This window comes from Haliotis rufescens, unplaced genomic scaffold, assembly GCF_023055435.1.
Source record: "Haliotis rufescens isolate VD_foot unplaced genomic scaffold, xgHalRufe1.0.p SCAF_20, whole genome shotgun sequence".
Classification (NCBI taxonomy): Eukaryota; Metazoa; Mollusca; class Gastropoda; order Lepetellida; family Haliotidae; genus Haliotis; species Haliotis rufescens.
The window spans coordinates 17,508,067-17,564,512 of record NW_025963891.1 but is presented as its reverse complement, the minus strand read 5'-3'; the positions used below and the strand labels follow the sequence as shown (position 1 = coordinate 17,564,512).

Genomic DNA, 56,446 nt, shown 5'->3' with positions numbered 1-56,446 from the left:
GACATTAACCTCTCCAGTAAACGACAGTACATTAACCTCTCCGGTAAACGACAGGACATTAACCTCTCCAGTAAACGGCAGGACATTAACCTCTCCAGTAAACGACAGGACATTAACCTCTCCAGTAAACGACAGGACATTAACCTCTCCAGTAAACGGCAGGACATTAACCTTTTCCAGTAAACGGCGGGACATTAACCTCTCCAGTAAACGGCAGGACATTTACCTCTCCAGTAAACGGCAGGACATTAACCACTCCAGTAAACGACAGGACATTAACCTCTCCAGTTAACGACAGGACATTAACCTCTTCAGTAAACGACAGTACATTAACCTCTCTAGTAAACAAGACACCAACCTCTCCAGTAAACGGCAGGACATTAACCTCTCCAGTAAACGGCAGGACATTAACCTCTCCAGTAAACGACAGGACATTAACCTCTCCAGTAAACGACAGGACATTAACCTCTCCAGTAAACGACAGGACATTAACCTCTCCAGTAAACGACGGGACATTAACCTCTCCAGTAAACGACGGGACATTAACCTCTCCAGTAAACGACAGGACATTAACCTTTCCAGTGAACGACAGGACCTTAACCCCTCCAGTAAACGACAGGACATTAACCTCTCCAGTAAACGGCAGGACATTAACCTCTCCAGTAAACGGCAGGACATTAACCTCTCCAGTAAACGACAGGACATTAACCTCTCCAGTAAAACGACAGGACATTAACCTCTCCAGTAAGCGGGAGGACATTAACCTCTCCAGTAAACGGCAGAACATTTACCTCTCCAGTAAACGACAGGACATTAACCTCTCCAGTTAACGACAGGACATTAACCTCTCCAGTAAACGACAGGACATTAACCTCTCCAGTAAACGGCAGGACATTAACCTCTCCAGTAAACGGCAGGACATTAACCACTCCAGTAAATGGCAGGACATTAACCTTTCCCGTAAACGGCAGGCCATTAACCTCTCCAGTAAACAAGACATCAAACTCTCCAGTAAACGGCAGGACATTAACCTCTCTAGTAAACAAGACATCAACTTTTACAGTAAACAAGAATTCTACTTTTACAGTAAACGGCAGGACACCAACCTCTCCAGCAAACGGCAATATATCACAATCAACCAATCTGGTAAACATCAACATCTACTGTCTCAGTGAATGATAGATAATGCGATAGACACAATATACAACGTGTACATCCCACACAAATCACAGTACCTTACACTAGAGTCCTGTATTCCCTCAGACGCTGCTTCGTGTTATCTTGGCGACGTGTGACATGTCACAGAATATCTTTGTAATCTAAATACACATTCGTTACTGCACAGCTTCAAGCTCGGTCGAAATGTTTAATCTATCGATCTGTTTAGCCGATAAACAGCGATATCGGAAAGCCTGTGACTTGAAAACGACAAGCACATGTAATAAATATCCTGACTCCTTACATGAGGCTATGACATTGCTCAAGATATGCTCAAGTTTTTGATAAATGTTCATAAATAATTTTTTTTATAAATCCCGATGTTTGGTTAGGCACAGCTTGGTGCGGGTCTGGGCTCTTACAGGCACTCACGAGTCAAAGCATGCATACATATTCGGCAGATTTCACTTAATAGTAAGGTCTAGCTCTTACTGTTTGTGTTAGTGTACAGAAGCACATCTTTGGAGAAATTCACAAAATAATCACACGGATTGTTCTCCAATGCGCAAGTGAGTCGGTCTGCGTGAGGTCCAGGTATAACCGCGTTACATTCCATTTCACAAACACCACGGCGGTATACCTCAGGGTTCTGAAGATGTCTGAATGTCCAGTAGTCAGTGGTTCTAATCCAACTTGTGTAGGCTGTAGTTATGTCCCGGTGATCACGGGGGCACGGGTGGCCCAGTCGTCTAAGGCGCCGCGATTCACTGTGCAGAGTTGCGCCCTTGGGCAAGACAGAAACCTATGATTGTGGGTTCGAATCCCGGTTCTCCCCAATTATGTTTCTAGGTTTGTCATCACCATACCCGTGTTCGTGGGTTTCACCGAAGTGGTAAACGTCTGAGACCTGCATCACTTGGGCTTTCCTCCTACATTAAGCTGACACGCCGTGATATAACTGGAATACAGTTAAAAGCGGCGTTAAACTCAACTCACTCACTCACTCCCGGTGATCACGCATCCCGTTTCATCTCTATTCAGTTGGTGTTAAGAGCTGTACAATTCAGGACTTGGTATGCTTGCAAAATCAGAAAGTTGAGTGTACAGACGCCTTACAATTGGATTGTTGAAGCAGGTTTAAAAGACATATGCTTTCAACAATGGTGATCGATCGATACAGATCGATACAGCTAGCACTCGTTATGACACATATCAAGTTTAGAATACTCATAGAAGCACAACTCTATCAAGTTTATTTGTGTATATTCAATTTTTCCAGCTCAAGACTGGGTACCTCATATCGGTATTAATTCAGACGGACTAAATGGCATCTCAGTGCACGAATGTCTCTGCACCTATACATTGTAATGCATCTGAAATAGCAGATCTTCAACACTCCAAACCTGGGTTGTCCACCTCCTGACTATTGAAGAACAGATTCTGTATCCATCCAAAGAGTGAGTGAGTGAGTGAGTATTGTTTTACGCCGCTTTTAGCAATATTCCAGCAATATCACGGCGGGGAACACCAGAAATGGGCTTCACACATTGTACCCATGTCGGGAATCGAACCCGGGTCTTCGGCGTGACGAGCTAACGCTTTAACCACTAGGCTAGCCGAGCGCCCCTCCATCCAAAGAACGATTCCACTGTTTCGATGAGCTGAAATCTTTAATGCTATTTTTAAACGATGCTGTTAAATATAGAGAATATTTACCTTGTTATTCACGATATACTGACACCGATGTTTCTGGTTTCCCTGCCGTGAATTGACTGGAATATTGCTAAAAGCGGCGTCAAACCACACTCACTCACCCGTAACGGAATTAAGTTGTTAGGAGAATATTGCGAGGTGTTCGATTTAATTTAATTTGAAAAGACGCAAAAACTCTCCGGAGAAGATGATGACGTCACGTGGGATACGTCGCCAATCTTCCTGGAGGGCCGAGATCACTTCTTGTCGGTTCCCTAGCGGATGCCGTCTCTGTCGAACAGGACGATTCAAGACATCCCAGAGGTGTTGTATGGGGGACAAGTCTGGGGAGCGTGCAGGCCACGGTAACACGTTGACGTTGTTGGCTGCAAGGAAGTTCTGTTCGAATCGGAATCGTAGGACAATCGGACGAAGAATATCAATGACATCCATGTCATGCTGAGCTGTCAAATGTCCGTTAACAATGATCAGTGGTGTTCTCACCTGCCCACAAATTCCTCCCCACACCATAACGCCCCCGCCAACATACGGCAAGACCTCCTGAACGCAACATGCCGCCCTTTCGTTCTCCCCTTTGGCTGTAGTGAGTGAGTGAGTGAGTGAGTATGGTTTTACGCCGCTTTTAGCAATACTCCAGCAATATCATGGCGGGGGACACCAGAAATGGGCTTCACACATTGTACCCATGTCGGGAATCGAACCCGGGTCGGGAATCGAATGTGGTTCGGGTGTCGTCATTTCTGTGGTGTTTTATCATTGTGAGTGTCTGACATGCCGTCCGTATAATTGATGTACCCTTAATTCTCGTGTAGTTTCGGCTGCATTTTCTACAAAAATAAACAAACACACACGTGCCGCTGCCGAGTATCACTTTCTGCATGGAACATTGTTGTGTTTGGACGATGTGTTTTGCATTGATTTAGTTTGAACTTGTGTTTTTAAGGGTTTTTTTATCAGTGTATCATAAATTGTCTTCTTTACAGATTAATATATGTTAATTTTTTAATAATGTTATGATAAAATACATTTGTACTGTATCTATTTCATTGTATTTAAGAAAATATATATTGCGAATTATCTGCCGGCTACAACGAAAACATTGTCATTTTGCTGCAGGAACCTGGCCAGCTGTGAATAGTCAATATTTTTTGCCAATATGTAAAACAACAATGAACTTGAAAAACAGCAGAAGGCTTGAAGAGCATGCACAATATGTAAAGATTTTGTTACAAATTGGGCTAGACGCGCGGAAATCGTGCGTGTGTTCCTGCGTTTATGTGTGCCTGCGTGTCTGTGCGTGCCCTGCGTGTGTGAGGGAGACAGGTGTGTACCCTCTCACAGCCAGACTACAGTCTCTGTTAATTCAAGTAATCGTTCGACCTAGCAGTTGTCTCCCTTGGACTGTGTCTGATACATGAGGCGAAGTATTCGAAGCATTATTTCAGGTTTAACTTTACTACAACACAATATAATGGACACAACTCTGCGGAAATGTACGTGTTAAAAACATGTCACCATTCATCAGAAAATGTTAGAATACAAGGAGTCAAACGTTATTGTACGAGTGCTTCAATAATACACAACACCAACACTCTCCGAAACAGCCGGGGCTTTTCTGAGCTGAGGAGAAGTGGGGGTTATAGAGCTGGTCCACTGAGACAGCATGCCGCAGTGTATCATGAATGAGTGAGTGAGAGAGTATGGTTTTACGCCGCTTTTAGCAATATTCCAGCAATATAATGGCGGGGGACACCAGAAATGGGCTTCACACATTGTACCCATGTCGGGAATCGAACCCGGGTCTTCGGCGTAACGAGCGAACGTTTTAACCACTAGGCTACCCGACCGCCCCTTTATCATGAATGACCCATTGCGGTATAAGGTATTGACTCCTAGCCGCCGGCAGGGTAAGAACAAGTAATACCTTTAACTTTTTTTGTATGACGCGGCCAGGGATCGAATCCGCGACCTCCCACTCTTCGGGCATAGGCTCTATCTACTAGACCACGGAGGCGGTCTTGGGGCTTTTCGAAAATAACAGATAATTACAGAAATACAAAGAGGCATCGAGTAGTGGTAATCGATGGATCAGAAAACGGAAGGATCAGGTGTAACATACCAAACAACAGAACGAGTTGGCCGTGATTTGCAAGGGTGCAAACAACCCAGAACCCCAGGACGTGTAGTAAAACAGTTAGCAACTGATATGACTTGATCAATAATGGGTCATGCCCCCACGATTGGTCAAACGTTTTGAGAGAGTCTTGATCAGTCCTCTAGCAGTGCATGGCCCGGTTCGGCTAACGTAGCGGGCGTTTTTTGACGTCAGCAAACACGTCTTCCGATCATGGCTGGCCATGCCATTCCTGATTTCTGATTTATCGATCCTGAATTGTTTTGTTATGTTCAGGTGCCCCGTGCGGGGCCGATCACTAACATTTTGTGTCTGCAGAAACCTGACCCAGGGTCTGCAAATCACAGAGTGAGATGCATTGAACATATTGGCTACCTGTCGCTGAGTTCTACCGGTTTGAAGCATGCCGACAGTCCTCAGACGGTTATGCGATGTAGACGACGCATTCCCAATCTGATCACAAATACTACATTGAAGCAAGACTGGAGAGGTGATGTGTGACTGTGGATAATGAATATGGCTGATGGCTCAGAGCGATTTGACGACGGATTCACTAAAGTGTCAAATTCAAGAATGACCCCCCCTACCTATGTGCACGGAGGGAATGCATGGTCCAGGGTTTCGGTTGTGCTGGGGCACGATGTGGCTTTGACATAGGGCATTTATCCTGATTCGATGTGGCATTGTATTACACTTAGTGCCTTTGACATAGGGCATATATCCTGACTCGATGTGGCATTATATAGTACTTAGTGCCTTTGACATAGGCCATATATCCTGACTCGATGTGGCATTGTATTACACTTAGTGCCTTTGACATAGGGCATATATCCTGACTCGATGTGGCATTGTATTACACTTAGTGCCTTTGACATAGGGCATATATCCTGACTCGATGTGGCATTGTATTACACTTAGTGCCTTTGACATAGGGCATATATCCTGACTCGATGTGGCATTGTATTATACTTAGTGCCTTTGACATAGGCCATATATCCTGACTCGATGTGGCATTGTATTACACTTAGTGCCTTTGACATAGGGCATATATCCTGACTCGATGTGGCATTATATAGTACTTAGTGCCTTTGACATAGGGCATATATCCTGACTCGATGTGGCACTGTATTACACTTAGTGCCTTTGACATAGGGCATATATCCTGACTCGATGTGGCATTGTATTACACTTAGTGCCTTTGACATAGGCCATATATCCTGACTCGATGTGGCATTGTATTACACTTAGTGCCTTTGACATAGGGCATATATCCTGACTCGATGTGGCATTATATAGTACTTAGTGCCTTTGACATAGGGCATATATCCTGACTCGATGTGGCATTATATAGTACTTAGTGCCCTGGACATAGGGCATATATCCTGACTCGACGTGGCATTTTATAGTACTTAGTGCCTTTGCCATAGTGCGTATATCCTGACTCGATGTGGCTTTATATAGTACTTAGCGTCCCGGACATAGGGCATATATCCTGACTCGACGTGGCATTATATAGTACTTAGTGCCTTTGACATAGGGCATATATCCTGACTCGACGTGGCATTATATAGTACTTAGTGCCTTTGACATAGGACATATATCCTGACTCGACGTGGCATTATAAAGTACTTAGTGCCTTTGACATAGTGCGTATATCCAGACTCGATGTGGCATTATATAGTACTTAGTGCCCTGGACATAGGACATATATCCTGACTCGATGTGGCTTTATATAGTACTTAGTGCCCTGGACATAGGGCATATATCCTGACTCGATGTGGCATTATATAGTACTTAGTGCCTTTGACATAGAGCATATATCCTGACTCGATGTGGCATTATATAGTACTTAGTGCCTTTGACATAGGGCATATATCCTGACTCGATGTGGCATTGTATTACACTTAGTGCCTTTGACATAGGGCATATATCCTGACTCGGCGTGGCATTATATAATACTTAGTGCCCTGGACATAGGACATATATCCTGACTCGACGTTGCATTATATAGTACTTAGTGCCTTTGACATAGGGCATATATCCTGACTCGATGTGGCATTATATAATACTTAGTCCCCTGGACATAGGACATATATCCTGACTCGACGTGGCTTTACATAAACATATTACCATAAAATACAGGCGTACTTCGAAGGCGTAAGCAATTAAACTCACAAATCTCTACAGCACAGGACAGCACAGCACAGCAACCGCAGATATATATATTTTTTGTATTTTTTTGTACCACCACCGTTGCTCTGAAGAAAAATACACTGAATTCTAGTAGGTGAATGCTTGCTTTATCAACTGTACTTAATAATGTTTTCGGGACAACTTCTGACAGGAGAGCCTTATTACCTAGACAATAACACATGGCGCTTGTCACTCCCGTCTTGATAAACAGCTAGAAGGTACATGGTTTCATATACGATTCCAAAAAAAATATATTCCTTTGACATTGTTTCAACATTAACCATTTTATTTATCTTCTAAACGGAATATATTAATTCTACATGCATGTGTCGCCATCATATAGTTACACATAGGAAGAGTTGTACCTGACAGGCTTTGTCGCTGCACAGAAATTCCCTGGCATCCAAAGATTCTTGGTAAATTGATTAATGTTTCGAGTGAATTGCATAGCTTTCGTTCACAACATGAACTGCTTTGTGTGTGCAGCAGTGACATTATCATGGTATTTTAAAGTCTTCATTTACTTACTTACTTAAGTTTGAGATTTAACGTGCGCTTTCCGACTGTGAGCGTATGTCGCACACGGAGTCTTCATTTGGTTTCTTTGTATATATCTATTTTACAATTATTGGATGTAACATGGTGTTTTATATTTTATGGTTTAAAGGTAAAATAAGCATAAAAAATGGTGTATAAGTCATAAAAAAGGTTGTTAAAAATATTGAAGGTTGGTGGCCGGAATCTAACGTTTGTGGTCTTAAGCGAAGGTAAATTATATTGACATATGGTTATGTTTATCTATTATTTCATATGAATTTCATTAATCTGAATGGTTATGACGTCAGAGCTTCTTGATTCAGTGTCCAGGATTAAACTGGTTTATCACCTGACCCTAATTCTTAGCTTCTCATTGGCTAATTTCAAAACTAGGGTAGTCCCCTTTACACCTACCTAACCGCCTCACAATCAAAGCACAGCACATGAGACACCAGCAAGGTGGCAACAGGATTATACAGGTCTGTTAAATACTTAAACACTAAATTATGTTTAAGGTTATTAGTTCTTTTATATGTTCATTAAATATGTTGTTTCTTAAAACTTATGTTATTTAGTAACTTGTTAAATATGATTATGTTGAAAAATGTATTTAAGTATCTGAAGTGTATAATGTTGGTCAACTAAGTCCAAGCTAAAGTTCATTTGGTAGTGAAGGAAGTTGCAATAAATGTTCTGATTAGAGTGAAAGTAATTATTAAACGTAAGGTTTTTTCAGTTGGCTGTGTGCATATATATGAAATAGTTTTGTTTGAATTGTGTGAGTGGAGACCACGAGTGGGGGTAGAATAGGTCTTCAGCAACCCATACCTGCCGTAAAAGGCGACTATACTTGTCGCAAAAGGCGACTAACGGGATCGGGTTGTCAGGCTCGCTGACTTGGTTGATACATGTCATCGTATCCCAATTGCGTGGATCGATGCTCATGATGTCAATCACTGGATTGACTGGTCCAGACTCGATTATTTTACAGACCGCCGTCATATAGCTGGAACATTGCAGAGTGCGGCGTTAAACAACAAACAAACAAACGAACAAATGGTGAATGCATTGTCACTATGTTGTATGATGGTGTTTGTGAATTACGGGCAATCCATGGTCATCGACTTACTTACTTACTTTGGAGGGGGCACGGGTGGCCCAGTCGTCTAAGGCACTGCGATTTGCTGTGCAGAGTTGCGTCCCTTGGGCACGCCAGAAACCTATGATTATGGGTTCGAATCCCGGTTCGCCCCGATTATGTTTCTAGGTTTGTCAGCACCATACCCGTGCTGGTGGGTTTCACCGAAATGGTAAACGTCTGAGGCCTGCATCACTTGGGGCTTTCCTCCCACATTAAGGTGACACGCCGCGATATAACTGGAACATTGTTAAAAGCGACGTTAAACCCAACTCACTCACTGACGTACTTTGGAGATTGTACCTGCGCTTTCCGACTGCAGCGTATCTAGCACATGGGATGGTCATCGAACGTGAGTCACCACGTTTAATTACATGGCTCAATTCCACGAATAGGTAAGGTCTTATCATGTTTAAATATATTTTGTGTACACTTTTTGTGTAACCTTTGAGGGTTACGACATATTTATCTAAATGTACGCCATGTTTCTTGTGGAATGGGGGCGGTCGGGTAGCCTAGTGGTTAAAGCGTTCGCTCGTCACGCCGAAGACCCGGGTTCGATTCGGGACATGGGTACAATGTGTGAAGCCCATTTCGCCGTGATACTGCTGGAATATTGCTAAAAGCGGCGTAAAACCAAACTCACTCACTCACTCTTGTGGAATGATGTCTGTTAGGTATATGGGTAAATATTGTTTTAATTGTATGTAGGCAAAACGTGGTATTTGGCGGGAAATTATCTCCCTTGGCGCGATAGCATGTGTAATGACTAATTGCATCATCCTCATCATCATGACTTTAAAAGTCCAGTTTCCATCCTTGCCGAACTAGGCTGGAATTCCTGTGCTCGATCGCAGCGCCACCTGCGGTTATTACGAGTTATGTCCTTTCTGTGCCTCTCCTACTGACCAATCAGATTCAACCTCTCGTATCACTTGCATTCGCTTCAAACATTTGCTTCAAATCAAGATCTATATGGTGATAAAACGAGTCTTACATCGCGAAGTGCATCAAATCACGTGAGCACCTTGATTAAAAGCATGAAAAGATTTAGAAAATATCTGTTGACAACGAGTTAGCGGTGCGCATGTTTTGCAAATTCTGCAATCGACCGAAATCTGCATGATACTTTACGAACCGGATTTCGATTTCAGTGCGCGATTTTGATTGGACTATGCATGGACTCGTTAGCCCAGCCAAAATGTAACTCCATAATACCAGCCTAGTTCGGCAAGGGTGGAAACTGGACTTTTATAGTCAGTTAACTCACTTGCCTCGGGAAGATGGACTAATTGATAAATTTATGTAACACTTTACATGTGTTGTAAGATGCCATAGTACCAATATATAATTTATATAAGCTACTTGTGATATTTATGTATAATTGATATAATTTATGGCCGTAACTATACTGTTGTAATTGTTTCAGGGCCATTTCTACATTTTTTTTCTACAGGTCCCTCATGGCTTCCACCTATGTGTTCTCTGTCCATCGTGTTGTGACAGTATTATCCCCTTGTTGTCAACACCTACCAATGTTATCCCCCTTATGTATGCAATTGTTGTTACTGTTAATCCTCTACTGTTAATCCTCCACCTACTATATATATCCTGTGCTATGTCCCTCATTCAGTCTTGCTTGACAACGGTATGGGGATGGGGGGGTTGTACTCAACTTTAACACTTTTAGATCCCGATTGGTGTAGGGGACACAATGAATGGAGAGCGGAAGGTCCGGGGTTCGATCCCCGGCCTCGTCATACCGAAAAGACGTTAAAAGATGGTACTTGTTGTTACCCTGTCCGGTGCTCGGCATTAAGGGGCTAAAACAAGGACTGGTCGGCTCGGAGTCAGTATACTGTGTCTGAGTGGGGTATTCATGTTCAACTGCGGCATGGTATCTCAGTGAGCTAGCACTATAAATCGGCATCAGTCCGGACTAGTACATGCAGCCACACAAACACACACACGTACATGCACGTCGCTATATAAGTGCAATAATCTTGGACGCGACGTTAAACCCCATTTCACCTCACCTCCTCTGACGAAATGTGGGTTTCAGTATTAAAAATGGAGACATCAGCCGTGTCATTCTCTTGTTTGAATGACTTCACATGAAAACCGACCTTGACGTCATAAACTATGAAAGACACTACCTTTCATTATTTGCGAAAACACCTAATGTCAACGTCATTAACTTAATGATGCATCAATACAGTCATATTTGTGCCGCGATGTGTAAAATGTTGGTTTACATATTGTATACAAATGTGTCATACTTTCCCGATAGGATAACATCGGAGTTTATGAAATATTTTCCATCGTTTAACGATTTAAAAAAAATAAAATATGATTTAGGTTATATTTTGCTTTGGTCTACCATTTTGGTTTTTATAGAGATATTTTATAAATCTATACACATTTGTTTCAGTACCTTGCTATAACATGGAACTGTTACTGTGAATTGTACGTTAACTGTACATTATCTGTACATACATCTTGCTGTGCTCTGTTCCAGAAGCTACATCTTCCTGTAGCGTTCAGCCTCCTCAGAATGTGCAGGTGAAAGAGACAGACGGACCAGGTAGATTCTTGTTAAGCGTCCCCAATTCAATTTATACTTACTGTACAGAAAACAAAATACACTACCCGAAGTTGATCTAAGTGAGTCTAACCAATGTATTTGAAGAATCCAAGGATTACTACGGAAGCCTTTTAGGGCCATTTGTTTTTTTCTTGAAATTGCAAGATGCTAAGTTGAAATTCCAAGATGCTAAGTTGAAATTCCAATATATTATCTTGAAATTTCAAGTAAAATAGAAAAAAAACAAAATGGCCCTAAAAGGCTTCCCTAGATAACTGTTGACGTATCCTTATGTTATTATGTACGAATAATCAATATGGAATAAATTGAAAAGCATGCATTGCTTCTATAGCAATATGTATTGTCATAAATAGTTAACACGTCCCATTTTAATTCTGGAAACCCAAAAGTCCAGAAACTCTACGCTCTTTCCCCAGTCTCGGTTAAAGGTATTTACAAAATTAAACATTCCGTTTTCATGGGAACATACCAAGGAAGAAAAAATGAAAAAAAAATTGTTTAAAAACTCAATATTTAGATTATGTCGCCCATGGGCCTGCCCATGGGCGAAGTCTGGCCCATGGGTAGGCCCATGGGCAGGCCCATGGGCGAGAATATGTTCCTTTACTTAAAACTCATGTTTTTGTTTCGCAAATACATTTAATGTATTTATTGAAGTGTCATGACACAAAATTTAACTCATTTTAACTTAATTCAACGATTTTATAGCGATATTGAAATATTTCGCCCATGGGCGAGAAAAAGGTTTGGCCCATGGGCGAGAATATGTTCCTTTACTTAAAACTCAGGATTTTGTTTCGCAAATACATTAAATGTATTTATTGAAGTATCATGACACAAAATTTAACTCATTTTAACTTAATTCAACGATTTTATAGCGATATTGAAATATTTCGCCCATGGGCGAGAAAAAGGTTTGGCCCATGGGCGAGAACATGTTCCTTTACTTAAAACTCATGATTTTGTTTCGCAAATACATTAAATGTATTTATTGAAGTATCATGACACAAAATTTAACTCATTTTAACTTAATTCAACTATTTTATAGCGATATTAAAATATTTCGCCCATGGGCGAGAAAAAGGTTTGGCCCATGGGTAGGCCCATGGGTAGGCCCATGGGCAGGCCCATGGGCGAGAATATGTTCCTTTACTTAAAACTCATGATTTTGTTTCGCAAATACATTTAATGTATTTATTGAAGTATCATGACACAAAATTTAACTCATTTTAACTTAATTCAACGATTTTATAGCGATATTGAAATATTTCGCCCATGGGCGAGAAAAAGGTTTGGCCCATGGGCGAGAATATGTTCCTTTACTTAAAACTCATGATTTTGTTTCGCAAATACATTTAATGTATTTATTGAAGTATCATGACACAAAATTTAACTCATTTTAACTTAATTCAACGATTTTATAGCGATATTGAAATATTTCGCCCATGGGCGAGAAAAAGGTTTGCCCCATGGGCGAGAATATGTTCCTTTACTTAAAACTCAGGATTTTGTTTCGCAAATACATTAAATGTATTTATTGAAGTATCATGACACAAAATTTAACTCATTTTAACTTAATTGAACTATTTTATAGCGATATTGAAATATTTCGCCCATGGGCGAGAAAAAGGTTTGGCCCATGGGCAGGCCCATGGGCGAGAACATGTTCCTTTACTCAAAACTCATGTTTTTGTAGCGATCTTTAATGAACCCGGCCTTACCTCTCAAAACGTTTTGACAGTTTATCATACGAATTCATGTGCGTGTACTCCAATTCATTGGAGTTATTTTCCACAACATTAAATTTTAGTTAGTTTATATTTCATTTCCCGTTTTTTATGTCCCGTTGATACATCACACTGGGCAATTACGTGACACTAGGTATGCAATATACAGGTGCGCGTGCGCGTATTTTAATGAAAAAAACTATTCGTCTTTTATTGCATAACGTTTGGCTGAATATCTTACATTCTAACGAAATCTCGAAATAATTATTTAATTACAAGCAGTGTCGAACTGACCAGTAGGAATTATGTTTCAATGCGATTGAGGAAAACGTGAGTGAATATTGTGACACTAAAGCAACTTTTAACTGCATTGTCACTTTTGGTATGAAAATGGAAATAGTTAAGAAAAACGTAACAGCCTTCTTATGATAATTCTCATATTCTCATTAGTACGTTGTGTCTAATTACAGTGTCGGCCTTATTTACAGGTGATTCTACAATACTTGTTGTCAGTCAATTACAATCTGCCACACCACGCGTGAATAAACAGTTATGCAGGTGTTGCTGTGGGCAAATACCTAGCCTGTACATGTATATTTTTGTGGATACATGTATTACATATTTTCGTTGATATGTGGATATATTAAGCACCAAGACACAAAAAGTTTATGAAAGATGAATTTGTGCCTTGATATATATATTCAACGCGAACGATGCTTGTATTTTCTCCGCGATCCTGATGTGTATCATCGTTTAATTGGTCTTTCATTAAAAGTATGTTGTGAGGCGATATCAAAGGAGCCGCTCAATATACACAGTGTCGTCCGTTTCGCGTGAACTACCACCCTACCCTGTCAGTAAGAGTTATGTAATCGGTACACAAATATATTTGGTGCGATGTCAGTGTGGAAGGAGTTTGAATTACGTCCGCCAGTGGCCACAGAAAGTATAGTACCAATCAACAAGGCCAATGCCGTACTAATAACCTAGTGACTCTCGTAACAACGGCTGTCAATATGTCTGCTACATCTACCATACCATCATCCCTGTCACAACTGGCGTATTAACGGTTTATTCAACAAATTATTGTAGAAATGTCGTTACCAGACTAACGTACGTCGTATTCAGTCCTCAACTGGATGTCACATTCCTTAAATCAGTTAACAGCCCTGTTTGTGAAAATATTTACTAGACATAAGATTTAAAGACTAATAAAATCAATTGTAAGACCGCATAGACCATAAAACGGAACAAAATATGTCTTGGTATCATCTCTTGTGTATTAGATGATGGCAATGACCGGAAATGTTATAACGTTAGATTAAGAAGGAGAAACATTAAAGTGTTTTACAATACTTGGAAACATGAGCAATAAGATGTAGCAACATAAACATGCATGGAATAGGGACAAAGGATGAAAACAAATTGAAAAGGATTTTAATACAAAATTAATCGAACTAAATAACTTGCCTGAACAGAAGGGGTACCCAAACTTGTTTGACAGTTATTCGTGTGTTGTAGACTGTCGAATGGGACTCATGTGTGTACGTAGCGTACGCATATCTATTGCAAGTTTTAGTACTCATACACTTTCTCTTTTTGTGTTTTGTTTGTTTGTTAGTTGTATAACGCCACACTTAGCAATATTTCAGCTGTATGACGGCGGTCTGTAAATAATCGGGTCTGGACCAGACAATCCAGTGATTGACATCATGTGCATCGATCCACGCAATTGGGATACGATGACATGCATCAACCAAGTCAGCGAGCCTGACCACCCGATCCCGGTAGTCGCTTCTTACGACAAGCGCTGTCGCCCTTTTACGCCAAGAATGGTTTGTTGAAGATCTTCACGGGTCTATTGAATGCAGGGATTTGTATAAAGTCATCAGACAGCATACAATGCCACCTAAAAATTATACTCAGTGTCTCCGCAAAGTAATATAGTACGGTACTTAGAGTACATGTGAGATTATACTCAGATTAGGGAGATGTTTAATCCATATAACGTGTTATTATTCTACCTAACAATGTATTTAATGAAATGAATGCAAAATAAACTCAACGGCTAAAAGGTTTCATTGAAAAAACTACCCCTAGTCTTGACTAATAAAACAACTGCAACCCGACACAGATTAAACGCAACTTACAAACACAATCATAATCTGGTTAGTCTGTATCACTCAACGAGGCCGCTTACTCTGCCCACAGTATGACAGTATTGGGCAGTTCAGTAATTAGGAGCCAAAACCAGACAGGTACGCTGGTCACACTTGACTGGTCTGACTGATGATTAGGTCGTCTGACAATTGGGAGTGAACCATAGCAAGAAGTATCTGCGAAACTATTTGCTCCTTTTATGGGACCGATTAGTTTTATGACCATGGGCCTCGGCACAAGCGTGGTGTTGGAAGACAAGTTATACATGTACATCCGATATGGTGACTGTTTTTCGCTATTCATATTCTAAATACATTCATAATACCACAACATTTTAGTACTCCTTGAAACTTTACAATCACTTCAATATGTACAATAGATTGAACGAGAACACTTGATATATTGCAGATTATTAAATCATTGTCTCTATTATCAGCCGCTACGTCCGATCGTTTGCATTGTACAAAGAAATATTTTATCTGTCCTTTTGCAGATTTAGCCTCAGAATGTGCTCATTCGAATTAGGAACGAAAATAATTGCTTCTCGTGAGTATATATGATACAGTTAAAAGTTACTTGTACACTGTAGACGTATTCACTTTAAAGTCGCATACGACCTTCGCGAGCGAGTTGAATGATCCAGGTTAATTGGAACGAAGTCTAGAAAGGGTTATAAAGTTTTGTATTTGGTAATGTGTAGGTTTGTTAAATATGATTTTTTAAATTCCTTTTATTTCAATATGTAAAAACATAACTATGCGCTTAAAAACAGAGCTGACTTGATGGGAGATAGCCACCTCAGTTTGTCTGTTGGACACGGTTTAACCTTGCTGTGTCCTCACCCTGGTTGTTGTTACCGTTGTTATAAGGGATTAAGAGCTACGGCTCATTGCATTTTTGGTTACAGTCTGTATCACTAAAGTGGACATGTGCAGGTGAACTCTGTTCAATTAGTATATGAAATGCCCCAAAATGTGAACTCCAGACAATAATAACCTGAGGGTAAATCCACGTGCGTCTGCCTTTCCCCTCGTTCACCTTCGAAATCCTTGATTATTATATCATGCCAGAGTTCTGAAATTCAGTGACAATGTTGCTGAACAGTAGAATGTGATGGACGTTTTGTGCAGAACCTGTTTGACACTATGGGTTCCAGGACCACTAACACTCTGAGCTGAAAAAGTTTGGTCCTAACCGCACCCAACATCTACAAGTTTGTAAGCTTATAGACATCATTAAGAAGTAATTAACAGTCCCATGCTGAGACCTTTCTCAAAATTCAGACCGGTGGCAGGCTGCCAACAAAGAGAAGAAAATAGCGCAACCCCGACACGAGTGTGCTCAGTCAAACAATGAACTTACGACCGGCAGAACACAACTCCAGTTGAGTATGCCGATGCTGTATCTCAGCCGTGTTGGCCTGAAAATTTAAACATGCTAATTAAATCCAAAATCGTATAATCATTTTTAATAGAAACCGTATCTTAATTTGTTCTTGCACTGCATCATATCGTGTATTTCATCTGTATATGTGTAATGTGTATATGTATCAATGACTACACTTATACCGCATATTCTGCAACAGACTATAATTAATCACCTTATTATTGTCTCTCTATTTACCATGGCTGACTGCACTAATACCCTTTTAACAGTGGACACCGATATCAGTATACATGTAGGCTTTTTGTTCAAAAAGGAATATGCAGGAAATTATATGTAACAATTAACTGTGTACTAATTACATGTTTGAATGTTATCAGTTTTACGTTCTGAGATACAGTGATGTAAGCATCTTCTAAAATCTTCTAAAAATATAATAAAATACAAAACTCTCTGCCGTAATTTTTTTGTGGAAATCATTCGATCAAGTAAAAATGACTGCGTGACAAGACGAATCAACTATTTATACCCGATAAAAGAAACTGCCGTATTTTAGGAACAGTGCTACAACAAGACATTTGAAATTTCTAACAAGCAGATACATCAACGAGAATATGTCTGGGGTTATGCCTCGTCTCTTTGCCCAAATTTTTGTCTCATGACCCCTATAGATCAAACCACATTCCTTATGAAGTGCGATAATTTATCCTATTCTGTAGCTGCACTAATTAAATCCATGTATAAACGTAGGTTATATAACAACGTGTCATAAACCCATTCCAGTATTGTATGCCTCTGTATATTTTATATTTGATAAAACATGTCATTGTATGGCAATGCTTGTCATAAATGTACGAGCATTATACTTTTATCTCGTATTTTGTGCACCATTAACAAATAAACCACTGTCCAACATAACTATTTTAGCACTTGCGGTGCTTTTAAGAACATTAGTGTCTAATAGGCCCACGCTGGCCGGGCGATGTATATCTTTTAATATATTTTACCTCTTGTATAAATTGAAGTAATTTTATGTATACACCGCTGGACACTTAAATAAACTATTTTTCTTCTTCTTCTTCTTCTTCTACATTAGAGACAGTGACTAGACTACAGGTACGTAATCCGTATCAATCAAAGGTGTAAAAAAAATGAAAATCATATCTGTAGGAGACCTACCAAATTACCAAGTTTTATCATTACTATATTTATTACAATGCAGATACTTTAGTGATAGATTTTGTAGAGGAGAGGGCATACACACAAGTATATTGCTTCCGTGTGTGAATGCAGGTTGTACTTGGTATCTCAGTTCTCAGTTTCATACCGGTTGTATAACTGAATTTGCATATGGAACCATGCGTACAGCATGACAATTACTTGCTATTCGTCAGTTTACAACACACATAACACGGTCAAACAATTTTAGGCACCGCTTTTGCGAGTTATTTAGTACAATAATATTTATTAAAATCTATTTCAATTTGTTTTCTCCATTTTCCCTATTGACAGTCGTTGTTACGTGCGTCACTAGGTAATTAGTACGGATTGACCTTGTTTATTGTTTCTATACTTTGAGGATTTCTGTGGCAAGTGGCGGACGTAATTCAAACTCCTTCCGCACTGACACCGCATCAAATATATTTGTGTACCGATTACATAACTCTAATGGACAGGGTGGGTTGGTAGTTCACCGGACGACACTGTGTATATTGGGCGGCTCCTTTGATATCTCCTCCAAACATACGTTTATTGAATGACCCCATTAAACGATGATACACATCTCGATGAATATATCAAGGCACTAATTCATCTTTCATAAACATTTTTTTGTCTTTGTGCTTAATATATCCACATATCAACGAACATTTGTAAAACATGTATCCTAAAAAAAATAAACATTTTCAGGCTAGGTATTTGCCCACCGCAACACCTGCAGAACTGTTTATTCACGCGTGGTGTGGTAGATCGTAATTGACCGAGAGCAGGTATTGTAGAATCACCTGTAAATAAGGCCGACACTGTAATTAGATACAACGTACTAATGAGAATTATCATAAGAAGGCTGTTGTTTTTTCTGAACTGTTACCATTTTCATACCAAAAGTGACAATGCAGTTAAAAGTTGCTTTAGTGTCACAATATTCACTCACGTTTTCCTCAATCGCATTAAAACATAATTCCCACTGGTCAGTTCGAAACCGCATGTAATTAAATAATTATTTCGAGATTTCGTTAGAATGTAAGATATTCAGCCAAACGTTATGCAATAAAAGACGAATAGTTTTTTTCATTAAAATACGCGCACGCGTACCTGTATATTGCATACCTAGTGTCACGTAATTGCCCAGTGTGATGTATCAACGGGACATAAAACGGGAAATGAAATATAAACTAACTAAAATTTAATGTTGTGGAAAACAACTCCAATGAATTGGAGTACACGCACATGAATTCGTATGATAAACTGTCAAAACGTTTTGAGAGGTAAGGCCGGGTTCATTAAAGATTGCTACAATATGTAAAACAGGTGAAATTTGTAGAACTAAAGGAAACATCCAACCAAATGCCCTTTTTAAATAGTAATGTAATGATATAATATAAAGTATATTTCACATGATACAATATACTTTGCAAACAGTTAGTTGATGCTTGAAAGGGACTGACGAAAACATGGGCGAAATATTTTAATAACGCCGTAAAATAGTTGAATTAAGTAAAAATTAGTTAAATATTGTGTCATGATACTTGAATAAATACATTTAATGTATTTGCGAAACAAAAACATGAGTTTTAAGTTAAGGAACATGTTCTCGCCCATGGGCCTGCCCATGGGCCAAACCTTTTCTCGCCCATGGGCGAAATATTTCAATATCGCTATAAAATCGTTGAATTAAGTTAAAATGAGTTAAATTTGGTGTCATGGTACTTGAATGAATACATTAAATGTATTTGCGAAACAAAAACATGAGTTTTAAGTAAAGGAACATATTCTCGCCCATGGGCCTACCCATGGGCCTACCCATGGGCCAAACCTTTTTCTCGCCCATGGGCGAAATATTTTAATATCGCTATAAAATAGTTGAATTAAGTTAAAATGAGTTAAATTTTGTGTCATGATACTTCAATGAATACATTAAATGTATTTGCGAAACAAAAACATGAGTTTTAAGTAAAGGAACATGTTCTCGCCCATTGGCCTGCCCATGGGCCAAACCTTTTCTCGCCCATGGGCGAAATATTTCAATATCGCTATAAAATCGTTGAATTAAGTTAAAATGAGTTAAATTTGGTGTCATGGTACTTGAATGAATACATTAAATGTATTTGCGAAACAAAATCATGAGTTTTAAGTAAAGGAACATATTCTCGCCCATGGGCCTGCCCATGGGCCTACCCATGGGCCAAACCTTTTTCTCGCCCATGGGCGAAATATTTCAATATCGCTATAAAATAGTTGAATTAAGTTAAAATGAGTTAAATTTTGTGTCATGATACTTCAATAAATACATTTAATGTATTTGCGAAACAAAATCATGAGTTTTAAGTAAAGGAACATATTCTCGCCCATGGGCCAAACCTTTTTCTCGCCCATGGGGGAAATATTTCAATATCGCTATAAAATAGTTGAATTAAGTTAAAATGAGTTAAATTTTGTGTCATGATACTTCAATGAATACATTAAATGTATTTGCGAAACAAAAACATGAGTTTTAAGTAAAGGAACATATTCTCGCCCATGGGCCTGCCCATGGGCCTGCCCATGGGCCAGACTTCGCCCATGGGCAGGCCCATGGGCGACATAGTCTAAATATTGAGTTTTTAAACAATTTTTTTTTCATTTTTTCTTCCTTGGTATGTTCCCATGAAAACGGAATGTTTAATTTTGTAAATACCTTTAACCGAGACTGGGCAAAGAGCGTAGAGTTTCTGGACTTTTGGGTTTCCAGAATTAAAATGGGACGTGTTAGTTTCAATTGTATCACTATCGGGTAGTTGTGTCTGTTTAGGCATTATGGACAGGGTTTTGATGAACGAAAGGGTTTTGTCGCTTTTATTTAAATATATATAAAATAATACTTGTCAGAATGAAGATTACATATGAGCGATGTATGATTTTCTGCACCCCAGGTCATGTAATATTTAGCATCAACACCCCATCTACAACCAAGTGGGCGTTCACAGTCCGTGAACCTGTCAGCATCAGTACCGAGTTGACGTCATACTTCAGCCTCACCAGTAACACCACCTCCACCACCTTCACCATCAACAAGACGCTGGACCTGGAGGCGGTATACGAGAAATGGGTATATAGTCATGACGTGTCGATTCGTTCCCTCAAACTGTATGGTCTTGGATTGCAATGCGTGTGTTTGGTTCCATATACAGTAAACTACGGTTATAACGAACTCAAGGGGACTACTAATTTTAGTTCGTTATAACCGTAGTTCGTTATAAGCATATACAGCATAACTACAGCAAATTGTCGGGACCAAAAAAGTGAGTTCGTTATATCCGTCAGTTCGTTATAAGCGTGTTCGCTATAACCGTAGTTTACTGTATCACTGTTTGAAATACAACCAACCATGACGCCTCTCTATTGTTCCAACTGTAGACTATCTGCACCGAATTGTTAGTTTAATGACCTATTTTCTGCAATGCAAATTTTAGCTCATGCATTTAATTCTAAGCATTACGATCAAAGCGAATAAAATGCTCCTGCAGTACGGCTTTCGGGCCAGTTCAAATGCATCAAGGATATCGTAGCACGAAGTTAAAGATTCTCATGTATTACGAATCTACTGCACAAATTTCCGTGCGTGAGATTTGCATTTTATTTGTTTTATTTTAACTTTCCGTCTTTGCTTCATATTTGATTTCGCAGTATTTTGTTACTTTGATGCTGTGATTGAAGTCGGATAACGTGGTAGCAAGAAACTGGACATGCATTACAAATAATGTTCGAGCCGGCGAAGATGGCATCATTACAGTAAACTACGTTTATAACGAACACGCTTATAACGAACTGACGGATATAACGAACTTACTGTTTTGTCCGGACTATTTGCTATGGTTATGCTATATGCTAGATATATGGCTACAACGAACTAAAATTAGTGGTCCCTTTGAGTTCGTTATAACTGTAGTTTACTGTATTTGTAACGAATGTCCAGTTACTTGTACGTTATCCTTAACGTTAGTGGGGTCGGTCGGGTAGCCTAGTGGTTGAAGCGTTCGCTAGTCACGCCGAAGACCCGGGTTCGATTCCCGACATGGGTACAATGTGTGAACCCATTTCTGGTGACCCCCGCCGTGATATTGCTGGAATATTGCTAAAAGCGGCGTAAAACCATACTCACTCACTTAACGTTAGTGAATTTAAGCTGTGTTCTTGTACTCATGCTTATATTGCTAACAATTACAATATATTAATGAGAAAACTTTGATAATCTTTAGAAGAACAAACTAATACATCATGTCAGTACATGTTATTACATGTAGAAAGTGACCCGTGAAGATCCGAGGTAGAAAAGGTCTTCAGCAACCCATGCTTGCCGTAAAAGGTGACTATGCTTGTCGTAAAAGGCGACCAACGGGATCGGGTGGTCAGGCTCGCTGACTTGGTTCATGCATGTCATCGATCCAAATTGCGTGGATCGATGCTCATGAAATTAATCACTGGATTGTCTGGTCCAGACTCGATTATTTACAGACTGATGTCATACAGCTGGAATACTGCTGAGTGCGGCGTTAAACAACAACAACAAAAAACATATAGAAACTTTGTCCATTTTTTCAGGGCGAAGAACTCGTGTTTGTCACGTTTTCCTTCCTATGTACGGAAAACGGTACGCCAGTGGGGGTAAGTCTTGTCATAACCTAAATAAGGCTACACTGTAAATAGTCTTTCAACTTCAGTGTCCTCCAATGATATTTGAGAAACTCAAAGAGTGATGTTATGATGTTTCAAGGGTTTGTTGGAGAGGTTTGTCACGGTCACACCAGTCAACGAGTTCTACCCGGAGTTCATCAACGCCCCATTCACCATCAACGTGACAGAGGTATTCTACATTACGTATATAGGTAAACGATATACGGTTAATGAGCCTGCGCTCTTGTCTTCATATTGTGAACTAGTTGTCCCGACAGTAGCACCTTGTTGATAACCTCAGTCGTGTTATATCCACTACATATGTCAACCAGTTCCATATGCCGGACCTGTCTTGTATTTGTCTCCACAGAACACCGCTCTGAACACCATGGTCTTTAAGCTGAAGGACCTGGCCTATGACAGGGACGTCAACCCCAACCAGGAGGAGATATATGGCTTTAATATCAACCCGTACTACAACTCAGATGTAAGTCCTATATCACCCCGTACTACAACCCAGATGTAAGTCCTATATCACCCCTTACTACAACCCAGATGTAAGTCCTATATCACCCCGTACTACAACCCAGATGTAAGTCCTATATCACCCCTTACTACAACCCAGATGTAAGTCCTATATCACCCCGTACTACAACCCAGATGTAAGTCCTATATCACCCCTTACTACAACCCAGATGTTAGTCCTATATCACCCCTTACTACAACCCAGATGTAAGTCCTATATCAACCCTTACTACAACCCAGATGTAAGTCCTATATCACCCCTTACTTCAACCCAGATGTAAGTCCTATATCACCCCTTACTTCAACCCAGATGTAAGTCCTATATCACCCCGTACTACAACCCAGATGTAAGTCCTATATCAACCCTTACTACAACCCAGATGTAAGTCCTATATCACCCCGTACTACAACCCAGATGTAAGTCCTATATCAACCCTTACTACAACCCAGATGTAAGTCCAATATCACCCCTTACTACAACCCAGATGTAAGTCCTATATCAACCCTTACTACAACCCAGATGTAAGTCCTATATCACCCCGTACTACAACCCAGATGTACGTCCTGTTTAAACCTTACTACAACCCAGATGTAAGTCCTATATCACCCCTTACTTCAACCCAGATGTAAGTCCTATATCAACCCTTACTGTAACTCAGATGTAAGTCCTATATCACCCCGTACTACAACCCAGATGTAAGTCCTATATCAACCCTTACTACAACCCAGATGTAAGTCCTATATCACCCCTTACTTCAACCCAGATGTAAGTCCTATATCACCCCTTACTTCAACCCAGATGTAAGTCCTATATCACCCCGTACTACAACCCAGATGTAAGTCCTATATCAACCCTTACTTCAACCCAGATGTAAGTCCTATATCACCCCGTACTACAACCCAGATGTAAGTCCTATATCACCCCTTACTACAACCCAGATGTAAGTCCTATATAACCCCTTACTACAACCCAGATGTAAGTCCTATATCAACCCTTACTACAACCCAGATGTAAGTCCTATATCACCCCTTACTACAACCCAGATGTAAGTCCTATATCACCCCTTACTACAACCCAGATGTAAGTCCTATATCACCCCGTACTACAACCCAGATGTACGTCCTATATCACCCCTTACTACAACCCAGATGTAAGTCCTATATCACCCCGTACTACAACCCAGATGTAAGTCCTATATCACCCCGTACTACAACCCAGATGTAAGTCCTATATCACCCCTTACTATAACCCAGATGTTAGTCCTATATCACCCCTTACTACAACCCAGATGTAAGTCCTATATCACCCCTTACTACAACCCAGATGTAAGTCCTATATCGCCCCTTACTACAACCCAGATGTAAGTCCTGTATCACCTCTTACTACAACCCAGATGTAAGTCCTATATCACCCCTTACTACAACCCAGATGTAAGTCCTATATCACCCCTTACTACAACCCAGATGTTAGTCCTATATCACCCCTTACTACAACCCAGATGTAAGTCCTATATCACCCCGTACTACAACCCAGATGTAAGTCCTATATCACCCCGTACTACAACCCAGATGTAAGTCCTATATCACCCCTTACTACAACCCAGATGTTAGTCCTATATCACCCCTTACTACAACCCAGATGTAAGTCCTATATCACCCCGTACTACAACCCAGATGTAAGTCCTATATCACCCCGTACTACAACCCAGATGTAAGTCCTATATCACCCCTTACTACAACCCAGATGTTAGTCCTATATCACCCCTTACTACAACCCAGATGTAAGTCCTATATCACCCCTTACTACAACCCAGATGTAAGTCCTATATCGCCCCTTACTACAACCCAGATGTAAGTCCTGTATCACCTCTTACTACAACCCAGATGTAAGTCCTATATCACCCCTTACTACAACCCAGATGTAAGTCCTATATCACCCCTTACTACAACCCAGATGTTAGTCCTATATCACCCCTTACTACAACCCAGATGTAAGTCCTATATCACCCCGTACTACAACCCAGATGTAAGTCCTATATCACCCCGTACTACAACCCAGATGTAAGTCCTATATCACCCCTTACTACAACCCAGATGTTAGTCCTATATCACCCCTTACTACAACCCAGATGTAAGTCCTATATCACCCCTTACTACAACCCAGATGTAAGTCCTATATTGCCCCTTACTACAACCCAGATGTAAGTCCTGTATCACCCCTTACTACAACCCAGATGCAAGTCCTATATAACCCCTTACTACAACCCAGATGTAAGTCCTATATCACCCCTTACTACAACCCAGATGTAAGTCCTGTATCACCTCTTACTACAACCCAGATGTAAGTCCTGTGTGAACCTTACTTCAACCCAGATGTAAGTCCTGTATCACCCCTTACAACAAGCTAGATGTAAGTCATGTATCACCTCTTACTACAACCCAGATGTAAGTCCTATATCACCTCTTACTACAACCCAGATGTAAGTCCTATATCACCCCTTACTACAACCCAGACGTAAGTCCTGTATCACCCCTTACTACAACCCAGATGTAAGTCCTATATCATACCTTACTACAACCCAGATGTAAGTCCTGTATCACCCCTTACTACAACCCAGATGTAAGTCCTATATCACCCCTTACTCCAAACCAGATGTAAGTCCTATATCACCCCTTACTACAACCCAGACGTAAGTCCTGTATCACCCCTTACTTCAACTCTGATGTAAGTCCTTCACACCCCTTACTTCAACCCAGATGTAAGTCCTGTATCATCCCTTACTTCAACCCAGATGTAAGTCCTATATCACCCCGTACTTCAACCCAGATGGAAGTCCTATATCACCCCTTATTTCAACTCAGATGTAAATACTATATCACCCCTTACTTCAACTCAGATGTAAGTCCTATATCACCCCTTACTTCAACTCAGATGTAAATACTATATCACCCCTTACTTCAACTCAGATGTAAGTCCTATATCACCCCTTACTTCAACCCAGATGGAAGTCCTATATCACCCCTTACTTCAACTCAGATGTAAATACTATATCACCCCTTACTTCAACTCAGATGGAAGTCCTATATCACCCTTTACTACAACCCAGATGTACGTCCTGTTTAAACCTTACTTAAACCCAGATGTAAGTTTTATATCAACCTTACTACGGGTGGCCCAGTCGTCTAAGGCACCGCGATTCGCTGTGCAGAGAGCCGTCCCTTGGGCTCGCCAGAAACCTATGATTGTGGGTTCGAATCCCGGTTCGCCCCGATTATATTTTAAGGTTTGTTAGTACCATACCCGTGCTCGTGGGCTTCACCGACCTGGTAAACGTTTGAGACCTTAATCACTTCGGGCTTTCCTCCCACATTAAGCAGACACGCCGCGATATAAATCGAATGCTGTTAAAAGCGGCGTTAAACCCAACTCACTCAATCTTTTACATGGCTGTGACGAGAAAATGGCAATAATTTAGACACGTTTATAAACATGTACTCAATCACCTTAAAGAATTCAGTTCCGCCTAAACATCGTTTTACGTTCTAGTCGATGACTATATGAAAATCCAATAAAATACATTTCTTCAACTTATGTGCAAATGTTGAACCCTGTTCTGAAGAGCAATTACGCTACGTGCATTAAAACGATCTAGTAGACAGACGCTTATACGACATAAAAGCGTAAGTGACCCTATATTAGTAAAAATGTAAAATCACTTTATATAGCGGATTGAACCACTTCATATATAAGTCTGAATCAGTTCGAAAACAAGACTGAATCACTTTCCATAGCAGACCGAATCACTTCACAGAGTCTAAATCACTTCACTGAGAGGCTTTAGCCACAATACATAGTGGAGTGAATCACTTCATATACAGGACTGAATCTTTTCACATACAGGACCGAATAACTTCACATAGAAAACTGAATCATTTCACTAGAGCAGGAGATTGAATTGGATTGTGTGATACGCTAATTCCACATGACATAATCACGTAATTTACATGACAGAATCGCTTCATTTACATGACAGAATCACTTCATCTACAGGATTGAATCACTTCATTTACATGCAAGAATCACTTCGTTTACAGGATTGAATCGCTTCATTTGAATCACTTCATTTACATGACAGAATCACTTCCTGTACAGGATTGAATCACCTCATTTTTCAGGATTGAATCACTTCATTTACTTGCCAGAATCACTTCATTTACAGAATTGAATCACATCATTTACAGGATTGAATCGCCTCATTTACAGGATTGAATCGCTTCACTTGAATAACCTCATTTACAGGATTGAATAACTTCATTTACTTGCCAGAATCACTTCATTTACAGAATTGAATCACCTCATTTACAGGATTGAATTACCTCATTTACAGGACTGAATCACCTCATTTACAGGATTGAATCGCTTCACTTGAATCAATTCATTAACAGGACAGAATCACTTAATTTACATGACAGTCACTTTATTTACAGGACTGAATCACTTCATTTACAGGACTGAGTCACGCCATTTGCAGGGCCGAGTCCCACCATTGCTTTACACGCAACAGTATATTGTATGGTGCTTCCATTTCAGTTGGATGGGAGATTCCACTTCTCTTTGACTCAGACTCAGACTGGAGATCTGTCAGTCTCGAGAGAGCTGGACTTTGAGTCGATGAGCACCAAGTACTATCTTCTCAACGTATCTGTGGAGGTGGGCACTTAGATTGTTGTTGAACTCTCAGCACCAGTACTGTTTGTACCTTAACTGTAGTTGGACTCTCTGTACTGTAACGGTGTGTACCTTTAACTGTAGTTGGACTCTCTGTACTGTAACGGTGTGTACCTTTAACTGTAGTTGGACTCTGTACTGTAACGGTGTGTACCTTTAACTGTAGTTGGACTCTGTACTGTAACGGTGTGTACCTTTAACTGTAGTTGGACTCTCTGTACTGTAACGGTGTGTACCTTAAACTGTAGTTAGACTCTGTACTGTAACGGTGTGTACCTTAAACTGTAGTTGGACTCTCTGTACTGTAACGGTGTGTACCTTAAACTGTAGTTGGACTCTCTGTACTGTAACGGTGTGTACCTTAAACTGTAGTTGGACTCTGTAATGTAACTGTTGTACCTTAACTGTAGTTGGACTCTCTGTACTGTAACGGTGTGTACCTTAAACTGTAGTTAGACTCTGTAATTTAACTGTTGTACCTTAACTGTAGTTGGACTCTCTGTACTGTAACGGTGTGTACCTTAAACTGTAGTTAGACTCTGTAATGTAACTGTTGTACCTTAAACTGTAGTTGGACTCTCTGTACTGTAACGGTGTGTACCTTAAACTGTAGTTAGACTCTGTAATTTAACTGTTGTACCTTAAACTGTAGTTGGACTCTGTACTGTAACGGTGTGTACCTTAAACTGTAGTTAGACTCTGTAATGTAACTGTTGTACCTTAAACTGTAGTTGGACTCTCTGTACTGTAACGGTGTGTACCTTAAACTGTAGTTAGACTCTGTAATTTAACTGTTGTACCTTAACTGTAGTTGGACTCTCTGTACTGTAACGGTGTGTACCTTAAACTGTAGTTAGACTCTGTAATGTAACTGTTGTACCTTAACTGTAGTTGGACTCTCTGTACTGTAACGGTGTGTACCTTAAACTGTAGTTAGACTCTGTAATGTAACTGTTGTACCTTAAACTGTAGTTGGACTCTCTGTACTGTAACGGTGTGTACCTTAAACTATAGTTGGACTCTGTAATGTAACGGTGTGTACCTTAAACTGTAGTTGGACTCTCTGTACTGTAACGGTGTGCACCTGAAACTGTAGTTGGACTCTGTAATGTAACGGTGTGTACCTTTAACTGTAGTTGGACTCTCTGTACTGTAACGGTGTGCACCTGAAACTGTAGTTGGACTCTGTAATGTAACGGTGTGTACCTTTAACTGTAGTTGGACTCTCTGTACTGTAACGGTGTGCACCTTAAACTGTAGTTGGACTCTCTGTACTGTAACGGTGTGTACCTTTAACTGTAGTTGGACTCTCTGTACTGTAACGGTGTGTACCTTAAACTGTAGTTAGACTCTGTACTGTAACGGTGTGTACCTTAAACTGTAGTTGGACTCTCTGTACTGTAACGGTGTGTACCTTAAACTGTAGTTGGACTCTGTACTGTAACGGTGTGTACCTTAAACTGTAGTTGGACTCTCTGTACTGTAACGGTGTGTACCTTAAACTGTAGTTAGACTCTGTAATGTAACTGTTGTACCTTAACTGTAGTTGGACTCTGTACTGTAACTGTTGTACCTTAAACTGTAGTTGGACTCTCTGTACTGTAACGGTGTGTACCTTAAACTGTAGTTGGACTCTCTGTACTGTAACGGTGTGTACCTTAAACTGTAGTTGGACTCTCTGTACTGTAACGGTGTGTACCTTAAACTGTAGTTAGACTCTGTAATGTAACTGTTGTACCTTAAACTGTAGTTGGACTCTCTGTACTGTAACGGTGTGTACCTTAAACTGTAGTTAGACTCTGTAATTTAACTGTTGTACCTTAAACTGTAGTTGGACTCTGTACTGTAACGGTGTGTACCTTAAACTGTAGTTAGACTCTGTAATGTAACTGTTGTACCTTAAACTGTAGTTGGACTCTCTGTACTGTAACGGTGTGTACCTTAAACTGTAGTTAGACTCTGTAATTTAACTGTTGTACCTTAACTGTAGTTGGACTCTCTGTACTGTAACGGTGTGTACCTTAAACTGTAGTTAGACTCTGTAATGTAACTGTTGTACCTTAACTGTAGTTGGACTCTCTGTACTGTAACGGTGTGTACCTTAAACTGTAGTTAGACTCTGTAATGTAACTGTTGTACCTTAAACTGTAGTTGGACTCTCTGTACTGTAACGGTGTGTACCTTAAACTATAGTTGGACTCTGTAATGTAACGGTGTGTACCTTAAACTGTAGTTGGACTCTCTGTACTGTAACGGTGTGCACCTGAAACTGTAGTTGGACTCTGTAATGTAACGGTGTGTACCTTTAACTGTAGTTGGACTCTCTGTACTGTAACGGTGTGCACCTGAAACTGTAGTTGGACTCTGTAATGTAACGGTGTGTACCTTTAACTGTAGTTGGACTCTCTGTACTGTAACGGTGTGCACCTTAAACTGTAGTTGGACTCTCTGTACTGTAACGGTGTGTACCTTTAACTGTAGTTGGACTCTCTGTACTGTAACGGTGTGTACCTTAAACTGTAGTTAGACTCTGTACTGTAACGGTGTGTACCTTAAACTGTAGTTGGACTCTCTGTACTGTAACGGTGTGTACCTTAAACTGTAGTTGGACTCTGTACTGTAACGGTGTGTACCTTAAACTGTAGTTGGACTCTCTGTACTGTAACGGTGTGTACCTTAAACTGTAGTTAGACTCTGTAATGTAACTGTTGTACCTTAACTGTAGTTGGACTCTGTACTGTAACTGTTGTACCTTAAACTGTAGTTGGACTCTCTGTACTGTAACGGTGTGTACCTTAAACTGTAGTTGGACTCTCTGTACTGTAACGGTGTGTACCTTAAACTGTAGTTGGACTCTCTGTACTGTAACGGTGTGTACCTTAAACTGTAGTTAGACTCTGTAATGTAACTGTTGTACCTTAACTGTAGTTGGACTCTCTGTACTGTAACGGTGTGTACCTTAAACTGTAGTTAGACTCTGTAATGTAACTGTTGTACCTTAAACTGTAGTTGGACTCTCTGTACTGTAACGGTGTGTACCTTAAACTATAGTTGGACTCTGTAATGTAACGGTGTGTACCTTAAACTGTAGTTGGACTCTCTGTACTGTAACGGTGTGCACCTGAAACTGTAGTTGGACTCTGTAATGTAACGGTGTGTACCTTTAACTGTAGTTGGACTCTCTGTACTGTAACGGTGTGCACCTGAAACTGTAGTTGGACTCTGTAATGTAACGGTGTGTACCTTTAACTGTAGTTGGACTCTCTGTACTGTAACGGTGTGCACCTTAAACTGTAGTTGGACTCTCTGTACTGTAACGGTGTGTACCTTTAACTGTAGTTGGACTCTCTGTACTGTAACGGTGTGTACCTTAAAGTGTAGTTAGACTCTGTAATGTAACTGTTGTACCTTAACTGTAGTTGGACTCTCTGTACTGTAACGGTGTGTACCTCAAACTGTAGCTGGACTCTGTAATGTAACGGTGTGTACCTTAAACTGTAGTTGGACTCTCTGTACTGTAACGGTGTGTACCTTAAACTGTAGCTGGACTCTGTAATGTAACGGTGTGTACCTTAACTGTAGTTGGACTCTCTGTACTGTAACGGTGTGTACCTTAAACTGTAGTTAGACTCTGTAATGTAACTGTTGTACCTTAAACTGTAGTTGGACTCTCTGTACTGTAACGATGTGTACCTTAATCTATAGTTGGACTCTCTGTACTGTAACGGTGTGTACCTTAAATTGTAGTTAGACTCTGTAATGTAACTGTTGTACCTTAACTGTAGTTGGACTCTGTACTGTAACTGTTGTACCTTAAACTGTAGTTGGACTCTCTGTACTGTAACGGTGTGTACCTTAAACTGTAGTTGGACTCTCTGTACTGTAACGGTGTGTACCTTAAACTGTAGTTGGACTCTCTGTACTGTAACGGTGTGCACCTGAAACTGTAGTTGGACTCTGTAATGTAACGGTGTGTACCTTAAACTGTAGTTGGACTCTCTGTAATGTAACGGTGTGTACCTTAAACTGTAGTTGGACTCTCTGTACTGTAACGGTGTGCACCTTAAACTGTAGTTGGACTCTCTGTACTGTAACGGTGTGCACCTTAAACTGTAGATGGACTCTCTGTACTGTAACGGTGGCACCTTAAACTGTAGTTGGACCTTACGTGAGTGTGAATGTACAGCTAATGGTCCTGTATGCCAACTCTTTAAGCCACTTTTAGCAATATTCCAGCAATATCATGGCGGGGGACACCAGAAATGGGCTTCACACATTGTACCCATGTCGGAATCGAACCCGTGTTTTCGGCGTGACGAACGAACGCTTTAACCACTAGGCTACTCGACCGCCCCTGTGTACTGTAACGTTGTGTAACCCTGTTGTCCAGCAGATACGTGTAAGTCGATTTATTAATATATATTATGTGAGGAAATACTGTATTTATCGGTGAACATATTATTGATATCACTTGAATTTAATAACACGTAGCCTTTAAAGTGGGCCAGTCTCAAAATAACGAATACAGAATGTATTTAACACGCGACAGAAACGGTAAAGAAATAAAACATTCCGTTTCGAAAGTAGTTGGTAGACACTCACATACTGATAACAAAAAGAACTACATCGAAGTACAAACGCCTGTAAAGCCGACTCCAGTCCAGTCATTGAGGGCACAATGATATGTGTATGCTTGTTTGTTGTTTAACGCCGCAGTCAGCAAAATGCCAGCTATGTGACGGCAGTCTGTAAATAATCGAGTCTGGACCAGATAATCCAGTGATTGATATGAGCATCGATCCACGCAATTGGGATACGATGACATTCATCAACCAAGTCAGCGAGCCTGACCACCCGATCCCGTTAGTCGCCTCTGACGACAAGCATAGTCACCTTTTACGGCAGGCATGTGTTCCAGCTGAAGACCTATTCTACCCCGGATCTTCACGGGTCCAATGATATGTGCCTTACAACCGTATTTTCAGGCCGGCTGGACCAAGTCATTAGAGGAACACAGTTTATATCTATTTGAGGCAACCAACTTTTAATGATAGGCCAATATGTACATGTTTTTGCATGGTACTTCAGAGCATTATTTCTGGAAATTGCATCAGAGCTGTGTTTTTACACTAAAAGTGACTAAAAGTTTATTTTCAAAACTTCTTTTAATCGGCTGTAATGTCACAAGTATACTTGACGTGTATTTTTGTCATTTTTGCGGGGACTTCTATTTTGAGTTATACTGTTAATCGTTAGGATATCGGAAAACGCACCTCCTATACCGTGATGAGGGTGAACATCGCAGACCAAGATGACCAGGGGCCCGAGTTCTACACGTCGGACTGTGTCCCCGGGCTCTGTCACATTCGCTACACTGCCAGCGTGGGGACCACCTTCACTGTGAGTTATGAATGAATGGTGCCAGCCCAACAGCAACCAAACACATGGTAAAGAAGTATTATCTATGTACAGTAAACTACGGTTATAACGAACTCAAAGGGACTACTAATTTTAGTTCGTTATAACCGTAATTCGTTATAAGCATATATACAGCATAACTACAGCATATAGTCGGGACGAAAAAGTTAGATCGTTATATCCGTTAGTTCGTTATAAGCGTGTTCGTTATAACCGTAGTTTACTGTAATTGAAGTTTCAGAAAGAGCAGAGTTCACCTCGAAAATTGGTTTTGTGGACATCATTAAAGGAAAAAAAGTGTAACCTTGAGAGTGCAACTGTTTTGTGCTGTACATTGGAAATTTGGATTTGACAAAAATACTTTAAACGTTACTAGCCTAGCGCTGAGCCAAAACAATGCAAAAAAAACAACTATGGTGCCCCTATCAAATATATACATCACCATCGAATAACTATTTCCTGTTTGCTTCATTTGTATCCACCATCAAACATGGGTGTATACTTTCTTGTGCCCGGCAGTTTACAATGAACAAATGATGCTATCCGACTGTGACATGTTCCAGGGAGCTATAACTACAGTCTGCCCAGAACGAGTTGCCGCGCGGGACAAGGACACTCTAAATGCATCGATAAGTTACAGCATCGCGTCAAGTGAGTACAAAATCTATTTATTTATCTATTTATCTATTTTATTTATATAATCCACACCCAACGTGCCTAAAGCGCTACATTATTACCTCAGTCAATGTTTGTTTTGTTTGTATGTTGTTTAACGCTGCACTCAGCAATAATCCAGCTATATGACGGCGGTCTGTAAATAATCGAGTCTGGACCAGACAATCCACAATGGGATACGATGACATGCATCAACCAAGTCAGCGAGTCTTACCACCCGATCCCGTTAGTCGCTTCTTACGACAAGCATAGTCGCCTTTTACGGCAAGCATGGGTTGCTGAAGACCTATTGTACCCCGTATCTTCACGGGCCCCACTCAATGGATCAGTGGACACTCCAATTTCATTTTCAGCTCCCTGTGAAATATACAACCCAAGTTGCCTTATGAGGCGCTCGAAGGTTTGTTTGTCACATCTCAACCTATCGGGTACCCTTTTACTGCTGGGTGACCAGGGGCATATTTCGAACAAAGTCACTTGCGACACATGTTACATGTGTATCAATGTGTGCTAGACCGAAGCCCCAGAAACTCTCTTCATTTCGGGCTTTCCTCTCACATTACGCCGACACACTGGAATACTGATGAATATTCATGCTAATGAGATTGCAGACAAAAAGTTGTTTATGTGAATATCAATTTAAGTTCAATTGAGAATATGATAAACAAAATTATACAATAAACGATTACATAATAGGTAACGCACCGGCCTACTTCTCTTACTTCACTATCAACAACATCATGGGGACGGTGTCAGTGATCCAACCCATAGGCAAAGCTCTACTTGTGACACTAACCATTGAAGTAAGTTTGCTGCCAATTCCTTTACTTTTTGTCCTTTGGAGTATACTGCTTAGTTTCCACAAAGTGTATTACCTCAATATAAAACAGACTCTCAAGACCCTCTAATATCCTAAATGCAATAGGCGACCTCATGGGCTCTACAGTTCTATCATCTTCCCGAGGCAAGGGAGTTAACTGACTGTAAAAGTCCAGTTTCCACCCTTGCCGAAGTAGGCTGGAATTCCTGGGCTCGATCGCAGCGTCACCAGTGGCTGTTACGAGTTAAGTCCCTTCTATGCCTCTCCTATGGACCAATCAGATTCCACCTCGCGCATCACTTGCATTTGCTTCAAACAAAATGGCGGCGCCCAGTCAAGACGATCTGATCGACAATCAAGATCTATATTGTGAGAAATCGCGGCCTAGTGCCTAGTGGTTAAAGCGTTCGCTCGTCACGCCGAAGACCCGGGTTCGATTCCCGACATGTGTACAATGTGTGAAGCCCATTTCTGGTGTCCCCCGCCGCGTTATTGCTGGAATAATGCTTAAAGCGGCGTAAAATCAAACTCGCTCGCTCATCAAAATACCGTGCGTTATCTGTGCAGGCTACTGAGGTTACACTGCTGAGGCATACCGAAATGACGAGTCTCACAGTGACGTTTCGGGATCCCACGACTCCTTGCTCGTGTAGGTATACTCTTCATGTTGCGATACGTCTCTGAGCCGTTGTCATGGACGACATCCGTAGGATGATGGCATTGGCACTACATTAACATGAAGACAATACATTTCACTGAATATGTTTCGTGCTGTCGGTGTCAACAGTTTCCAAACATTGTGTAAATAGACGTGAGAGACACTGTTAGATAAAGCACGGCCCCTGGAATCAAATATCAGTTATCGAACAACATTAAATATTCCTTTTTTCAGATGCATTTATTTCCGATTCTGAAATGATTTATGTGACGTTAGTTCATTTAATTATTGCAATAATCTGTCTGTATATGCCATGTTGTATTGTGGGGCTCGTCACGCCGAAGACCCGGGTTCGATTCCCGACACGGGTACAATGTGTGAAGCCCATTTCTGGTGTCCCCCGCCGTGATATTGCTGGAATATTGCTAAAAGCGGCGTAAAAGCATACTCACTCACTCACTCACTCATGTTGTAATGCTGATATATTGGTGTATGTCATGCTGTATTATTGATGCATTGGTTGTGTTATACTTATGTACAACTAATCGTTACCTCGTTTCTTCTCATCCCGTTACGCCATTGCCATTCTTCGTACAGACATCCATTACGTCATCGCCATGCTTCATACAGACATCCATTACGTCATTGCCATTTTTTGTACAGACATCCATTACGTCATTGCCATTCTTCGTACGCTGTTACATAATTCCTTCATATGTTTTCATCCAAATATAAAAACGTTTGTTTGCATATGAATCTTAACACTCGACAAAATCTCCTTCCGTGTAATATTATATTGTTTAAGTTATATAATCCATTCTCTCACACACCCTTACAATGTGTAATAGCTGGGAGTAAACGAAGGTAGTCAGAATCTTAAGCCTTCTTTTGTTTTCTTAAATCAGTATTTTATTTTTTTGTCAATACTGTGTGACTTATGCCTCTCTTTCTTTTCAGGCATGGCGAGATCTGCATGAAAGTGTTCATCGTGTCATATGTAATACACGCCTAACAATAGAATAAGACCTGGGCATCAGCTTTATCAACAAAAGTAGCACAAGTGTTTCAGATGTTTACAAGAGAATTAGCGACTTATAATTGAACTTGAATTTTGTTATTTGCGTGTTCGAACTTGTGACTCACAGGATGCATTTGACTGATATGTTTCATAACTGTTCGACAGACATGTTTGACATGGACACCTCCTGCTATTGACAATACAGAGTACTATTCATCAAACAACTTGACATTTAGTTCACATCGATTTCATACAGAAAACTAATATTGTTTCATATGTGTCTGTATTGACAGAGAAGACCACATGGTGGCGCGTGAATGTTTTCTCCACAAGACTGTTTGTGTGTTGGCTGGCAACTGACGGGATGGTCGATGGTGCAGATCGCTGGTGAATACGACCCACTGTCACATAACAGCAGCAGGAAATCCCCAGGGTATGTCTCCCGGGGATATGTAACCTACGTTCAGGAAAGTCAGCCGCAAAAAAAAAACTTTTTCATTTCAGTATTTCTGAACATCGGATTCTTTCCGGGTCCGTAGGGTAGTCAAGTAGCTTGCGTTCTATCACGCTGAATGGACTGTTGGATTCCCAACTGTGTGAAGGCGACATTGTTGTCATTCCTCCTGTTGGACCATTATTAAAGCGGCGTAAAACTTAATTTACCCCCTCTCTCATTTACCCATCCACCCCCTCTCTGCCTCTCACTCACTCACTCACTTAATACGACGCACGCACACACGCACGCACGCGCATCAACACACACACGTGCAAATCGGTGTTAAAATTAAATGAAAACAGCATTTGTTTGACTTCCCATCATTGGAACAACGTGTCTAGCCTTGTGTCCCTAGACGTGTTTTAGTAACGTTAAACGTCACTCGCCTATCATCTCCGATACGGGTAGGATATTTCCCGGGTCATAATGTGACATATTTACGACTTTTTAAACAAAACAGTACACGTTGTTGCTCTGTTGTATGTGGATTATGTTTCAAATGCCTATTTTCTTATATGCTATTTGGGGGCACGGGTGGCCCAGTCGTCTAGGGCGCGGCGATTCGCTGGGCAGAGTTGCGTACCTTGGTCACGCCAGAAACCTATGATTGTGGGTTCGAATCCCGGTTCGCCCCGATTATGTTTCTAGGTTTGTCAGCACCATACCCATGCTCGTGGGTTTCACCGAAGTGGTAAACGTCTGAGACCTGCATCTCTTCGGGCTTTCCTCCCACATTAAGTGAGTGAGTGAGTTTGGTTTTACGCCGCTTTTAGCAATATTCCAGCAATATCACGGCGGGGGACACCAGAAATAGGCTTCACACATTGTACCCATGTCGGGATTCGAACCCGGGTCTTCGGCGTGACGAGCGAACGCTTTAACCACTAGGCTACCCGACCGCCCCCCTCCCACATTAAGCTGACACGCCGTGCTATAACTGGAATAATGTTAAAAGCGGCGTTAAACCCATCTCACTCACTCACTCACTCATATGTTATTTTGTTTTGCATTTTACGTTTAATGATTCCGCCCCTGAAAGTAATCTATCGATTTACATCGGTCATATAGGATGCAGTGTCCTCACTGGTCAACAATAGGGCTCCGTAATAGGATATTCATGTCTGTGAAATCAATCAATATTGGGTATCGACCAATTTGTTAACTGCCAAGTCCTTTGTAGAGAAAATATATTGCCAAAAGCTGTAAAAGCGATTCTCTGTTCCTGAAAGCTTGTCCAAGTTGAGATGCCTTTCGTTATGGAGGCTGGATACCAGTAGCTCAATCTTTAGTCTGTAAACTATGTAAATATCTAGGCCCAAAGATACGCTGTCACACAGATTATGTCACGATGCAAGTGTTGTTTCTTCGCCAAGCCCTGTAGCTAGGGATACCGGACAGCACTTTGTGGATAGCTGGAGAAGGCGTCCTCAACCATCCATCCCAGCTCGTTCCTACTGTACCCCTACCTGCATCCTGTACACGGAGCGAGGTGAGAAGGCGGGTTTCTCTGTAGACAGACTGTTCTTCCCATTGCAGCCGGACTGTTCGAGATGTGGCGCAGCAGTTTTACCCCAGGAGCCTCATCCCACCCGGCACCTGTAGTCATGGAGTGATACCGGGGTGGAATGGCTGGATTTTCAGAACAATCAGGGTGGTGTAAATTCTCCCTCGCATGTCTGGTTCTGGGATTGTTGAGCCTGGCGTTCGGGGTAGGATACCCCGAGTGGATATTATTCTCTACTGATATAACATTTCAAGCCGGACTGTGGCAACTGTGCACGGAGGGACTGAAGAGATGCAGTGTCTATGCCATTGGAGAACAAAAATGTGAGTTCTTCCTAATAAGTACGATTAGTTTAGGAAATTGCAAAATGAACGGGTTTAACGCCGCTTTTAACAGTATTAGTTATATCGTGGCGTGTCAGCTTAATTAGGTAGGAAAGCCTGGCGTGATGCAGGTCTCAGACGTTTACCACTTCGGTGAAACCCACGAGCACGGGTATGGTGCTGACAAACCTATAAACATAATCGGGGCGAACCGGGATTCGAACCCACAATCATAGGTTTCTGGCGTGCCCAAGGTACCCAACTCTGCACAGCGAATCGCCGCGCCGAAGACGACTTGGCCACCCGTGACCCCCTATAGTAGGTAGATGATAAACAGTAATAACAATGGAATACATGTATAGTTGGGCTGTCCCCATGGAGTTATAAATAATAATAATGGAGTTATGATTCTGAAGCGATCTTTAATATCGGAGTTGAATATCGGAGTGAAACACATTGATTTATAAATTGTTATATACATATACCTATTCCTATATAACAGTATATATGCATTGTTGCACACTGTTGGACCCGTGAAGATCCGGGGTAGAATAGGTCTTTAGCAACCCATACTTGCCGTAAAAGGTGACTATGATTCTCGTAAGAGGCGACTTGCGGGGTCGGGTGGTCAGACTCGCTGACTTGGTTGATGCATGTCATCGTATCCCATTTGCGAGGATCGATGCTAATGATGACATTCAGAAGATTATCTGGTCCAGACTCGATAATTTACAGACCGCCGTCATATAGCTCTAATATTGCTGAGTGCGGCGTTAAGCAACAAACAAACAAACAAACAAACACACTGTTGAAGGATTATTACATATACATTGTATTACACAGAGGAATAGTTATAATCTAATAATATTTATTTTGTTATATACAGCTCCACCGTGTTATTACTCACACACTCAGTCATGTCACATAATATGTACATTGCCATATACAGAGGAACGGTCTTCACGTAACAAAATACATGCATTGCCATAAACAGAGGAACGGTCTTCACGTAACATAATACATACATTGCCATATACAGAGGAACGGTCTTCACATAACAAATACATACATTGCCATATACAGAGGAACGGTCTTCACGTAACATAATACGTACATTGCCATATACAGAGGAACGTTCTTCACGTAACATAATACATACATTGCCACATACAGAGGAACGGTCTTCACGTAACATAATACATACATTGCCATATACAGAGGAACGGTCTTCACGTAACATAATACATTTATTGCCATATACAGAGGAACGGTCTTCACGTAACATAAAACATACATTGCCATATACAGAGGAACGGTCTTCACGTAACATAATACATACATTGCCATATACAGAGGAACGGTCTTCACGTAACATAATACATACATTGTCACATACAGAGGAACGGTCTTCACGTAACATAATACATACATTGCCATATACAGAGGAACGGTCTTCCCGTAACATAATACATTTATTGCCATATACAGAGGAACGGTCTTCCCGTAACAAAATACATACATTGCCATATACAGAGGGGCGGTCTTCACGTAACATAATACATACATTGCCATATACAGAGGAACGGTCTTCACGTAACAAAATACATACATTGCCATATACAGAGGAACGGTCTTCACGTAACATAATACATACATTGCCACAAACAGAGAAACGGTCTTCACGTAACATAATACATACATTGCCATTAACAGAGGAACGGTCTTCACGTAACATAATACATACATTGTCATATACAGAGGAACGGTCTTCACGTAACATAATACATACATTGCCATTAACAGAGGAACGGTCTTCACGTAACATAATACATACATTGCCATATACAGAGGAACGGTCTTCACGTAACATAATACATACATTGCCACATACAGAGGAACGGTCTTCACGTAACATAATACATACATTGCCATATACAGAGGAACGGTCTTCACGTAACATAATACATTTATTGCCATATACAGAGGAACGGTCTTCCCGTAACAAAATACATACATTGCCATATACAGAGGGGCGGTCTTCACGTAACATAATACATACATTGCCATATACAGAGGAACGGTCTTCACGTAACAAAATACATACATTGCCATATACAGAGGAACGGTCTTCACGTAACATAATACATTTATTGCCATATACAGAGGAACGGTCTTCACGTAACATAATACATACATTGCCATATACAGAGGAACGGTCTTCACGTAACATAATACATACATTGTCACATACAGAGGAACGGTCTTCACGTAACATAATACATACATTGCCATATACAGAGGAACGGTCTTCACGTAACATAATACATTTATTGCCATATACAGAGGAACGGTCTTCCCGTAACAAAATACATACATTGCCATATACAGAGGGGCGGTCTTCACGTAACATAATACATACATTGCCATATACAGAGGAACGGTCTTCACGTAACATAATACATACATTGTGACATACAGAGGAACGGTCTTCACGTAACATAATACATACATTGCCATATACAGAGGAACGGTCTTCACGTAACATAATACATACATTGCCACAAACAGAGGAACGGTCTTCACGTAACATAATACATACATTGCCATTAACAGAGGAACGGTCTTCACGTAACATAATACGTACATTGCCATATACAGAGGAACGGTCTTCACGTAACATAATACATACATTGCCATATACAGAGGAACGGTCTTCACGTAACATAATACATACATTGCCATATACAGAGGAACGGTCTTCCCGTAACAAAATACAAACATTGCCATATACAGAGGAACGGTCTTCACGTAACATAATACATACATTGCCATATACAGAGGAACGGTCTTCACGTAACATAATATTAGGAATTATCACCAATGTGTAGACGCAAATCTTCGTCTCGGGCAGAAAACCGTAAGGCTCGGAGAGCTGCTGTCATTTTTAGCGCCGAGTTCAGATTCAGTCATGATATATATACTTTTCAAAATATACTCGGAAATAAATTAAAGTTTTCTTAAATAATAAGAGTTAATAGTTTTGTATGATTATACTGAGCGAATTGGGTACAAGTAATAGCCGGTCATGAAGTATCGTGTAGATGTTAATCCCGCCATCGACTTTGAAGGACGATTGGGGTAAGATGTGAAATTTCAAGGTTGACATGTTTGGATCAGTAGTGAGTTTTACCGACACGATTTGTCAAACGTTCATTCACTCGATGAGACATACTGCGTATGAGTCTCCCATTGAATCCCAGTTCGCCCCGATTATGTTTTTAGGTTTGTCAGCACCATACCCATGCTCGTGTTACACCGAAGTGGCAAACGTCTGAGACCTGCATCACCTCAGGCTTTCCTCCCACATTAAGCCGTCATGCCGTGATATAACTGTAATACTGTTAAAAGCGGCGTTAAACCCAACTCACTCACTCACTCATCCAGACAGGCCCGGACACAACGCCCCATCGAAGACTTAAGCCTCATGATGGAGTCATTGCGTATGTGGTCCCACTCCTCTAAATGCACGTTTCAGCTGCCGTACGCTGTTCGGCAGGTTCCGACGTTGTCTTATTTGGCGTCCATGATGATCCCAGAGATGTCCTATCGGTGAGCGTGACGGTCCTGGCAACACGGGTACGTTATTGGTGTTAAGGAAGTCCTGGGTTATTCGAGCAGCTAGGGGCCTGGTGTTGTCCTGCTAGAACAGTATACCTTGTAGCTGTATTCTGCAGAATGAAATCAATGTAACGCTGTGCGTTGAAAACAAGGCGTGTCTTCCTTTCACCCCATGGAACCTCTTGGATGCATCACCTCGTCGATAGACCTTCATCCGACTACAATGGTGGAACGCATTGAACCTGCTCTCTTCGCTAAACAGTACACTTGACCAATGACGTCTCTGACAGCGTCGCACAGTACGAGACCACTGACGTTTGTTTCGCCGTGCTGACGGGTCAATTCCACTCCACGGTGGGGTCTGTAATTTCTGTAGCAGGAAATCATCCTGACACCGGGTGTGTCGAGAAGCGGACACGCAGATGCAACGCGCGCATACAGCTGTCCTCTCGTGGGGTTGCCACACGTGGTCTACCGCTTCGTGGTCTGTCCCTTGTGTGCCCAGTCTAGTGGTATACATCTAAAATGTATACTTTCTTTTGCTCGGCAGTGAATTTGATGAAACAATCACCCCTATTCCATTCTCATCTGACTATCAGCGCTAGCAGCCGTAGTCATCCCATTCCCTGCCTTTGGCTAAATTAAGAGACTTAATACTCGAGTTTCCTGAAAGAAATATCATTGCATAACTATTTCAGGTATTATATACTCTTCAAAAAAAGAAACTTGACATAGATGTAAAACCACTTTTCTCAAAATATCCATTTAATGAAATGTGATAAGAATAAGTCAAAAAGAAGCATGATCTTTCCATAATTCGCGGAAACAGATCCAAACCACATAAACGTAGCGTTTGGGGATCAATTTTACAGATTCATCCAAACGCAACCTGCTGTAAAAAAACGTGCAGCATAGGATCCTGCATTTATGCATGCATGCACCCCTGCTAAAGGGGTATAAAAAAAACACATCAACAGGCGGTCATTCAGACCCTATAACGACAGTAGACGCAGTGACAGAATGCCAAGACTGAATACAGCTCAACGCCACAACGCCATTGGCAGATTACAAGCTGGAGCAACTCAGCAAGATGTGTCCAGGCACCTTGGCGTATCCCGACAGACAATCTCCGCATTATGGACCCGGTACAACAACACCAACAGAGTTGACGACAGACCAAGGTCAGGGAGATCGATACATCCGGCTGCGACACCTACGAGAACCCACCACCACAGCAATGTCTACCACCACATAGATCCCTGGGCTACGCAGAATTTCAGATCAAACAGTACGCAACAGATTGAGGGAGGCCGGACTTTTTGTACTAAGACCTGTTCGACGTCGTGTATTGACGTCATCTGGCAGACCGTCTGCATTGGTGTCAACAGAGGGTGAGATGGGCACGTTCAAGGTGGAGAAATATACTGTTCCTTGATGAGTCCCGTTTTCTACACACACGTGCTGATGGGCGCACACGTATCTGCAGACGTCGGGGTGAACGTTACGCCCCCAACTGTGTGCAGTAGGTTGTCCCATTTGGCGGCGGGAGTGTCATGGTGTTGGCCGGAATTCATCACGGTGGTAGGACGCCTCTCGTGCATGTGGCAGGTACATTGACAGGCGTGCGTTACAGAGACTTGATCCTACAGCCTTACGTTCTGCCTCACTTCAACGTTCACGGTGGGCAATTCCAGCAAGACAACGCTCGACCGCATATTGCACGTGTTTGTCAGGACTTTCTACAGCGCAACAGCATCCAGCCATTACCTTGGCCAGCGCGGTCACCATATTTGTCCCCAATTGAGCATCTGTGGGACGAGTTGGATCGACGCGTGCGCAGAAGGACTCCACCACTCAAAAACACTTCCGACGCTTCTTGTGGCGCTTCAGCATAAATGGCAGCACATTCCACAGCGTGTTATTCACAACTTGATTGCATCTATGGGTCGTCGGTGTCAAGCGGTAATTGATGCATGTGGTGGTCACAACCGATATTTCCTGTACCCCTGTGACATTAACTATTGTGTACGTGTGTCTGTCTGTGCGACACGATTAATGTTTTGAACATTGTGTACATTGATCCTCAAACGGTGTGTCAATTATGGTTTCTGTTTCCTATTTTCAAACATTGTTTTTATCTTAAATTTTGAAAGACGGTGTCAAGTTTCTTTTTTTGAAGAGTAGTCTAGTTCGACACCTATTGGCTACTTTACGCAAATATAGGTTATGCCCAACGTTGTATTCAAACCAATAATTCAGATGTTTTTTTGCATGGTTGCAGTGTGGTTCGAGGCTGTGCGGGGGATCCAGGTCCTGTCGGGGATCCTTTACCTCATCACCGTGTGCGTGTTTTCCAAACAGGTGTGCTCGTCAACGTATATTGATGGGAAGAGTGTCATCATATTGTCATTTTTGACAGGTAAACATTGTTTTATAACATATTATATTGATAATGTATTCACACGAAAAAAAGAAAAGGGGACAATCTCTCACAGTCAAAACTGAGGGCTTTCCGCCGTAGCACATTGTAATTCAGCTACAGATAACAGGTGTATTCTCTCCATATAACCCCGTAAACATCCGGGTTACAATAGGTCTTCAGCAACCCATGCTTGCCGTAAAAGGCGACTATGCTTGTCGTAAGAGGCGACTAACGGGATCGGGTGGTCAGGCTCGCTGACTTGGTTGATGCATGTCATTATATCTCACTTTGTGTGGATCGATGCTCATATCAATCACTGGATTGTCTGGACTAGACTCGATTATTTATAGACCGCCGTCATATAGCTGTTATATTGCTGAGTACGTCGTTAAACAACAAACAAATCAAATGCCAGTTTCGCCTATAAGCTGGACGGACTTGTATGTTATTGTAATCGTCAACGACCTTCATCTCTTTTGGTTTCCCTCCAACCGCAAGCTGCCACACCAGGGGCCTCTATTCAAAGCAGCCATTAACTAATCTTTCTCACTCACTCTTCTTAGGTTTAGCCATTTTGCCACTTGAACTCGTGAGGATTCCTGGTAAGAATATAGGTCCCATTCAACCAATGCGACTAAACAGATTGAGTGCTTGGTTGATATCGTATCCCAATTGTGGAGATCGATGCTCATTATGTCAATCACTGGATTGTCTGGTCCAAACTCGATTAATTACATGCGTGCGTGCTGTGCTGGGTCTAGTGCTAGTCCGCACTAATGCCGCTTATATAGTGCTAGTCCGCACTAATGCCGCTTATATAGTGCTTGCCCAATGAGATACCATTTCAAGCCAACCAGTCCTTTTTAAATGCTGAACGCCAGACACTACATCCACTACCCCACTGATGTTCTTGTTAATTACAGTTGTTCGTGTGTAAAAACGGCTTTATTAAAACCGACAATTCGCCATATCTGATTTCGGTACATCGTGACCTTTTTGGATGGGAGGCTGATTATGGGCTTCGACCTATCGATACATAAGCCGCGTCTTGTGTGTGTTTGTTGTTTAACGCCGCACTCAGCAATATTCCAGCTATATGACGGCGGTCTGTAAGTAATCGAGTCTGGACCAGACAATCCAGTGATTGACATCATGAGCATCGATCCACGCAATTGGGAAACGATGACATGCATAAACCAAGTCAGCGAGCCTGACCAGTCGCCTTTTACGACAAGCATGGGTTGCTGAAGACCTATTCTACCCCGGATCTTCACGGGCCTTGTGTGTGTACACCAACCATTAACTAAATTGTAAGGCAAAATAAAGAACACACTTGAAATTCGATTTGACTGAATAAAATGTTATAAATCTATTACCAGGCAGAAAGCAGTCACTGAAACTTAGGTCCAAAACACAACCGGGATACCCGCTTCAAATGTACATCTCCATCGAATAACCGTTTCTTGTTGGTTCACTTTTCGCCACCATAAAACAAGGGTGTATACTTTCTTTTGCCCGGCAGTTTACATGAGGTATTACGGTACTCGTGCTCTTCCTGATTAACTAGTAACAGTGTGGCAGTGCCACCAGTGATTATGGTCCAATTCTTGTTTGTTTCATTTTTCGCCACCATAAAACAAGGATGTGTACTTTCTTTTGCCCGGTAGTTTACATGAGGTATTTAGGTACTCGTGCTCTTCCTGATTAACTAGTAAGGGTGTGGCAGTGCAACCAGTGATGGTTCTGAGTCCTTATTGAAGAACTCCATTATCTTCGCAACACAGTATTGGTAAAACACACGTTAAGTGGTCCAGTACGGCAGTGCGTGAAATCCACCTGCAGCATGTGTTGAATAAATAACAGAACTAATTAGGTCATTGCTTACTTCAGAAGGCTTGTACTTCTATGAAGACAAAGACCCGGTACAGGCGCACATCATGCCATTAATGTCTAGACATCCCTGTCTCTGATCAACAGACGGACGGGTGGCATACATAGACATGCAGTTGTATCGATAACAGTATTAAAGAAAGGACACTACAATGAATTGATTCAAAGCTGACAAGGCGTTTCGCAACACAGGCGTACATCGTCAATCATTTGTTGTATAAATGAAACGTTTCATAAATAAAATAGTAATCAACCCGGAATAACATGACTTTATCGATTATCATTGTCACATAAAATGGGAGCTGTCACTCTTTGTTTGTTTTTTTAATTCTTTACAAGAAAATGTCGTCCTGGTTCCATGAAGACCAATAATCGAATGAAGTAACGCAATGCCATACATGGATACGTTTCAAATGTAATACATTCACGTATCCGTTTATAGCTGCAATGTGTTCATATGAATGGTTAATATTCAATGTCAATTTTCATAAATGAATGCACACAGTTCATAGATTTAATTTATCACCTGAAGATCGATGCGCAATGGACACGCACCTCAAGAAGTGTATCTAACTATGAAAGGAAACAGGAACATCAAGATAATTTTCTTACCGTTTGTATTAAATCAGGCGATAATAAATATTTCACATTCAACTGTATAACTGACTTCCGAAAAGCCGACGATCGCTCGTCACTCTGGAGATACCCGATTGCCTACATAGGTGCAGACCCGTGATTCCGGGGTAGAATAGGTCTTCAGCAACCCATGCTTGCCGTAAAAGTGGACTATGCTTGTCGTAAAAGGCGACTAACGGGATCGGGTGGTCAGGCTCGCTGACTTTATGCATGTCATCGATCCCAATTGCGTGGATCGATGCTCATGATATTAATCCCTGGATTGTCTGGTCCAGACTCGATTATTTATAGACCGCCGTCATATAGCTGTAATATTGCTGAGTGTTGCGTTAAACAACAAACCAAACTAACCAACATAGGTGCAATGTGTGAGTCATCCCTTGGGTAGTGTGGTAACTGTGTTTTGGGGAGCCAAGAGACCCAGCAACAGTTACCTAATCGTATTGCCGTTACGTGTCGCCATGGGCAGTTGAAGCTATGAGTCTGCAGCTCGCATTGCTGTCAAGGAGTAAGGGGTCCATCGACCGTTGCTCCTTACTACCTACATAAACATTTATGTACAGTCGCGCATTCATACAAGCATTAACAAGATACTCGCATAAACTTTACTATAAGCTTAAGTGAGTGAGTGAGTATGGTTTTACGCCGCTTTTAGCAATATTCCAGCAATATCACGGCGGGGGACACCAGAAATGGGCTTCACACATTGTACCCATGTCGGGAATCAAACCCAGGTCTTCGGCGTGACGAGCGAACGCTTTAACCACTAGGCTACCCGACCTCCCTATAAGCTTAAGTCCATCTCACAATACACAACTACGTGGACAGTACTAGACAGAACAGGCTCGTCACAGAGGGCAACTGGAAAGACCGAGGTGTGACTCGATCAACTAACTGTAAATCCCGTACCACTCTCCTAATGATGAAGCTACCTTTTTAAAATGTTCGAGTCTGACCAGCTTTTGACACATGTCCGGATAGATCCATATCAGCCCTGATGTCATGTTTGTCTCGTGATCGGATAAATAGCGAGAACTATACCGGGTTCTTTCTTGATTTCCTTCCTGATCTATGTAGTTTGTCTCTCACGATTCAAGTGTCTCCGTTGTTTTATAAAAACACAACGACACCATCAAAGCAATCACGAAAGTAACCCCCATTCTAAATGCTGAATTTGTTATTGTTTTCAAAGGTGTTGGGAATGCATTTTCACCCGATAACAATAGTGATGGACTCATGCTAAAGTCAGCGTTAAAGCTCATACAGAAGTTCTATGCCAAGCTGTACATGTTAACCCTTCCTTCAATAACCAGGAGCTACGGGTGGCCCAGTCGTCTAAGGCGCCGCGATTCGCTGTGCAGAGTTGCGTCCCTTGGGCACGCCAGAAACCTATGATTGTGGGTTCGAATCCCGGTTCGCCCCGATTATGTTTCTAGGTTTGTCAGCACCATACCCGTGATCGATGGTTTCACCGAACTGGTAAACGTCAGAGACCTGCATCACGTTGGGCTTTCCTCCCACATCAATCTGACACGCCGTGATATAACTGGAATAATGTTAAAAGCGGCGTTAAACCCAACTCACTCACTCACTCCTTCAATAACCAACCCTCACGAGTCACTGTAGGTGTACAGTTATGACACCACGTTTTCCAGATTTAAAGATTCACATATTTGTTCAATCCTTTCGAACATTTAGCATTCACTTCGCCAATAAACAATGGACTGACATATATTCTAGGTACGTGTAATCTAGCGTTTCACATGTGTGTTCCTCTTCAGTAGGGCGGTCGGGTAGCCTAGTGGTGAAAGTGTTCGCTCGTCACGCCGATGACCCAGGTTCGATTCCCGACATGGGTACATTGTGTGAAGCCCATTCCTGGTGTCCCCCGCCGTGATATTGCTGGAATATTGCTAAAGCGGCGTAAAACCAAACTCACTCACTCACTCCTCTTCAGTATTATATGGTTGGCATGAATTTAGATAAAGATGTTTCAGTTGATGGTCCACGCGCTTCTGTTTCTCTCCAGGGTCGCTGTCGATAGTCGGGGCAATAGTGTACACCACACAGATCAAGTTAAGCCTCTACACAAAGTTATCCCTAAGTTTCTGGTTCACGCTTCTTGGAGCCGGGGCTGCTCTGTTGGCTGGCTTCTTCCTCCTCATCAACCGCCGGGCCTACCGGGGAAGCATCGTCACCCCCATGCCCGCACAGAACAGGGGGATCGTCAAGCCAGTGAACGGGGGAGTGACGGTAGTCCAACAGTCAACCGCTATAGGAGGACCAATGGCACCGGCATATTCTACCGGATATGACGTCACACACGGAATGCAACCGGGTTATCCCCCTTCGGAAGGCTATGGACAGCGGTTTCAAGGTCAGCCTGGGGCCCCTCCACCGTACAGCGTCTCTAATAACAACGCCTATATCCCGGGTCAGATTGAGGGGGTTGGGGCGTGGCCGACAGGGAACCAGGGTCTCGTTCAGACGCTAGTCCATGTCGCTACTACAAACCCTCCTGTTAAGTAGCACATGTGGAGTGTTAACGTAATGACAAAGGCGTGACCTGCTCAAATTGACATGTTACATTTGAATGCACTATCCCCGGAATGGGTTAAGCTTTCGTGAATATGAAATATGTATAGGTAACCATCGTTTTTGAAAACTAATTAAGGAATCATATTTTTAACAAAATACGTTCAGAAACTTTCCGAAACCATCGGCGGTTGCAATACCTTCACACAACTGCTAAGTAAATAAATTGGATTCCTGTTTTTGGAGTGTTGGATTAGCACATGTGTTCGTTATGACGAAAACGCCGATTGTGTGTAGCCCATTGTTGCTATCCCCTGCTGTGATATGGCTGAAATATTGCTAAAAACAAACAAACCATATCAGGTTTCATCTCAAAATTGATGTCAATTATTTTTTCAAAAAAATGTTAGAAGGAAATATGTTCCGTTAATGGTGTTACGTGTACACTGTGTAATGCAGTTTGATTCATTTACTTGCTTCATGATCCCAACGGCTATAGAACCCTTAAACCTTCACCCACAAATTCTGGATTAATATTTTATATGAGCTAACTCTTTTATGTTCAATGAAACAACCCAAGGAGCATGTTTCCATGGCAATTTATTTAAAATGTCCCACTCCTGATCAAGTAAAGAAATTGTGTTCATCCTTCCTTGTGCTCGGCAGCCCTGGGGACGGGTTTTTTCCTCTCCATGGACCTACAAAATTCGTATCGTCACCCCCCTTACCCCACAGAACCCGGGGTTAAGTAATAAGTCATTGCACGAGGGAATAACGGTGCTCCATCGGTATGCCCCAGGCAGGGTTGAGGTCAATGAGACACGTTAGTTTGTTGTTAATTGTCCGTAAGTCAAGCAATAGAAACAAGGCTCTGGTACATTGTTACTGCTGGTTATTTAATGTTGTTGTGTCGTGATGTTGTTCAAATCAGACTTATGCAGAGTTCAAGTTGCTGTTGTGTTGAGTGTATAAACTAGCTTTAGTTAAGTGTTGTTTTTTGTATCCGCTACATTAAAATACTAACTTAATTTCGAATACGCACATGCTATTTATATGTTTTTCGATCGGGGCGCTGGGGTAGCTTAGTGGTTAAAGCGTTCGCTCGTCACGCCGAAGATCCGGGTTCGATTCCCGACATGGGTACAATGTGTGAAGCCCTTTTCTGGTGTCCCCCGCCGTGATATTGCTGCAATATTAAAGCGGCGTAAAACCATACTCACTCTATACTCACTCACTCATACTTATTCTATAAAGTTCAGGTTATGGAGTTGTCATACAGTACCATTAGCTGCTGTTCTAAACAATGCTGCAACCATATCATACTGTCGTGTGAGTTAGTAGACACAAACTCTTTTCTTTCGTTATCTCATCATCATACAATATAGGTTGTAGCAGGATCACTCGGGGTACATAGGTTTTATGCGTCAGACATGTTTTACTGTGACATTGCAAAAGAATTGACACAAATTCATAATTGATAGAAAATAGTTGTTCGATTGAGATGAGGTTAACTTGTGCTATGTCACGTGACTTCGATTGACTCGGAAAATGCGTGTGGCGTTTTGCTTTGAAGCGGGGTATAAGGGATTTATTCTGTCTCTCAGAAATCCACGTGCAGCCTGTATTGCTCCTGGCGGGGTATAAGAGATTTATTCCCCCGCTGAGAGATTTATTACCCTCCAAGGCGGATTACACATCTCATCATTCTGACATGGAAGTATGATAATTAGTACTTATATTTGTCTGTGATATTTGGTTTTCAACTCTTTTACGTGTTAGGGTTATATCGGAAAGGAAACGTAATAAAACCTGATAAAATGTGTACATATGGAATGATATATATATATAAAGAAACAAACTATACTTTAATAAACATGTCTTGTCCGATCAGAGTGGTCGTGTCTTCATTTGATTATTATCAGATGAGGTGATGAGGTGAAATTGGGTTTAACGTCGCGTCCAAGATTATTGCACTTATATAGCGACGTGCATGCACGTGTATGTGTGTGTGTGGCTGCTTGTACTAGTCCGGACTGATGCCGATTTATAGTGCTAGCTCACTGAGATACCATGCCGCAGTTTAACATGAATACCCCACTCAGACACAGTATACTGACTCCGAGCCGACCAGTCCTTGTTTTAGCCCCTTAATGCCGAGCGCCAGACAGGGTAACAACAAGTACAATCTTTTAACGTCTTTTTGTATGACGCGGCCCGGGATCGAACCCTGGACCTTCCGCTCTCCGGGCGGACGCTCTACCACAAGACCACGGAGGCGGTCTGATTATCATCAGAACTCGCAACTTGTGTTGTTCCATGTTTAACTGTGTTTCCGGAACCGAAAAGGTACTCAATCTTCAGAAAGCAGTTTGTATAGTGTTTGCACTTAGTACTTGTATTCAACATCGTGTCCTTACAACTGACTACGTATATTTACAAACAGGCAAGACGCCATTATACCAATGCTGTTTCACTTTGGGACTATATGTCGTCGTGGGGATTTCGGTAGTGAACAGGTGAGACCTGTACGAATCATTCCGCCAGCACTGTCAGGACTAGTTTCGTGCACGTGGCTATCACACAAAAACAACCTGTCGGCAGTCGTGAACCTCAAAAAAATGATAAGTATAATACATATCTATGGCTCCAAATTACATACCCTCAGTGAATGTTCATAGCTTTACATTGGTTACATGTGGAATATGAATGTCGTGTGGTGTAATTACTTTGCGAACTCTTTACATATGTGCTACTGTACATTATTGAATCTACATATAAACTGACGTCCAAAAGAAACTTTACCAACTGAAAATATAAATTTCAGACAAAGTATCATTTTTTTCCCGATGAAGTCTATCTAAAACATATAACCTAAATACAACAATAGTGTATGCAGAAATAACACGCGAAAAAGTGAAAAACACGTGCACCACGGACAACTGCAAATGCACGTGCGGGTAAGGGTATAAAACGATTGCAACGGCAAGTCAGACATCCACAGTGATAAAAAAAACACAAAAGAAATGTCACGACTCACAGTCGAACAACGTGAACGAGCCTTGGGTATGGTACAGATGGGAGCCACCCACGCCCATATTGCACGAATATTCGGTTGCTCCCGTGTTGCCGTTACCAACTTGATGCAACGTTACAGACAGACAGGGCGGACCGCTGACAGGCCAAGAACAGGCAGACCCAGGGTGACCACGCCCCATGATGACCGGTACTCGCGTACCTTGCACCTCCGAAATCCCTTCCTGACAGTGACGTCATCGGCGACAAATGCCTTAGGTCACAGGGTTAGTCGACAGACAGTGGCCAGGAGACTCAGGGCTCATGGAATCAGGGCTTTTAGACCATACAGAGGACAGCTATTGACAGCGCAACATCGTCGTCTGGACTGTACGACATTGGCAACGACGTGACTGGCAGAGGGTTGTCTTCACTGACGAAAGTCGATTCTGTATGTTTAGGGCTGATGGAACGGCGGCGTGTTGCGTGCAGGAGGTCGTACCATATGGTTGAGGGAGTGTCATGGTGTGGGTAGGGATCTGTGGGCAGGAGAGGACACCGCTGGTCATAGTTGACGGAAACTTGACACCTCAGCGGTACATGGATAACATTCTTCGTCCAGTTGTCCTACCATTTCTCCAACAGCAGCCACGTGGTGTCATTTATCAGCATGACAACGCTAGAGCCCATACAGCCAGAATTGTCACTAACTTCCTCGCAGCCAACAACGTCAATGTCCTGCCGTGGCCTGCACGCTCACCCGACATGTCCCCCATAGAACACCTCTGGGACTTGATGGATCGTCGTGTTCGACAACGACCACACTCTCCAGCCAACCGGCAAGAACTGATCTTGGCCCTCCAAGACGAATGGCGCCAAATCCCACGTGACCTCATCAGACGACTGACTATTTCTGTGCGTCGAAGAGATTTTGCGTGTATTGAGGCATTTGATGGTCACACACGCTACTTATGACTTGTTATTGAACGTGAGCGATTGTTTATGTACTCTGCCTATTGTCCATGATTCTGACAGCTCGAGTTTTGTAGCACACCCAAATTTGGGGGGCCCTGACGTCATTCTCGGTCGCGGTATGATTGTCATTTTTAGTGTTGATTATGTTGATATATTGATCTTCTCAATACACTTTACTTCATGCATGTATGTCTTGTTGTTTTTGAGCAAGAGTGATTTCAAACTCTGGTAAAGTTTCTTTTGGACGTCAGTTTATATATATATATCTGAAACCTTCAGATTCGATTTATGTCCTAAGACAGTAGCTATGTTTATCGACATTGACGGTGGATTGTCAGTACGGATTTTCAGCAAGAGTAACGCCTCCCAGTACTCAAAACATCTTTCAAAACATCTTCAGTCAAACACGGATGTGTCGAAGTTGAGGTGATCCACTTAAATACTTCGAGTTATCCGAGGTTTGACACAACCGAAAAATGAACTTGGAATACCTTTATAGACGCACGCACACACCAGACGTTGCTGTCCCCAGCAATCTTTGATCATGACCACACCTCTAGAGATATTGACGTTGCTGTCTCTCACCATCGTTGGCTATGACAACACACACACACACACACACACACACACACACACACACACACACACACACACACACACACACACACACACACACAAACACACACACCATCATGGTCATGACAACACACACACACCAGATATATTGATGTTGCTGTCCCCAGCAATCTTTGGCCACGACCAGGGATATTGACGTTGCTGTCTCTCACCATCGTTGGCCACACAATACTTCGAGTTATCCGAGGTTTGACACAACCGAAAAATGAACTTGGAATACCTTTACAAACGCACGCACACACCAGACGTTGCTGTCCCCAGCAATCTTTTATCATGACCACACCTCCAGAGATATTGACGTTGCTGTCTCTCACCATCGTTGGCCATACCAACACACACACACACACACACACACACACACACACACACACACCAGTGATATTCACACACACGCGCGTGCACGCACGCACACGCACGCACACGCACACACACACACACACACCAGATATATTGACGTTGCTGTCCCTAACCATCCCGAGTCACTGTATTAACGATCATTAAGTACCAATATTGAATATTCTCTAGTTAAGTCGATCGTTACAGATTACACATTACAACATGGTGCCTATTTGCAGGTGCAGGTGCTGCCAGAAATAGACCCATCATGTCGTTAACCGGATCACATCGATTGCGCTTGCACCTCCGTCAAATACTGACTATAGCTTAACGCCGAGTAATGATTGCCAACGCAGGGGACTGTGTTCACTGATGCTAAGCAACATCTGCTGAAAACATTCGCTCTACATATATAGGACAGTGAACTGGATAATTGTCAACAAGGGTAAATTGACAATTCATTGGGCCTAATGTAAGATACTTATTGAACTTATGTCGTCTGTTTCAAGCTAGTTCCGTGTTAACATATAAACGCTTGTTCTGAAGCCAGACGATTCGACATGTTTACAATACATCCACAATTATTGATTTGAAATATTGATTTGGAATATTTTGTAGAAACATGATCCAACAGACACCAATGCCATACATTGTTGATGGTGTTGATTGTGATGTGGATGGTGTTACTTTGCCTTATTGATTGAGTTACTGCATCAGTCGTGCTTCATTGGCGGGCATTATTATCACATCTTCGAGCTTCTTATCAATATTCAAGGTAATGATAAATACTTCATCATATACAATGTAAATAACACACTTGAGAGAAATACAATACAGAAAGATTGATGCTCTGTGAGAATGAGAAGGGGTTTTGTAATGTGTTACTCGGTCTGTGGTGTCTCAGTATGCGAGAGAGGGTTGTTTAATTGGCAGGGGTATTGTTGTTTGGCGTTACGCAACAAACAAACAAACAAAGGACATGTTTACCCTTTCCGCGAACACCTGGTGTCCTCATTGATTTTCAGTGATCCGTTCATATTATTTTCATCAATATTTTGCCCCTTACGCAAAATGGAATCTGTTTCGGAAGATAATCGAGACTAGTTATTCTCTGGCGTTGACAGTTTATATTTACACTGTAGTCGTCAAAAGCCGACCGCCTTCGTGGTCTAGTGGTAGAGCGCCTGCAGGAAGAGCGGAAGGTCCGTGGTCCGATCACACCAAAAGACGTTAAAAGATGGTACTTGTTACCCTACCTGGCGCTCGGTATTAAAAGGGGCTAAAACAAGGACTGGTCAGTATACTGTGTCTGATTGGGGGTATTCATGTTAAACTGCGGCATGGTATCTCAGGGCTAGCACTATAAATCAGCATCAGTCCGGACTAGCACAAGCGGCCACACACACGTACATGCACGTCGCTATATAACCAATGAAGTCGACCAGTCAGTATTCGAGGATGTATTCAATCATTGCATCATTTGTTTTTTTAGAACACATTAGACGTGTAGGGGTAGCCTAGTGGTTAAAGCGTTTGCTCGTAACGCTGAAGACCCGAGTTCAAATCTTCACATGGGTACTAGTGTGCGAAGCCCATTTCTG

The 56,446-nt window shown here is 41.7% G+C and overlaps 3 protein-coding genes across 4 annotated transcripts in view; 2 read left to right on the top strand and 1 right to left on the bottom strand.

The window, feature by feature from the left end:
- LOC125382722 overlaps nt 1–736 on the top strand; it is a 1,435-nt gene extending 699 nt beyond the window's left edge. Inside the window, exons 2-3 of the mRNA XM_048401030.1 lie at nt 1–179; nt 316–736. The exon at nt 1–179 is cut by the window's left edge and continues 254 nt beyond it. Of these exons, the coding sequence (XP_048256987.1) occupies nt 1–179; nt 316–736 (600 nt within the window). The remainder of the gene's footprint in view (nt 180–315) is intronic.
- Nucleotides 1–1,378, bottom strand: part of LOC124133551 (cadherin-99C-like) — a 21,064-nt gene extending 19,686 nt beyond the window's left edge. The window contains exon 1 of one of the 2 annotated variants that reach the window (XM_048400896.1): nt 1,236–1,378. The gene's annotated coding sequence lies outside the window, so the exon portion shown is untranslated. The remainder of the gene's footprint in view (nt 1–1,235) is intronic. The other variant, XM_048400897.1, reaches the window with a different exon arrangement.
- Nucleotides 1,379–11,387: 10,009 nt separating this feature from the next.
- LOC124132738 (cadherin-99C-like) lies at nt 11,388–50,921 on the top strand. Its single transcript, XM_048400895.1, has 14 exons — nt 11,388–11,457; nt 20,879–21,054; nt 22,548–22,610; nt 22,720–22,809; nt 22,990–23,106; nt 27,736–27,855; nt 33,130–33,273; nt 33,855–33,942; nt 34,663–34,769; nt 35,354–35,435; nt 36,402–36,895; nt 38,495–38,785; nt 44,685–44,822; nt 49,381–50,921. The coding sequence occupies exons 5-11, from the start codon at nt 23,008–23,010 to the stop codon at nt 36,419–36,421; spliced, it is 660 nt and encodes a 219-aa protein (XP_048256852.1). The 5' UTR covers nt 11,388–11,457; nt 20,879–21,054; nt 22,548–22,610; nt 22,720–22,809; nt 22,990–23,007; the 3' UTR covers nt 36,422–36,895; nt 38,495–38,785; nt 44,685–44,822; nt 49,381–50,921.
- The last annotated feature ends 5,525 nt before the right edge of the window (nt 50,922–56,446 follow it).

Excerpts from the sequence above, each read along its gene's own strand:
- LOC124132738 (XM_048400895.1), top strand. The coding sequence starts at position 23,008 with ATGGTCTTTAAGCTGAAGGACCTGGCCTATGACAGGGACGTCAACCCC. Across the intron at positions 33,274-33,854 it reads GCGTGGGGACCACCTTCACT|GGAGCTATAACTACAGTCTG; the intron begins GTGAGTTATGAA and ends GACATGTTCCAG. Across the intron at positions 35,436-36,401 it reads TCCCACGACTCCTTGCTCGT|GCATGGCGAGATCTGCATGA; the intron begins GTAGGTATACTC and ends CTTTCTTTTCAG.